Source organism: Helianthus annuus, chromosome 13, assembly GCF_002127325.2.
Source record: "Helianthus annuus cultivar XRQ/B chromosome 13, HanXRQr2.0-SUNRISE, whole genome shotgun sequence".
NCBI lineage: Eukaryota > Viridiplantae > Streptophyta > Magnoliopsida > Asterales > Asteraceae > Helianthus > Helianthus annuus.
In genome coordinates this window covers 58,006,374-58,078,462 of record NC_035445.2, presented here as the reverse complement: position 1 = coordinate 58,078,462, position 72,089 = coordinate 58,006,374, and the positions used below count along the sequence as shown (strand labels likewise).

Genomic DNA, 72,089 nt, shown 5'->3' with positions numbered 1-72,089 from the left:
CATCTAGATGAACTGAATCTGGGAAATCTGGATAAAATCAATTTGGATGTAATTACTGAGATTAATAAAAGAATCTGTATATGTTTTGCTGCAAAACAAAACATGAAGTATGATTATAAAAGAGGATGTTATATTGATGAAAATTTAAAACCTCTTGACTTTGTTAAAATTGTTTGTGCAGGAACATACAAGGCAGAGATAAAGGAAATGTCAAAGAATGTGGAATCTGTGAAGAATGAATCTTCAAGTTCTGAAACAGTGTGTTTCAAGTGTAACAACTTTAAGACTGAAAATGACAAACTCGTGAAAGATGCAGAAAGTTTGGCATTGGAGTTCAAGAAGTTGAAAGATGAGAAACAGGCTGATGATAAGCAGATTCTTATTCTGAAACGAAATTGTGAGAAGTTGAAAGCCGAAAATGACAAACTGTTAAATAATTTGAACAGTTTGACATTTGAAAACAAGAAGTTGAAAGAAAAAGAAAAAGTTTTTGAAGAAAAAGTTAAAGGTTTTGAAATTGAAAAAACAAGAAGTGAAAAAGAATTTCAAAATCAAATAAAAAATCTTGAAGATGGGAGAAATGTTTTTAGTCAAAACAACATTGAAAAGCAAAAATTGATCAATTCTCATCTTCAGAAATTATTAAACTTGAAAAAGAATGTGAATGTGCTCAAAAGAAAAACAAAGAGTTAGAAAAAGAACTTGAAAGCAACAAGAAATCCTCAGAAAATGAAGATTTCTGGATTAAGCTGGAAAACAAGAATCTGGGAGCAAATGAAGCGAAATTTCAAGAACAGATAAAAGTTTTGGAAAATGAAAAATCTGTTCTTGAAAACGTGAAAAATGAGAATGAAAAATCTATCAAGTCTCTTCTTGAAAGAATATCTCAGCTTGAAAATGAAGCTGAGAATTCAAGAAACAAGATTGATGAACTTGAGAAGAAATTGATAGGTTTTGTGACTGCATCAGACAGTTTGAAGTTTCCCTGTCCAAAACCAATCAATTCAATTCCAATAAGTGACGATGTCACAAACTTTGACAATGTCAAAGTTGAAGATTGCGATGAGAAATCTGATGATGTAAATGAAAAATTAGAAAAACAAAAATTGTTTTTAGAATTAAAAGAAATGTTTCAGAAAACTGTTCTGCAATCAACTGAAAAAGGTGAATGCTCTAAGCAAAAACCTGTTAAGAAGAAAGTGGAACAGAAACAAAAAGATAATAAAAGTTCATCAGATCGATCATTCAATCGCAATAAAAAATTACAAAGAGTAAAAAATGAAAACTCAAAAAATGTTGGTAATAAGTGGTGCAGGTCGGACCACAGTGCTCAAAAGCCAAATCTAGCTAAGAAGAGGAGAAACGACTATCACAAGGCCAAACAGTGTTATGACTTGAATGTTTGGTACGAAGGTGATAACTGGTACGATAACAGGATGTGTTACAGATGCGGTTATCAAGGACACATTGCTGTTAACTGCCAGAGTCGGTATTTTGAGACAAGAAGATGCTTTAATTGTCAAATTAAAGGTCACATTGCCAGGGATTGCCCAAGGAGATCAAATGAAAGATCGAGGGTTGTATCTCAGAAAGTGGCAAAAGTTCCAGTCAAGGTCAAGCCCGAAGAACTGAAAGTTCAAGAACCAAAAGTTCAAAAACCAAAAGTTCAAGAACAGAAAGTTCAAGAGATGAAAGTGAAGCTTTCTCAAGGGCAAAAAGACAGACTGAGGAAGAAGAGGAAGAAAGCTAGAGAGTATTTGGAAAAGATTTTGTCCTCGGGTTCATCCGTTGGAAAGAATAAGAGTTCTGATGAATCAACTCCCTCGGCTGCAAAGTCAAGCAAGATGAATTCATCAGATACAAATTTGAGGACGAAAGAGGAAAAGAAGAAGAAGAAAATGGTCGGCGATGAATCTGACAGGTCAAAGTCAGACAAGCCACCTGCAGGCAATGATTCTGGTTCGTCAAAGCCAGAGGAGCCATTGGTTGAGGTAAAAAAGGAGAATTCAGATTTAACAATGGATGAAGCAAATTTTCCACCATTGTTGAATAAGAATTCGAAATCACCCAAGGACCGTCAGGCTTGGGTGAATCTGTTTAAATAGAAAAACCTGACTTGCCGGAGTTCCCAGGTTGGTAAGCGTGGAACATGAATCGGCATTTCTTGAGAAATTTCACTTTGGTGGTTTTTCGCCTCAAATGTGGTAAATCAGGGACATTAAGTTGTACTTGATTTTCTACAAATGTTGTTTGGTTTTTGAAACTGAAATTGTAAAACCTATCATGTGGATGATGAAAACATGATGATGAAGTTAACCCCAAACCTACAAATGTTTGGTAAACAAACTAATTTTTCCGAAAAAACCATTTTGATTGAAACAAACTTAAGGGTTTTGAAATCACAATGGGAAAATAGTTTGTTGTGAGGGGGAGTTCTGATTGTTTTTGTATGAGGATGGTGAATTGAGGTAATTCACATAATGTTGTCATATTTCTTGTATAGTTTGTTTTCAATTTTTCCTTAGAAAATCAAAATTGAAACATATTTTGACTTTAGGGGGAGTAATAAAATTTTGAAAATTTAAAAAAATTGAAAAATAAAATGAGATTTGTTGCAAAAAGAGGAGATGATAGTACATCGGAGGACTATCACTGCATGCTAAAGATTTGTAAAGTCAAAAATGTTTTTAAACAAGTCTTACTAATGATGTGTCAGTAGACTTCACACAGTTAGTAAATTGTATTCGAGATATAAACCTAAATTCAAACTTGCTTAGTTTGTGGGGAACACTACTTGGATATATAGGTAACCCCTGAAATCTCGTTTGAAAGGTTTCTTATTTTGAAATACTAGGTTTTTATACTCAATGATGTCTGGGGTATTATTCCGGGACTTCTGCTGAATGGAAGTTCTGACCTAGTCCTTGGATAATACTTTCCTCATATGCTTGAAACATAACATTAGCCCTCAGCTGATTAGACAATAAAATTGATAATCAATTGTTATAGCTAAAAGATCTCCTAAAGGGGACATACTGCAAAGTCGGAACTGATATCTCTCTGCGCATACGGAAGTATCGACCTGAGATCCCTCAGTCCTCGCACATCCCCTAATTTATATACAAATATCATTCGTAGTATACTTACCTGTAAATCTGAATATTGGGATCTGGATACGGGAGTATATTCAAGAGGTGGGACACGCAAATAAGTCTAAGATCTAAAACATTAAATACGTATCTTGAATCAATTGAAAATTTGTGTAGAAGTTTAAAGTGGACAACAATACTGACAATCAGAAGTGAATTTGTTTTTAACATATGCTGATTAATCAAGATCAATGGTGTTAGTGATATGTCTCAAAATCCGATATGATCCTCTTGCACAATCTCTCAAAAATAGTGTTTGTTTGTTGTTTGTTTCAGTTTTTCAACGAATTAAAAATCCAAAAATATTGTGTTTTTGTTTTGAAATTTGAAAACTACAAAAAGATTTTCGACAACTGAGTGTGAAGAGCTGATTTTCGACATTTCAAGTGCTAAACATGTTGAACTTATGGTTTAGGAGAGAGTGAGTGAAAATGTGAAGATTTTGAAATGGCTAAAGGGGTTCATTAACTTGAAATTTATAGTTGAATGTTAACCTCCATTTTGATCTTCATAGTTTTGTTAATGTTAAATCTGAAATTGTTCTTATTAGTGTTTGAGATTTGTGTAGGTGTTTGAGCTGAACAGAGAAAAAAGCCAGGATATGATTTCAATGGTGATAACAAATTCCAGACAACGATCCCAGCTCGATGATAGGGGGAGTCTGATGAGAGTTAGATCCAGAGAAAGATCCAGGCACATGATTCCATCTAAAGAAAACATGATTCCAGGAGAAATTTCTGAAGAAGACCAATCAAGATTGAAGAGCCCTAGAGATTGTTCAAGACTAAAGAAGTACAGACATGAAGTTGCCAAAGATTTGATGAACGACTCCATCAACATCTGAGGGGGAGTCTGTTGGTGCATTTCATCTGTTGATTTCGTCTTGGATCAAGTCTTTGTCTTAGAATGTTATTTTAGGGTTCATTGTACGAGAAATCAGGAAATTATATGTGTTTAGTGTGCTAGGTTCGCTTATATGGTCATATGTTAGGAGGTTCACTTATTTGGTCAACTAGGGAGGAGATCCGCTTATATGACATGATGTAGGTCCGCTTATATGGACATGTCCATATAAGCGAACCCACCATGACTATATATAGGGGACACATGAGCGGATCTAGGAGTGGAGGTGATGGTCTTGTAAGGTACGGCGAAGCCCTGCCATTTTGTCTCCAGAGCTTGTAATTTGTCAATAGATCAATAAACGAGACGTTAAATAGTGAAATCAAGCTACACGAAGACAGAATCAATGAATTCCGCCTCTGATTCTATCTAAGCACTCTTCTGATCGACTCGTCAGGTCATCTAACGATCCTACAGTATACACACCACTTATATATTAAATAAATTAGTCATCAACTATAAGGGACCAAAATGGATGTGAATGAAAAGATATTTAGCTGGCCTTGGCCAGCAAAACTTGCGGCGAACCTTCACTACAGCCGAGACATGGCTGATCAGCCATTGGCTGATTTTGGGCTCCAATCTTCCCACCTAATTGCATTTAATCCCATTTAAACATTAACCCTAATCCCTCCCTATATGTACATCATTTCCTTCACTTATTTCCACTTTCCAACTCCAAAAAACACTCTCAAAAACACTCTAAATCACTCAAAAATTCCCAGCTTTGAGCAGAAAGTTTAAGGGATTCAAAGTGAGTTCTAACTCACTTCCTCAACTATTTTCTTCTTGTTTCTTCTTCTAAATTACTTGGATAACCTCTAGGAAGGTTTTCACAAGATTACCATGGTAATCTAAGGTGAAACCTCACCATATTTGAGGCCCAAAGTGAGTTTGATTTTCTGATTTTTTTATGTTCATGCAACTTCATTTTTACATACTTGTTTTCACCATTTCTTCTTCTACAAAGCTTGGAATACCTATTGGAGTGTTTCCACAAGATTACCAAGGTAATCTAAGGTGGAACATCACCATTTTTAGGTCCAAACTTTCTGTTTTGAAGAAACTTGGTTAAACTTTTATAAACATAACTTTTCTTGACTGAATCTTGTACCTAGCAACCTCCTAAACCCCTCAATGGTTGTGGGACTTGTTGGGGACGATTCTTACAAGTTTAGTGGTACAAACAACCTCTAAACTTTCTGATTTGTTAGGGTTCAATACAACCCACAAGTGTTGTAATCACATAAGTTTGTCATAGTTCATATGGTGAGAGTTATGTTAGATGCATGTGTGAACTTGGATGCCTTGGCATTTCAAACTTGATTCCACACCTCACTTGATGATTACTTGTTAATACAATAGGTATTTCTTTATTTCTTGTAATTCATGACCCTCCGAATCATCCTTGTGATGATTTCGTGTAGTGGTGAATCATATAAAGAGGATTTAACCTCCATGCTTGACTTACATGATACTACATGATATCTATGATTAGACTTAGTTGTAGGATATTAATATAACTATATAAGTATACATACATACATACATATATATATATATATATATATATATATAAATATATATATATATATATATATATATATATATATATATATATATATATATATATATATATATAAACTTGGCCAAGTTTATGATAATAATCGGTTAATGGTTATTCATCATGAACTAGGGCTAACTTATATTCTAAGATTCACGTTATTGATTCTAATGGGCAAATTGGGACCGATGAAACCACACGTAACTTAGTGTCATAAACGAGTACTTAGAACTAGATAATACTTTTGTATACATACTTTTGGTACTTTAAATTCCAAATCCGAATCTTCCATCCGTTAACTAACACACCTTCATTTACCCTTGTAGGGTGACCTCGGTGTTCCATTCTCCAACTTATACTTTATCTTGTACAGAATTCAAAGGAAAGCTTTGCAAAACCGTGAGTACACTTGACCTATTTTACATTTTACACCTTTTGGGTGCAACATGTTAGCTTATTAAAATCACAAACACTTATACTTTATCTTTACGCACTAACAATCCAATACATGCATGCATACGTTATACTTGATTCGTTAATCTAGGTTTGTTCGTTTTGTGATTAAACTTGTTATTAACTTCGATCGAGCCTACCCTTAACATGTATAGCGCTATAGGAGTAACGCACCGCCTATGAACATTGGATTATGTTAAGATTCTTTTACTTGCATTAAACTTTGGTTTGACTTCATTATTCACATGCTAGATTTACGTTAATCTTGATAACATAGTTTGCCATATGGATTCGTTTAAACATTTTTATACTTACGCTATGTACTTAAAACTTGTGTACTCGCCAATGCTTTTGTGTTGAACTATACTTTTAACATGTTGCAGGTTGACGATGATGATTATCATGAAATCTAGTAGAGACGACATTAGAAACTCATAAATAAATGCTAGATTTGTTATCTTATTTTGATTAAACTTGTTGTATTTTGAATTTTCGAAAGTTGTACTTGACAATTTGTGGTATGCAATGAAATCGGTTTTGAATTAATTATTGTCACATAGTGTTATAAAGTCTTTGAGCAATCTATTTCGTCTCACTCTGATGTTTCCGCCATGGGTTGGGGTGTGACAGAAAGTGAGTGTTCGTGTTCTTCATCTTATTACTTGTTTCTGTGTTCGTTGATCTATCAAGGGGATTCCGCACCCTTGATTGATTGTCAATCTCGTATCGATCCACGTGCGATAGGGACCAACAATTGGTATCAGAGCATTCAGCTCTTATTGTATGGTTCGAGATTGATTCACAGGAATCAAGTTTTTGTTCGAAGAAGTTTTCAGACGTCAACCATCCGTGATCATTAGGGTTTCCTAAATTTTGTCGATAAACTTGCATTACCGTGAAGTCACAGTTTTGCGATTTACCAAAAACACAGAAATTTTAGGAATTTTGGACTATTCCGAATTTGTTACAGAGTACCAAATTTGCCACAAGGTTCCAAATTTGTAACAGTTCTGGATTTGTGAACCTGTTCCGGATTTGTTATTAAGGTTTTCCGAATTTGTTGTTTTGATCTGAATTTAAGGTTCCAAATAACAAAGTTCTGGATTTATTAAAGTATAAATCTGAATTTGTGAAGAATAAATCTGTCTGAATTTAAGTTTCAAGGTGTCAGAATTTGAGAAGTATCAACCTGTCCGGATTTAAGTTTCAATGATTTCGAAATTGTGAAGTATAAACTTGATCCGAATTTAAGGTTCCAAATAACAAAGTTCTCACAAAAAGATGCTTTGTAATTATTTTTCAGTTTGTTTAGTTATGTTTTGAAAAATATCAGAAATACCAAAAAGATTTTCCTTTTAAAAGGTCTCCCATTTTGAATTGACAGGTGGTTGTTTTTGCATATCTAGCTAAAATATTGGTTTATCTATAATCTGAAAAAGACTAATGGTTTTTTGAGATACTTGTTTGTGTTTCTAATCAGATTGAGGCAGTTATCAAAATGAAGTACATAACTCAAGTGGAATGCAGATTGGGAGTGGAGTGCAGAATTTGTGAAGATGCATGGTAGGATCCTTCTATTACATTGCACAGAGATATAGCAGAGTTGCAGATAGTTTGTCTAATCAGAGATTTCTAGCTCACAGAACTACAATGAATAAATATTTTTTTGAGATTGGAAGCATCAACTAAGGGGGAGTCTATTGATGCCAGAATCTATGTGTAGCTGAAACTATCCAAAGACCAAAAGATTACAAGATGTTTGAAGACAAAATTACACTATGAAGCTATTGTCAAGAGGGAGTTTGTTGGTGCATGTTATGTAACAACAGTTTAATAGTTTAATAGCTTAGTTTTTAGATATTTTGAATTGGGATTAACATTTGTGTTTAGCTTGTTTAGAGTTGTAATGGGCTTGGAGAATGGCCTAGCCCAGCCCAAAGCCAGTATGCAAACATGTAGTATATAAGTATGTTTTGCATTAGGGTTTTGGTTAATCCTTAGAGTTAGTCTTCCTAGAGCATTCTAGGGAGAGAGAGAAAACGCAGAGAAGAGAGAAAGATGAGATAGAGAGTTGGAGTCTTGAATTGATTGTAACATTCTTGTTAGATAATCAATAGAAGACGGTTTGAAAGTGATTGTTCGTGTTCTTCATCTTATTACTTGTTTCTGTGTTCGTTGATCTATCAAGGGGATTCCGCACCTTTGATTGATTGTCAATCTCGTATTGATCCAAATGTGATAGGGACCTACAGATCTCCTACTGTCAACACACTTTGCCCAATCAGAATCAATAAATGCAATTAGTTCAAACACATCACTCTTCTTAAACATAACCCCAAATCCATGAGCCTTTTTAAGTACCCTAACAACCTTAGAGTTATTTGAGTATGAGTAATAGTGGAATGCCAAAAAGCTTTACATTTTTCCACACTATTAAAGCATGGCAACACAAAACTACAAGCATTACCACAAAAGTACAATCCATCAGCCTGTCTACCAGTCACCATGATTTTCTTTGAGCATAAATCCTGAATGAAAGAATATCTTTATCAAAAACTACCCTTAACTTGTTATCTATAGATAACCTATGAACATAAACTAAATTAACACAATATTCAAAAACAACAAAAACATCTTTTAAAATAGCATCTTTTAAACACAGTATTCAGGAATAATAAAACATTTTTAAATAAAATATAAAACTAAGAAAATATGAGACACATTATTTCAACACCCTCCTCCCAATATCATTATGTTGTTGTGGTAATAATGTTTGTAAACTTGTCTGTAAGTTGCCTTGCAGGATTCACTCCAATAGTTTGAATGACCCCTGATGCGATGTTTTCCCGAAGGAAAAAAAATCCCAAAGCGTTAGTCTGGTCAGGGAATACGAAATTAGCAGCAATAGATGTCACACCCCCAAAATCCACACACGGAGTACCACCGCATGGAGGCGTGACATGACCAGGATCAAGCCACCAATCAAATTGAACATATCAGTAAATAGTAAAAGTTATTCATCAATACGAAAGGTGTTTTCAAAACTAAACATAAATCAAATGTGTAGCGGAAGCATTAATGTAAAAATCCAACATAAGTATCAAGTTCTCATAATATAAATGTTTAACATGGAACTCAACAGTCCATGTGCCCACAACGATTGCGCCTCTCGTGCAAGCTCCATGAGTACCTATGGTCCTGCAAGGCATGTAACAGAGAGTCAACAACTAGTTGAGCGAGTTCACAGTAAGTAAGTTCGTAGTAGTAAGTTCTTTTCGTAACATGTGGCTCTACTAGGCCGATAGTATGTTCTATTAGTGGGGGCTTCCCATATTTATATATACACTAGACTATTTGTAACCATAAGTGTTCTTCTTAACCCGAGAACAGTAGTACGTACAAGGATTACGTAGGTTTTACGTAAGCGTCCTTCTCAACCCGAGGACAGTGGTACGCGGGGGTTTACGTAGGTTTTACGTAAGTGCCTATCACAACCCGAGGCAGTAGTGAATATAAGTTTACGTAGGTTTTACGTAAGTGTCCTTCGCATCCTTAGGACAGTGATGAGTACAAGTATACGTAGGTTTTACGTATGTATCCTTCGCATCCGAGGACGATGGTAGATAGTCTAGTAACAGTGTAAGTACAATCCCATTCCTTCAATCCCATTCCCAACCCCGGGAATCCCATGCCTTGGTAAGAGTGTGAACTCACCTTGGTTTGCTCGGCAGATACACAGAAAGTCAATCAAGCTATATGGTGGTCAACCACGTCCTACCATGGTTACCATACAAGTCAGGTTCATATTCAAGTAGTGCACGTATATTCTACACGTATTGTACACAAGTAACGATCATGGCATACACGTCTAGCATGGAAGTTCAACAACAGTGCTAGTTCAACAGTAAAAATCATGTAGCAAACAAAGCCCAACAGTATGGCCCAATTACCTAAGCACGTAACAGTGTGCAAGTCCAAATCAGTGTGCATGTGTTCGTGGTCTCGAGTCGAGACTAGAGGTCTCGAGTCGAGACTAGAGATCTCGAGTCGAGACTAGGCGGTCTCGAGTTGTTGGCTTAAAGATCTCGAGTCGAGACTAAGAAGGTCTCGAGTCCTGCATGTACTAGTCGAGACTAGACGGTCTCGAGTCGCAACAGGACCCGCAACCGTGGACTCGAGTTGTGCTGTTTGTGCCGATGATGTGTGGTCTCAAGTCGAGACTGTGAGTTCTCGACTCGCAATCTGTGTCGAGACTAAGTGTGTAACAACTTCCTTATTTGCAGCTCATAATTTCCGTAACAGTTGCTAACAGTTTTGGCAGTTTTAAACCGGATTAAACAACATTCAATTCAGAATCAAACATATTCGTTCAACCCTAATCATCATCTAATCAAGAACAATTAATCAAGATCATACGAACATACAACCGGATCATCCGACTAACAAACTCAAAGACTAACATGTAACAGTCTGAATCATAACATAAATTATTCGGATCAATTATGACAACAATACTACTAAACACTCATGCATATCTAAAACCCTAGTTTCAATCAGGTTTAACATTTCTAACAGTTTGCAAGTTCTCATTTTACCAAGAAGAATACAAACTAATATTATAACCATATGCATGTTCCTGTTTTTCATAACTTCATCAATCCCCCTACTAGCATAGAATCCTAAATATCATGTAATAACATACATCAATGATCAGACAACCAAACCATAACAAGACACTAACCGAAAGTAAGTGTCGGGGTGAGATGGAGTGATGAACTGCGATCCGAAGAAGATCCAAAGTAGGTTCTTGCCGTCGGTTCCGAGAGGGAGAGTAGAGAGGTTAGGGTTTTTTGTGTGTTAGTGTTTCTGCATAATGAGGATTACACCTCCCCCCCCCTAATGTTATGTTGTGCGCAAATAAAAGAATGGGCCTGACCCATTACGGGTTGCCCTTGGTCTCGAGTCAAGCATAGTGGGCCGAGAATAGTGTGTGGCGAGGGACAAGGTGTGCGGCCCAGTTTATTTTATATATATACACAAAACACATTCATGTAACACATAGCATTACCTTAAAACCATGAATCACGTAATCACATAGAGTTCATACAGGTTAACACGTAATACAAGAGACGGTTCTAAAATACGAGTTGTCACATTATCCCCAAGTTGAAAGAAATTTCGTCCCGAAATTTGGTACGTACTCACTGAGGAAGCTAGTTAAGTTGCATGGTTTTCCTGGTTTTCCTGGGGTGTCACATCCTCCCCCCGTTGATCTGGAATTTCGTCTCGAAATTCCGCAGTAGCTTCAGCCTCAGCAGCGGTTGTACTATTCGCGAACAATTGGTGATACTTTTGTTTCATCTGATCTTCGTGTTCCTAGGTGAACTCTGGGCCACGACGAGAGGTATTCTAGTGTGCTTGAGGACCTTAACATCCCGGTCCGTGATTTCGACTGGTTCCTCGACGAATCGCAACTGTTTGGCGATAGTGAGCTCCTTCAAAGGAACTATGAGGGTCTCATCTGACAGACACTTCTTCAGATTCGACACGTGGAAAACTTTGTGAACTGCACCGAGTTCTGTTGGTAGGTTTAGTTTGTAGGCCACCTTGCCTATTCTTTCTATGATTTCAAACGGTCCGACATACCGTGGATTAAGTTTACCCCATTTGCCAAAACGAACCACACCCTTCCAGGGTGAGACTTTGAGTAGCACTCGATCCCCAACTTGAAATTCTAGTGGTTTCCTGCGCTTATCAGCGTAGCTTTTCTGACTGTCACGAGCCACCGCCATGCGTTGCCGTATCTGAGCAATCCGTTCAGTAGCATCAACTACCATTTCTGGACCTGTGATTTGACTATCCCCCACCTCTGCCCAACAGAGAGGTGACCGGCATTTACGTCCGTACAATGCCTCGAATGGAGCGGCTTGGATGCTGGTGTGGTAACTGTTATTGTACGAAAACTCCACTAAAGGGAGATGCTTTTCCCATCTACTGCCGAAATCGATAACACATGCCCGAAGCATGTCTTCTAGAGTTTGAATAGTGCGTTCAGACCGCCCATCCGTCTGAGGGTGATAAGCTGTGCTCATGTCTAACCGAGAGCCAAAAGATTTGTGCATCGCTTGCCACAGTTCTGAAGTGAATCGTGCATCGCGATCCGAAATGATAGAGGTGGGCACCCCGTGCCTCGAGACCACTTCCTTCAAGTAGATGTCTGCTAATGTGGAGAACTTGTCCGTTTCTTTGATTGCCAAGAAATGAGCAGACTTTATGACTCGATCCACGATCACCCAAATAGTATCGTTCCCACGCTGGGATCTAGGTAAGCCAGTAACAAAATCCATGGAAATTTCCTCCCATTTCCATTGTGGTATTTTGGGTTGCTGAAGTAGGCCAGACGGTTTCTGATATTCTGCCTTGACTCTCGCACAAGTCAAACATTTTCCGACGTAAGTTGCAATGTGGGCCTTCATACTAGGCCACCAATATGTAGTTCTGATATCGTAGTACATCTTATCTGATCCAGGATGTACCGAGTAGCGAGACTTATGTGCTTCATCCATTACAAGCTCGCGTAAGTTGCCATATATGGAAACCAAATACGCCCCGTTACATAATAGGCGCCGTCTTCCTTCTGTTCTAATCGTTGCCTTGAGCCAGGTAAGGCTTCAGCCCTGACGTTTTCTGGTTTCAATGCTTCTACCTGAGCATCTCGTATTTCAGCAGGAAGTCTGGATTGGATAGTAAGCTGTAAGGCTCGCACGCGTCTGGGTGTAGTATCTTTTCGACTGAGAGTGATGTGCGTAAAGTGTGTTATATTTTTAGATATATATTTAAGCCCTTTTTTACACTTTTAGCCAAGTTTTAAATTTATAAAACACGATATTCACTAACACTAAACACACATATGGGCAAGTGCACCCATCGTGGATGTAGTATAGTGTTGGTAAGATACCGAGGTCGTCCAAGGACACAAGAGCTTTTAATACCGGTTTATCCTCAACGTCTAATCAAATCAAAAAGGTTAGAAAAATGTTTTAAATTAAGAAAATAAAAACTAACTAAATGCTGAAAATAAAAATAAAATAAAAACAGATAGACAAGATGAATCACTTGGATCCGACACGTGTATTAGTATAACCTTTGATTATTTTCGCACTTTTGCACTTGTTTAAGAGATTATCTTAGTTATTGTAGTAGGCCCCTCTTTTGAAGGCGACGTTACCCTCAACCCAGTAGTTTGAGTCAGCAAGGATACAATCCTAAGGGGTCGGATTATTGAAAGATAATGAATTAAGTTATTAATGCAAATTGTAGTAGGCCCCGCTTCTGGCGGTGACGTTACCCTCGGCTAAGTAGTCTGAGTCAGCAGGGATACAGTCCTAAATAGCCGGGTTATAGTATTAATAGTAGTTAACTTATGAGGGGGTCAAAGAGTTTGGATCCCCGCCATCCAATACCTATGGGCATTGAAGGAGATCCTACTAAATTTGACCCAGGTCCCAAGCAGGACCTCTAAACGCTGAACAAGGGCAAGACCCTTACCAAACCGTTCCCTTAACCCCCGACCAGGTAGCCAACATACCTCCATATAGACCGTGGAGATATGAATGGTGAAAATCTTTTATTTTATATAGACAGTAAAATAATGCCCAGACACCACGGACAAACGATAAGGAAAGATCACCTTCAACATAAGTAACTAGTTATTAAAGTCATTAATACAAAACCAAATAAAAAGTGCAAAAGATTAAAAATAAAAAGTATTATACTAAACACTTGTCTTCACCAAGTGATGTAAGAGACTTAGGCAAACATGGCCTTGATTGTCAAGAACTCTTACGATCAATCTTGGATCCCGAGACGACTCACACACTCTATGATGGACAATGGATGATGGTGGTGGATGATGGTGTTATGGTGGTGGTGGGTGGTGGATGAAGTGTGAGAGAGGTGGTGTGCCAAGGGATGAGAGAGAATGAAGCCAAGCTCCTCTATTTATAGGCTGAACAGAAGGCTGGACACGGCCCCGTGTCCGCTGGACACGGCCCCGTGCTCGTCTAACATTCTCTCACTTCATTAATTGTAATTGCGAATTACAATTAATGCGCCTGCTGTACTTTCACCACGCCCCCGTGCTCGCTGGACACGGCCCCGTGGTGGGCAATGGAAGCTTCTACTGGTTTGTCTTTTCTGCTGCTTCCTGGGCACGCCCCCGTGTTCGCTGGACACGGGGCGTGTTCAGACTCTGTTTCTTCTCCTTTGCCTTGGGAGATGCCGTTGAGGGTCCGGGCAGTCCACTTTTGTTCCTTTTCTTGTATTTATGGTAGAATTAGCTGCCTTTTTGCTTCTTTTGTGATTTTGAGCTCATTTCATCCTGAAAATACAAAAGGAAGACAAAAACACTCTTTTTCCAACATTAGTACTTAAAAAGGGTTAGTTTTATGCCTTAATTGTTGTGATTTATATGTTGCATTTTACACACATCAAATACCCCCACACTTGAACTTTTGCTTGTCCTCAAGCAAAACTCTTTAAATGTGGCTTACACTCCCAAATGGAATAGGTAGAAGAGAAGTTTTTTAGCTTGTCCTAGAGTGTCGGGAATCCAAGGTTTTTATAGGTTTTATTTTTATTTATTTACAATCCTATTCGTTATGATTTATTTTGAACTTTTCATAAGATGAATTACTTATTTGGGCATAGCATGCCTTATTAAAATTCCATATATATACAAGTTCACATACCTCACGGGAGATCACTCAACACTCGGCCGAAGGTGTATATTTTAGTGAATCACTCGAGAGCGGCACGGAACTTACGTCTTCCATAGGCTTGCCAAGCAATCAATCCTCCTCCTTTTTAACTTTTTACCTTTGTAAATATCAAGAGGACTTTTGGGGTGAAGGCTTGGGTTTAAAGGTGGGTGGTTGGTTAGTGGTTAGTAAAAAGGGCGAAAATCGTAACAAGCGTCGGTTTTCGTGAAGTACCTTGTTTTTAGTGACTTTTTATTTTGAAGTATTTCTCCAAACAAGCTTTTGTAGCTTTTGTTTGTTTTTGACTTCATCATCATCATTTTTTTTTAAACGTCACATAAAAAGGTGAGTTTACGAAAAAGCGAACTTGTTACTAAAATAAAAAAAATTAAAAAGGTTTTTGGTGGGTAAAAAGGGTTTTGGGGTAATGAAATGAAAGGTTTAGGCTCAAAGGGGCTATCTAGGGGGATTTTGGGTAGGTAAAAAAAATGAAAAATAATAGTTTTGAAAGAAAAATGGTTAGTCCTAATGCCTCCATCATTTACTTACTTGGGTTTAAGTTGGTAAGGACCGGGAATGTATCGTCGTGGCAAGTTCTAGATTTGTAAGGACCGAGCGGCTATTCACACAAGAAACGAACAATGAGCATTTAATCTAAATATGTGTATTTTTATGCTCAATAAAGACTCAAAACTCACTTTTGTGGGAATGGGTTTTTAATGTGACCAAGCATATATAATCGAATTTTTAACTAGACTTGTTATACCGTTTCATAATTTTCTTATGTTGGTTCTTTTTTATCACGACGCTATCGGTTGTAAACTTGTAAAAATATAACCTTTTTAGAACTTGTTATCCCCAACTTAAACTAAGACAAGTAAATAATAAAAAAATGAAAAAGTTTTTGAAAAAATTTGGGGTGTTTAGCGGTTCCAATAGAGTTTTGTGTAAGGCTTGTGTTTAGGATTTTGCAAAATTTCAAGGTTTTAGCATCCCCCCCACACTTAGATTACACATTGTCCTCAATGTGTCCAAAAATAAAGTTTTTGGTTGATTAGAATGTATAAAAGTGTGTTAAAAAGCAAAGATTTATGTTACTGGCATCCTGGACACGGCCCCGTGTTGACCGGGCACGGCCCCGTGGTCAAGTGCCAGTAACAAAAATTATAGAATTGAAACAGAAGCCTGGACACGGGGGCGTGTCCGCTGAACACGGCCCGTGTCCAGTTACCTGAACTGGGTGATTTTCTGCAGGGGCTCAGCATGGGGCCGTGTTGGTTGAGCACGGCCCGTGTTGAGCCTTCTGTGATGGAGATTTTTGTCGGGTTGCTCTGTTCTTCGTGCATGGTTCCATTTTTCTCGTTCCCTTTTTCATCCATTACCACCATGAGTGTGTTTTATTCTGCAAAAACTAAAAGATTAAACTAAACTAAGGATAGATCCGCGGAATGCCTCCGTGGTGCGCCACGTTTATAAGGGTCCTTGGCTAGACCCGATTCCCGGTTATATATCTTCTGAGTGGATTGCCTTGCTTCCCAAGTTACACCGTCGGAGAGCGGCATCCAAGCTTGAATCAATAACCTTCATGTAATTGACTGGGTCGTCGTCCTCTATTCTCTTCCCAACTCCGAACTTCACCTCATCGTCCCCATACCTCAAAGTCAGTGTCCCGTCATTCATGTCTACCACTGCTTGTGCTGTGGCAAGGAAGGGTCTCCCTAGGATAAGGGGGACCTCGGTGTCTTCCTCCATGTCGAGTATGACAAAGTCAACTGGATAAACGAATCTGCTTACCCTTACCAAGACATTCTCGATGACACCTTGTGGGAACTTGACTGATCGATCAGCGAGTTGTATGCTTATTTTTGTAGGGCTCGTGGTTCCCAAGCCAAGCCTTTTGAACATCGATGAGGGCATGAGGTTAATGCTAGCCCCTAAGTCGGCCAAGGCATTGTGAACGGGTGATTCCCCTATTGAGCATGGAATCGTGAAACTTCCGGGATCGATTTTCTTTTGGGGTAGTTTATTGAGTACGAGGGCAGAGCATTCTTCGCCTAAATTAACTAATTGCAAATTTTCAATTTTCTTTTTATGTGTAAGGAAGTCCCTCATAAATTTAGAGTATTTGGGCATTTGGGTTAGGACTTCGATAAAAGGAATATTGACATGCAATTGTTTTAACAGACTTTCGAATTTTGCGAACTGCTCATTGGTCTTTTGACGAATTAACCTACCGGGGTACGGAACTCGAGGAGCCTTGGTAGGCTCTGGTGATGGGGGAGAGTTCTTTTCCTGCAGATGTGTTGGCATTGTTTCTTCCGTTGGTGGAGGTACTTCTGCAGGCCCTACGGTGCGGTTTCGTAGTGTGATGAGGTGAACTTGCGCCTTTGGGTTTGTTTCGGTATTGCTAGGTAATGCGCCTTGCGGTCTCTCAGAAAAATTTTGTGCTAGTTGATTTATTTGTTTTTCTATGTTTTGAATGCTAGCTTGTTGATTCCTAAAATTAGATTCTAATTGTAGAAATCTTTCAGAGTTTTTCTTATCAGTGTCAGAGACGAGGCGAGATATAGTATCTTCGAGCCTTTCTCGTCCACCTTGTTGTTGAGTGAAATTTTGTGACTCATTTCTTGATTGCTGAAAGTTTGTTCGTTGGGTTTGTTGGTTACTACTATTACCGGTTTCCCTCCAACCAAGGTTTGGGTGGTTTCGCCATCCTTGGTTGTAAGTTCCCGTTGGAGGACCCGACGGCCTAGGTCTATTATCAATGTAGTTTACCATTTCTTGTTGATCGTCCGTTTCTTTCATGCAACTCCAATTTTCATGTGACCCACCACACCCTTCACAAGCCATAACCGAGACTGTTTTTGTCATTTCTAATTTTTTTATTTTTGAAGAAAGGGCCTCGATTTGGGCTTGTAAAGAGGTGCTTTCGTCGACCTTATGGGCGCCCGGGGCGATAGACTTATTTCCCCGGGGAGTGTGCCATTGAAAATTGGTTTGAGCAATTTCCTCAATCTGATTATATATTTCGTGTGGGCGTCGATTACCTAAAAGTCCCCCGGAGCTAGAATCAAGTGTCTGCCTAGTGTGTGGCAACAATCCATTGTAGAAAGTGGATACTTGTTGCCATATTGCGAGGCCGTGATGGGGACACTTGCGTAATAGCTCCTTGAACCTTTCCCAAGTTTCATATAAGGATTCCCCGTCCTCTTGTGAGTATGTATTAATTTCAGCCATTAATTTAGCAGTTTTAGAAGGAGGGAAATACTTATATAGAAACTTTTGGGCTAGTTCATCCCAGGTGTTTACCGATCCAGCTGGGAGGGTGTTGAGCCAAGCTTTCGCTCGGTCTTTTAGTGAGAATGGAAACATACGGAGGCGGATGGCGTCGTTTGATGCTCCATTGATCCGAAAGGTATCACATATTTCTAAGAAATTAGTTATATGTAGATGAGGATCCTCGTCCGCAAGCCCGTGGAAGGTTGCGGAGTTTTGGAGCATTTGTATCAAATGCGGTCGAAGTTCGAAGTTATTGGCTTCGACATTCGGAGCATTGATAGCGGCGCCTAGATTACCTACGGTGGGCCGTAGATAATCCATAAGGGTACGTTGGTCCGCCATTGGGGGTGGATCACCCGAAACCTTCTCTTGGTTTTTGGCTTTTAACCTTTTTCTGAGAAAGCGTTCGGGTTCTTCTAGCGGTTCCTTTATGTCTTTATTGGAACTGGAGCTCATACACTACGTGAGGATGGCGTCGGGTTCCAAGTCCTGCAATAAAAACAGAAAAGAATGTTGGTCAGAAGGTTCACCACGGCCCCGTGTTGAGTGAACACGGCCCCGTGGTCGGAATTACAGTGATTGTTTTTCAGATCCCAGTTACTGGAAGTTGGACACGGCCCCGTGTTGCACCGGCACGGCCCCGTGGTCAGCCTTCTGTAACTTGAAAAACAAAAACTGCCAGTAACGTTGCTGAGCACGGCCCGTGTCCGACCAGGCACGGCCCCGTGCTGAGCTCTGCAGAAGCTGAAAATCTAAAAAAAATCCTAAAAAAATTAAAGAAAAATAAAAATATGATTAGGCCGTTGATTCCTAACTTTCTTAAAATCCTTGTGTCCCCGGCAGCGGCGCCAAAAAACTTGATGTGCGTAAAGTGTGTTATATTTTTAGATATATATTTAAGCCCTTTTTTACACTTTTAGCCAAGTTTTAAATTTATAAAACACGATATTCACTAACACTAAACACACATATGGGCAAGTGCACCCATCGTGGACGTAGTATAGTGTTGGTAAGATACCGAGGTCGTCCAAGGACACAAGAGCTTTTAATACCGGTTTATCCTCAACGTCTAATCAAATCAAAAAGGTTAGAAAAATGTTTTAAATTAAGAAAATAAAAACTAACTAAATGCTGAAAATAAAAATAAAATAAAAACAGATAGACAAGATGAATCACTTGGATCCGACACGTGTATTAGTATAACCTTTGATTATTTTCGCACTTTTGCACTTGTTTAAGAGATTATCTTAGTTATTGTAGTAGGCCCCTCTTTTGAAGGCGACATTACCCTCAACCCAGTAGTTTGAGTCAGCAAGGATACAATCCTAAAGGGTCGGATTATTGAAAGATAATGAATTAAGTTATTAATGCAAATTGTGGTAGGCCCCGCTTCTGGCGGTGACGTTACCCTCGGCTAAGTAGTCTGAGTCAGCAGGGATACAGTCCTAAATAGCCGGGTTATAGTATTAATAGTAGTTAACTTATGAGGGGGTCAAAGAGTTTGAATCCCCGCCATCCAATACCTATGGGCATTGAAGGAGATCCTACTAAATTTGACCCAGGTCCCAAGCAGGACCTCTAAACGCTGAACAAGGGCAAGACCCTTACCAAACCGTTCCCTTAACCCCCGAGCAGGTAGCCAACATACCTCCATATAGACCGTGGAGATATGAATGGTGAAAATCTTTTATTTTATATAGACAGTAAAATAATTCCAAGACACCACGGACAAACGATAAGGAAAGATCACCTTCAACATAAGTAACTAGTTATTAAAGTCATTAATACAAAACCAAATAAAAAGTGCAAAAGATTAAAAATAAAAAGTATTATACTAAACACTTGTCTTCACCAAGTGATGTAAGAGACTTAGGCAAACATGGCCTTGATTGTCAAGAACTCTTACGATCAATCTTGGATCCCGAGACGACTCACACACTCTATGATGGACAATGGATGATGGTGGTGGATGATGGTGTTATGGTGGTGGTGGGTGGTGGATGAAGTGTGAGAGAGGTGGTGTGCCAAGGGATGAGAGAGAATGAAGCCAAGCTCATCTATTTATAGGCTGAACAGAAGGCTGGACACGGCCCCGTGTCCGCTGGACACGGCCCCGTGCCCGTCTGACATTCTCTCACTTCATTAATTGTAATTGCGAATTACAATTAATGCGCCTGCTGTACTTTCACCACGCCCCCGTGCTCGCTGGACACGGCCCCGTGGTGGGCAATGGAAGCTTCTACTGGTTTGTCTTTTCTGCTGCTTCCTGGGCACGCCCCCGTGTTCGCTGGACACGGGGCGTGTTCAGACTCTGTTTCTTCTCCTTTGCCTTGGGAGATGCCGTTGAGGGTCCGGGCAGTCCACTTTTGTTCCTTTTCTTGTATTTATGGTAGAATTAGCTGCCTTTTTGCTTCTTTTGTGATTTTGAGCTCATTTCATCCTGAAAATACAAAGGAAGACAAAAACACTCTTTTTCCAACATTAGTACTTAAAAAGGGTTAGTTTTATGCCTTAATTGATGTGATTTATATGTTGCATTTTACACACATCAAGAGCGTCAGCCACAACGTTGGCTTTGCCTGGATGGTACTTGATGGCGCATTCGTAATCGTTAAGTAGTTCAACCCATCGACGTTGACGCATGTTCAATTCCTTCTGCTTGAAGATATGCTCGAGACTCCTGTGATCAGTGTAGATAGTGCACTTGGTACCGTACAGGTAATGTCGCCATATCTTAAGCGCGAAAACAACAGCTCCTAGCTCTAAATTGTGCGTAGTATAGTTTCGTTCATGAACCTTGAGTTGGCGCGAAGCATAAGCAATGACCTTGTCGCGCTGCATTAGCACACATCCAAGACCCTGAATGGATGCATCACAATAAACCACTAAATCGTCCGTGCCCTCTGGCAATGAAAGAATAGGTGCGCTGCATAGTCTATCCTTTAAGTGCTGAAAAGCTGTTTCCAGTGCATTGCCCCAGCGATAGGTGACACCCTTCTGTGTCAGTAGAGTAAGCGGCTGTGCAATTTTTGAGAAGTCTTTAATGAACCTTCTGTAGTAACCCGCCAAACCCAAGAATTGGCGTATTTCCGTTGGTGTACGAGGTGCAGGCCAGTTCCTGATCTAATCTACCTTTGATGGATCAACATGAATCCCATCCTTGTTTACCACATGGCCTAGAAAGTGGACTTCACGAAGCCAGAAGTCGCATTTCGAAAACTTGGCGTATAACTGCTCTGTTCGAAGGAGCTTCAAAATAAGTCATAAATGCTGCTCGTGTTCCTCCTGACTCTTGGAATAGATCAGGATGTCGTCGATGAAGAAAATGACAAACTTGTCTAGGTAGGGTTTGCACACCCTGTTCATAAGATCCATAAAGACTGCAGGTGCGTTCGTTAGCCCGAATGGCATAACTAGAAACTCGTAGTGGCCGTAGCGAGTTCTGAATGCTGTTTTGGAGACGTCCTCATCCCGGACTCTCAGCTGATGATAACCTGACCTCAGGTCTATCTTGGAGTAGTAGCTCGACCCTTGCAACTAGTCGAATAAGTCATCAATTCGTGGAAGAGGATAGCGATTCTTCACTGTCACCTTGTTGAGCTCGCGATAATCAATGCACATCCTGAAGGTACCATCCTTCTTTTTCACAAATAATACTGGAGCTCCCCAGGGCGAAGAGCTAGGACGAATGAAACCCTTATCCAAGAGTTCTTGTAGCTGTGTAGATAGTTCTTCCAATTCTGATGGGGCTAAGCGATACGGTGCACGAGCTATTGGTGCTGCTCCCGGAGCTAACTCAATCTGGAATTCGACCTGGCGATGAGGCGGTAGACTAGGTAAGTCTTCAGGAAACACTTGAGGAAAGTCGCGTACAATTGGGGTATCCTCTAATCTCTTCTCTTTCGTTGATGCATCTGTAACAAGTGCCAAAATGGCAGTGTGGCCCTTTCGTAAGCACTTCTGGGCCTTCAGGAAGGAGATGATGCCAACCACTGCACCACTCTTGTCGCCTTGAATTTCGAGAGGTTCTTGACCAGGACGAGGAATACGAACTATCTTCTCCTTGCATAAGATCTCTGCTTGCTGTTGGGATAACCAATCCATTCCAATGACGATGTCGAAACTACCCAAAGCTATGGGAATGAGATCGATAGAGAAAGTCTGACCAGCAAGGATAAGATTACAACCCTGAACTATGTGTGTGGCCTCTAGACTTTTACCGTTAGCTAACTCTACGACATGCTTAGTGTTCAGAAGTGTGGGTGTACGTTTGAGCATTTGACAAACTTTCAAAGACATATAACTGGTATCCGCACCCGAATCAAACAAAACAGTAACATAAAAGTGGTCAAGAAGAAACTTACCCATAACTACGTTGGGATCATTCCTTGCTTCTCCTTGCCCCAGCACAAATGCACGTCCCCTAGCTTCGTTGCCATTGTTGTTTCCACCGTTGTTGTTTCCGTTGCCTTGGTTGTTGTTGTTGTTGTTGTTCTGGTTTCGGTTTAACTGAGGGCAGTGTCTCTTGAAGTGACCTTCAGCGCCACAATGAAAACATCCCTTGTTGCCCTGTTGCTGATTCTGCGGTGTCTGCTGCTGCTGCTGGTTCTAAGTTACAGGCCGTGGGCTCCTACAATCCTTGGCCTCATGACCCATCTTGAGACACCTCTGACAGCGACCCTTGTTACACTGGCCACTGTGATGCCTGTTGCAATTGTTACACCTTGGGTGATTTCCTTGATACCTTCTCTGTCCGTGACTACCAGAAGACTGCTGACTGGGACTCTGGTAGTTGTCAGTCTTTCGCTGCTGAACCTGAGACTGTACCGTAGCTGAACCCTTGCTGGAATCCCCCTCCCATTTTCTCTTGTTGTCACTGGGAGTAGTAGGAGTAGCAGAAGTGGTAGCGGTAGTAGTAGCGCTGATACGTTTAGGCAGTTTGTTCTGTTCCATTGCCTGATTCGTGAGACGATGAGCAAGATGTTGAATGTCCTGGATATTGTCGAGGTTAGCCGATGTCACATGGCTCTGAATTTCTGATGCTAGACCCTTGAGGTACAACTCAATGCGCTTGATTGGAGGGTCCACCATAGTTGGACACAAGATGGCCAACTCGTTTGACCGTTTCGTATAAGCTTCAATTTCCAACCCTGTCATTTTCAGATGGTAGAGCTCCACTTCCAACTTGTGGATGTCATCACGTGTGCAGTATTCCCATTTGATGAGTTCATTAAAATCATTCCAAGGGGTGGCGTTAGCAGCTTCCAGCCCTAATATCTGAACTTGCGCATTCCACCAAGTCAGCGCAATTCCTTCTAGAGTACCAGTGGCGTATTTCACCCTGCGAGCCTCAGGGCATTCACACATTTCAAACACCGACTCGAGCTTCTCAAACCAATGGAGGAGTCCGACTGCTCCTTTAGTGCCACTAAACGTGCTTGGACGACAATCCATGAAATTCTTGAAAGTGCAAACAGGTTGCTGAACGTGTTGACCTATTGTGTATAAGAATAGGACAAGGTTAAACACAAGAGTTGGTTTAGGAGTGTAGGATCTAGAGATCCTAGTGTGAGTTACGACTGCAGGGTATACCTCCTGCTTGGGCGGCTGCAAGTGTCGCAGCAACTTGTTCGTTAATGAGAGCCGTCAACTGGGCTTGAGTCATGTTAATACGTCCAGACATGATCTTCATAGCAAAGGTAACATAAGTAAGAGAGGTTCGCGAATAGTGCGATGACAAACGAGAGTGAGCACACAAGTATTCTCAAGCAATAGTGTTATGTGTATCTAAGCATACTATGAGCAAAGTCCTATGTAACCAGCAAGTAGGTAATAGAACATAAACCATATAACCTAGGATGTTGAGTCTTGCACGTGGAGCGAAGCGTCGTTGTGGATCGTTGAGCACTGTACAGGTTATAGTCTGGTTTTAACAAAAACGTTTTCCCCTTATTAAAACCAAGTTCTCTATAACCAATGGCTCTGATACCAATCTGTCACACCCCCAAAATCCACACACGGAGTACCACCGCATGGAGGCGTGACATGACCAGGATCAAGCCACCAATCATATTGAACATATCAGTAAATAGTAAAAGTTATTCATCAATACGAAAGGTGTTTTCAAAACTAAACATAAATCAAATGTGTAGCGGAAGCATTAATGTAAAAATCCAACATAAGTATCAAGTTCTCATAATATAAATGTTTAACATGGAACTCAACAGTCCATGTGCCCACAACGATCGCGCCTCCCGTGCAAGCTCCATGAGTACCTATGGTCCTGCAAGGCATGTAACAGAGAGTCAACAACTAGTTGAGCGAGTTCACAGTAAGTAAGTTCGTAGTTGTAAGTTCTTTTCGTAACATGTGGCTCTACTAGGCCGATAGTATGTTCTATTAGTGGGGGCTTCCCATATTTGTATATACACTAGACTATTTGTAACCATAAGTGTTCTTCTTAACCCGAGAACAGTAGTACGTACAAGGTTTACGTAGGTTTTACGTAAGCGTCCTTCTCAACGCGAGGACAGTGGTACGCGGGGGTTTACGTAGGTTTTACGTAAGTGCCTATCACAACCCGAGGCAGTAGTGAATATAAGTTTACGTAGGTTTTACGTAAGTGTCCTTCGTATCCTTAGGACAGTGATGAGTACAAGTATACGTAGGTTTTACGTATGTATCCTTCGCATCCGAGGACGATGGTAGATAGTCTAGTAACACTGTAAGTACAATCCCATTCCTTCAATCCCATTCCCAACCCTAGGAATCCCATGCCTTGGTAAGAGTGTGAACTCACCTTGGTTTGCTCGGCAGATATACAGAAAGTCAATCAAGCTATATGGTGGTCAACCACGTCCTACCATGGTTACCATACAAGTTAGGTTCATATTCAAGTAGTGCACGTATATTCTACACGTATTGTACACAAGTAACGATCATGGCATACACGTCTACCATGGCAGTTCAACAACAGTGCTAGTTCAACAGTAAAAATCATGTAGCAAACAAAGCCCAACAGTACGGCCCAATTACCTAAGCCCGTAACAGTGTGCAAGTCCAAATCAGTGTGCATGTGTTCGGGGTCTCGAGTCGAGACTACAGATCTCGAGTCGAGACTAGGCGGTCTCGAGTTGTTGGCTTAAAGATCTCGAGTCGAGACTAAGAAGGTCTCGAGTCGAGACTAAGAAGGTCTCGAGTCCTGCATGTACTAGTCGAGACTAGACGGTCTCGAGTCGCAACAGGACCCGCAACCGTGGTCTCGAGTTGTGCTGTTTGTGCCGATGATGTGTGGTCTCGAGTCGATACTGTGAGTTCTCGACTCGCAATCTGTGTCGAGACTAAGTGTGTAACAACTTCCTTATTTGCAGCTCATAATTTCCGTAATAGTTGCTAACAGTTTTGGCAGTTTCAAACCGGATTAAACAACATTCAATTCAAAATCAAACATATTCGTTCAACCCTAATCATCATCTAATCAAGAACAATTAATCAAGATCATACGAACATACAACCGGATCATCCGACTAACAAACTCAAAGACTAACATGTAACAGTCTGAATCATAACATCAATTATTCGGATCAATCATGACAACAATACTACTAAACACTCATGCATATCTAAAACCCTAGTTTCAATCGGGTTTAACATTTCTAACAGTTTGCAAGTTCTCATTTTACCAAGCAGAATACAAACTAATATTATAACCATATGCATGTTCCTGTTTTTCATAACTTCATCAATCCCCCTACTAGCATGGAATCCTAAATATCATGTAATAACATACATCAATGATCAAACAACCAAACCATAACAAGACACTAACCGAAAGTAAGTGTCGGGGTGAGATGGAGTGATGAACTGCGATCCGAAGAAGATCTGAAGTAGGTTCTTGTCGTCGGTTCCGAGAGGGAGAGTAGAGAGGTTAGGGTTTTGTGTGTGTTAGTGTTTCTGCATAATGAGGATTACACCTCCTCCCCCTAATGTTATGTTGTGCACAAATAAAAGAATGGGCTGGACCCATTACGGGTTGCCCTTGGTCTCGAGTCAAGCATAGTGGGCCGAGAATAGTGTGTGGCGAGGGACAAGGTGTGCGGCCCAGTTTATTTTATATATATACACAAAACACATTCATGTAACACATAGCATTACCTTAAAACCATGAATCATGTAATCACATAGAGTTCATACAGGTTAACACGTAACACAAGAGACGGTTCTAAAATACGAGTTGTCACAATAGATAAGGTTGTTGTATTATCACAATTCAGTTTAACTAGCAGGTTCACAACAGCTTGCAATTCTCTTAAACCAACCACAAAATCGCACACACAGTCGCACACATTGATCTATATTCTGCCTCGGTAGATGAACGAGACACAACAAGTTGCTTTTTACTTTTCCATGAGACTAGAGAAATACCCCAAAAAATTGCAAAAACCAGTAACAGATCGACTACTATCAACACACTTTACCCAATCAGAATCAATAAATGCAGTTAGTTAAAGCACATCACTCTTCTTAAACATAACCCCAAATCCATGAGCCCTTTTTAAGTACCCTAACAACCTTAGAGTTATTTAAGTATGAGTTATAGTGGAGTGCCAAAGCTTTACATTTCCAACACTATTAAAGCATGACATCACAGAACTCAAGCATTACCACAAAAGTATAATCCATCAGTTTTTCTACCAGTCACCATGGTTTTCTTTGAGACAATTATATTTATAAAAAACTACCCTTAACTTGTTAAATCTAGCTAACCTATGAACAAAAACTAAATTAACGCAATATTCAGGAACAACAAAAACATCTTTTAAGATAACAGATTTATACAGTTTTAGAAAACTAATTTTAGTCATCTTAGCATCATGTACCATTTGGATGCTTCACATTTATGTTGTAATCAGACACATCTATTTGATTAAGCCAATTTATATTTGAAATGACCACATGTTGATTAGCTCCTGAATCTATTGTCCAATGTTGTAATCAGACACATCTATTTGATTAAACCAATTTATATTTGAAATGACCACACGTTGATTAGCTCCTGAATCTATTATCTAGTTACTACTTACATGAGAAAACGCATTTGAACTAAAGCTAAAGACTCTTTTGTACCCACTCAAAGAAGAGAAGACACTAAAGCATTTACCTCCAACATTTGAACTAAAGCTAGAAGTTTAGAAAACTAATATGAAGTAAGAGAATTCAAATATGTACTAGAAGATTGAACAATTTATCATTCACAGAATTATTAGACACATTATTTTGTAGCCCATTGACTATTTTGATTAACTCTGGGTTTGTAGTTAGGAGGATAACCAATTAACTCAAAACATTTTTCCACATTATGTCCAAGTTAATTACAATAAGTAAACTTAAGAATTGGATTAGATCCTTTGTTAAACTTCCTTCTATTTTCATTAAGCTGGTTTGATTTAGACACAAAACCAACATTTGTTGTTTTAGAAGAAGTATTAGAATTCCTTTGACATTCTTCCCTAGAGATGATAGAAAAAGAAGTTTTGACAAAGGGTAAAGGATCTCTAGTTAATAGAGTAGTCCAAGCAGGTTGATATACATCATCAAGCCCCATTAAAAACTACATTAATTTGATTAAATGGTCAAAATCACTAAATTTGGTTGAAGCATTACAAGTACAAGAAGGAAGTTGAACCATTGCATCAAAGTCTTTCCACATACTACTCAATTTACAATAATACTTGGACACACTAGAACCATTTTGATTAATTGAATTAATTTTCTGATACAAACCAAACATAACAGACCCATCAACTTTATGATAGGTTTCTTTTAAATCATCACATACTTCATAACTTAGTTTAGAATATACCTGCCCTATATGCAAATCCTCAAACACAAAAATTTAGAATCCAAGTTAATACCACAAAATTACACCTTTCTCATTGACTAGCAAGAATTGGATTATCTAATGACTGAACACAAGATTTATCAAGAAATCCAAATTTATTTTTGTCTAACAAAGCTAATCTCATTGCATTAGCCCACACAGTATAGTTTTCAGTACCTTTGAGTTTAACACTCTCAATAGTGAGACTACTAGAATCACTAGCATGCAAGTATAAAGGATCACTAGCATCAAGTTTCTAGCCAGCGTTTTAGAAGGACGATCACCCATTGTAAACAGTTATAGAATAAGCACATAGTTGTCAAGAATAACAAAAATATATCCACACAGTACATACAAACATAACAGAATGCAAGAATACCAAATCAAGAAACATAACCCCCAAACAACACAACACAAGGCGAAGCCACACAATATAGTTTTTCAGTACCTTACCTTTGAGTTTAACACTCACAACAGTAAGACTACTAGAATCACTAGCATCAAGGTTGCTAACCATCGTTTTCAGAAGAACCATCACCCATTGTAAACAATTATAGAACAAGCACACAACTGTCAAGAAGAACACCAATATATCCACACAATACAGACAAATAGAACAGAATGCAAGAACAGCAAATCAATAAACATAACCACCAAACAACACAACACACGACGAAGCCACACTAGTGTCCCTATCATTGGTTCGTAACTCAATGGTGCCAACGCAGGTTTTAGTGAGGGAGCCTCCTAGACCTAGACAAATCCTAGAGTTTCTATAACAGGGGATGGTTCTCCCTAGTTTCAAATCCCAAACCCTAACTCTAAAAGAAACGTAAAACACAAAAGAAATAAGATCAGAAATGATCTCACCATGAGGTTTGCCCAAGTTAGGTTTCGCCAATAACAACTCACAATAAGTAACCTTCACTTAGGGTCACCACACTTGAGGCATAAGAAACCCCGATCCACAATAGAAAGCTCCTTTGATGATATGAATATACGAATAACACCACAACTCAGATTTGAACAATCACACAAAATTCAAGAACACACATCTGGAAACCCTAGATCTGAAAACAACACAGCAGAAACAACCAAAATCACCAAATTTTAACTAAAGATCAAACATAAAAGATACCCAAACCTTATAAATTTACCTAAAGAATCTTTATAAGATTATATGCAAATCAAAAACAAAAATTACAAAATATTGGTGATCATCAAAGTGATGAACACTTCAACAAAATCAAATGAATTGTCATGAACAAGACATGTGAGGATGATGAACATTAACAATGGAAACCCTAGAAGTCTCTGGAACAGAGAACCACCTCACAACTCTCAAAACTGAGAAAATGAAATAATTCATCCCTTTTTAGCAACTCCCCAGCTATGCCCAAAGCAGGCCAAACCCATGACTTGAACAACAACAACAACACTTCATCAATAGCCCATCATGAATAGAATCCAGGTGAAACCCACGTGCCCCCAAAACCATTTCGATATTGGCCCAACCTCACAAACAACAAAAACATATTATAAAACTGAAAAACAATAAGACAATATCAAATAAAATATAAAACTGAGAAAATATGCAACACATTATCTTAACAGATAGCTCATTTTGTTTACTGATAATTTGATTAATAAGGTTGTGTATACTTACTAAGACACATGTATATAACATTTGAAGTTTTGTCTCTGTACCATCATGGTGAGAATTTGTTCTCATTTTCTTTTGTTAGTTAAGGCATTGTCGTTACTTGTCACCATCATTTGTGTCAATCTTACGACCGCTTGTTGCTAATAGTCGTCGTGTCATTACGACAATGCGCTTAGTTATTGTGTCTATATAGATGACGATGCCTTAACCCTTGCCACCACGATTACCTTTATTTATTTTATTTTCATTTTTCTTGCAATTTCTTCTGACAACAACCCTACCACCGCCATAATCTTAGTCACAACTTTTAACTACTGAGTATTTTATGATACTTTCTGAGACATTTCTTTTACCAAATATTTAGTTTTATGAGTCCTCAATGGATATAGTGTGGTAGTAAGGTGTCTCCCATATATTTGAGAGGTGAAAGGTTTAAATCCTATATGATGCAGATATAGAAGTATTTAGTGATATGTTAGTTTGTCATTCATAATAATAATATGTAGCATTTAATTCAATTGTGGTTTGATCAATTGTTCTGTTTTATCATTAGTTCCTTTACTGTATTTTTTTTTTGTTGACTGATGATGTTGGTAAGTAAAACCCACTTTCTAAAGAACTCAAAAATTGAAGACACTTAGAAGCTATATACATTTGCTCAATTGCTTAGGGTGGAAGGGGTACCGACCCCTTCGGTGACCATAGTTTACCGCGCGACAAGGGGCGCCAGCCTCTATTCGATGAGCGGGGAGTAGGGGATACGATGTGTAGTCATCGAATGTGGGAAGAGAAGAGAGATGGGAGGCTAATAGTGGGCACCAACCCCTTCTAACTAATCACACATTTTCTTTTATTTTTTTAATAAATTATTTACCACTCTCCATGTGTTTGAGCACCCCTAGTGATTGAGTGTGAAATGAGGAGTGGAGTGATGAGTTGACATGGCATGACATTATTGGTTAGAGAAAAAGTTTACCACTCCCCATTTGGGGAACACTCCTTCCACCCTTAGACCACCCGTACTCGAGCGTGTTTTGGGCGTTTTTTTGCCCAATTTCGCCCACATACGGCCCCCAGGGGCGTTTTGAACCTAAAATTGCATTTGGCGTGCTATTTTCCACGCCCTTGCTCCCATTTGTTTGTCCAGACACCCTTCATCTTCCTATTCTTTGTCCAATAAGATTTTCTGATGGTTTTCGTTTTATTTAATTATATTACATCTCATTTAACATAATGCCCCACATCCCCACTACACCCATTTTAGAAAATGCCCCATAATACCTCATTGCTGACTGAGCTGCCACATGGCGCAAAACGCCAAAAATTAAAGGCATTACCACTACACATGGTGTTATAAGCTCAATAGCATCTCACTACAGTAACAAAACAATGCTTTATCAAAAAGTCAACACTATCCTCCAAACATCAAATCCCATATGGCTTGCCTGAAACTCGCACACCTCCCTTGTAAAAGGAAAAATATGGTACTTAACCAATGTTTTGCTTTTTATAGAGAAAAGTGTCCGGATAGTCCATGTGGTTTGCCCAAAATATCCACCAAACTACAATAGTCAAAAGTCAATAAGTCAAAAAGTGGTCTTCCAAAAAGGCTGTGCAATCTGGGCTCAATAGCTACACTCTCATCAAAAGTATGCTACCTGCATAAAACCAAAAAATGTTATGCTGATGGTGGAGGAGGAGGAGGTGGAGGAACGAAAAGCAAACTGCGCAAATGCGCTAACTCCTCCTCAAGAGCATAAACGGTACGCAGCAGGTAACTAATCTGCTGCTCCATAGTAAGAAAACGAACGTCAAAATCTGGGTATGGCAGAAGAGGAGCCGGTGGAGTCACGAATGGTGACTGACAAGTGCAAGGTGGAGGACGCGGAATCCTCTCTAACTCCATGACTATACGGCACAACAACTCCTGCTGGAGCTGTAACGACAAAAGCAGATCATCCCTGGTGTAACCAGTGTAATGTGAAGGATGATATGGGTCAGACACAGGCATCGTGTTGGGCGGAAACCAAATAAGTGGCTCGCCTATGGGTGCAGAAGCAAAAGGAGCAGTGTGTGTATACTGTGGCATGAAAGGATCGGCTGCTGACACAGAAGGTATATGACTGGGCTGCTGACTCGATGGACCTTCCCCTGGACGGGGTGGAGGGATATCCTGTAAGAACGTGACCAGTAGATCAGTACGGTGAATGTCAAAAACATGTGGGTGAAATGGGGCGATATCAGCTGGTGCATGTGTAGGTGTAGGTGGGGGAGTAACAGGCCTAACAAAAGGAGGCAAGTCATCATCGTCCTCGATCCACCCATTGCGGGTGAATGCATATCTGGGGTCAATCTGGGCTGCAAAAGGAGCATGATCAACAAGTACAGGGATCGGGTCAGGTAAAGGTGGTGCAACAACTGGAATGTCAACGGGTACAGGGTCATGCTCAGGCAAAGGATCGTGAGCAGGTATAGGCTCGGGTGCAATCATAGGCTCAGGGTCAACTGGTGCAAGCTCAGGATCGGCGGGTATCACGTCAGGGTCGACAGGTGCCTCAAAAGGCTGATCATTGGGGACAAACTCAATCTCATGCTCAGGATCAAATTATGTGGAAAGACAGGATCGAACTCATCATCAAACTCGAAATCCTGTGGAGAAACAGGTGCGGCAGACATAGCTGTGTCAGAATCAGAATCGGTGGGATAATGCTGCAATCCCAGTGCGTGTAAGGTAGTAGATGACACAGACTCGAATGAATAAGGACCAGAACGGTCAGATGAAATCTCAACGACAGGAATCTCGACAAGCGGAACAGCAATGACATCGGCGACTGGAACTCCATCATCCTGGGCACCCTTAGGGAGGCCCTCAATAAAAAGATCGATGTCGTCGTCAGACATAGCGTTAAGAGGCAGATCCTCGAGAGGAAATGCAGCAAGAGGAAAAGGAGCAGGGATCTAAACAAGAAGTAGATCCTCGCCAGGAAGACCATCAGCTAGCGGTATATTATCGCCGAAATCTGGTAAAGCAAACGGCTGGAAATCATCATCGTCGTCACTCGTAGTGTCAGAGGTGAAAACGTCAGGGTCTGTGGCTATCTCATCATCTGAAACTATGGCCATAGGGTCTACTGTATCTGATACTCCACTCTCAGAGGAGGACATGGTGTCTGTAACAACACAATCACAATATATGCACATATATCAACAATCATCAAATAAGCAAGTAAGCAGTAACAACGTAAGCATGTAATCATCCTAGTCTTCCCAGACTATCCCACCCAGCCTCTCAGACTGAACTACCTAGCCTCTCAGACTAAACCTCCCCAGTTTCCTAAACTGAACTACCCAGTCCTCAAACTGAACTACCCAGTCTCTCAAACTAAACTTCCCCAGTTTCTTAGACTAAACTTCCCCAGTCTCTAAGACTAAATTATAAGCTTTGAAATGTGTTTTGTGCTTTTTTGTTTGTAAAAATGTTTGTTCCCTGGATCTGGACGTTTTGTGCATGCAATGTAAACATGTTTGAAAACATTTTCGTGAGAGCCCTAATGATCGTAGTCTAGACTCGAGAAAGAATCCTAGTTCGCTACGATCGAAGCTCTGATACCAAACTGTCACACCCTGACTTTTGCGGAAGCGTGATTATTGGTGTGACTTTCTTAATACCATAGCATTCAATCATAACAACACTATATGATAAAAACCATAGATGTTCATCCATAAATTTAAATTCAAAAAATAACACAACATAATTGTTTGAAATGTTGACACCAAGCTTAAGATACAAACCACCACATGTTTAAATGAGTTCATAAAGACTTAACAAAAGACCTTAACTAAATCCGAGTTTAGGAACATGTATCCCGTCCAGGAATAGGATACATCTCCTAAACCCTACTGACTTGGATGACATCCTTTATTCATGACGCAGCTTGACAAACATGCACACACCTGCCACATCCACTTAGTTCCCTGAAATACATGTAATTTGAAAACATCAACAAAAGTTGAGCGAGTTCATGTGTTTGTGTATGAATAAACCTTTAAAGTATGCCTGTATGTATGTCCCTGGTATGTAGCAATAAGGAAAAACAGATCACCAATGGTTTGCAAGGCCAATGGTATGTGTGAAATGGTGCAGGAAAACTCAAACCTAGCGGAATTTTGCCACGGCATTTGTATGTGGACATAGTCACCACATGGGCCACCCTGGTCCTCATGGGTGTAGGCTCGCTACACCCAAATAGATCTATCACTCATGTCCCTCGGTACTACGACGAGGATTAATGGCCTTAATTGTTATACCCACCTTCCACATGATCAAGCGGTAACCCTCCTTAGCTAACCATACCATGTATAAACTGTTTGTAAATAATTGTAACATGTATATCACCCCCGAAGTTATAAAACTGAAAACAGTTAAAAGAAAAGGGGGACATGAACTCACAGTATTGCGTCTTCAGAATCGTAACCCAAATCTCTTCAGCAAACCCGACTACCTACAACGTACTATGTCTATTAGACTAACGGGTCGTGCCTTGCCTTAGTATTTACGTGTTTGAGTTACGTTTCTTTTAGTATTATCCCAAGTTATAATTTCTTGTTAAAATAATAATTGTTTTAACTTTAAATTATATTATTTTTGAAATATTTGTTAAACAATAATTTGTAATAATACTTCTCAAGTATTTATTTCCGTATTTTCTTCCCAATGATGGGGGTATTTTATACATGTATTTTCGTATTCTTGTATTTGTAGTTCCAAAATAATATATTTTTAAGTCTAACTTAGAAAACATATTTAAACTTATTTTGTCCAAAAATCATGTATTTCAAGAGAATATATATTTTTCTCAAAAATCATATATCTTCCAAATATTCTAGAAAAATATATTTTAACTTCCCAAAAATAATATATTTTCTCCTTGTCAAAAATATGATATACTTTAGTAATATTTACAAAAATCATATTTTCATTTCTTGCATCCAAAATAGTATTTACCAAAAATATATTTATAGCGGTATTTTCCGGAATATTTTGTAAGTTACTTTCTTACGTTCGGTTTCACAATATTAAGTGCGTAACTTATATATATTTATTCCTCGTGATTTTTGGTATTATTTTGGGTTGTAAATTTCTTGGTATTTTGTTAAGTCATATTACTTTAAATCCTAAAATAATATAACTAATAAACAAAGTATACAAATAATTACACACAATGCGTCTTCTAAATATATATCTTCCAAATACATATTTAGTTATTTTTATTTACAAAAACCAACCTCCAATATTTGTATTTTTGTAACAAAATCTATGGCAAAGTTTATATTGAAAACCATAGTTTAAAACATACTTGTAAATATTTGTTTAAAAATATTTTTCTAAGTGTTTGTATTTTTAGAAAATTTCGTCATAGTTTCCTCTAAAAATGGAGGTGTCCATGCTATTAAAGCATATCATTTTCTTTTCAAAAATCATCCCAAACAATCAACAATCAATCTACACTTACCAAGTGCTAAAACAAAGCTATCTACATAAAGATCATGAACTTGAGTTTTCATAAAAACTTGTAGTAACTTGGTAGTGTTTATAGTAGACTTAGTTACCCTTTAAAGTGTGTTTATTTCTTTAAAAATCTCATTCTTGAAAGATTTGAGTGTTTACAACTTGTTAGATGATTTTTTCAAAAATCATTCTTTTGAATTTTTCTTGTAAACAAAGTGTTCTTATACTTGTTTTATCACCAAAAATAGTGTATATTTAAGTAAGAACCAAGATCTTCTAAAAATCACATTTTGAGCTTGGTTCTTTTGGAAAACCATTCATAAATCTTAGATCCATAAGATTACTAACTTACTTTGTTTATTTTTTTTCAAGAAATCATCTTATTATTCAAGTTCATGCTTGCACATGAGGACGATCATCTTGTTTTATCACATAATCATCCTCTCTCTTGCTAGATCATGTGTTTAATCACAATCTAACAAGCTCCTTATGATGATCAACATCATAATCTCAAGTAATTAACAAGCAAGTATCATTCATACACTAAACAACATAGTTTCATCATATATCAAGATTATGTTCATGATTCATGTTTACGTTCTTTGGTGTTCTTGTGATTAACAACATACTACATCTTTTAACCAACTACATATGAAGTAAATAAGGATTATGAGAGTCTTACGACTAGCACAAAGGCAAGGGATGAACACAAAAGATGGTGATGACAAATGTGGAGGATGAAAGCAATTGGGAGAAGTCCTTCAAGATCCAAGAGCACCGAGCTTCCTTAAACACCTTGTTACACCTTTGTGAGTATATGGTTTGCTTGGGAGTGAAATGATGATGGTGGGGTGGGGTGTGCTTGTTCTCGGCCAAATGGAGGGGAGGGGAGGGAAGGAGATGAAATGTGGTGAAGTGGTGTAAGAATGATGAGTTATGGACCTTCTTATAACCAAGTTTAGCTAATATCCAATGGTTTAAGTGTTCCCTAAGTACATGTCCATATCTTCTACTAAATCCAATGAGATCTATTCATATCTAGCAAGATTATGGAGATCAAGGGTGGGCCACCTTTGGTGATCCATTACTAGCATGGGGGAGGGGGGTGTTCTAATTGTAAATTTTAACCATATAGTTAGATTAAGGTTCCATTTCAAGTGTTAGTAGCAAGTGTTATTTACTAGATATTTTTAGTAGGGTGTTATGATATTCGGGGATCATAACTAGCTCAGAAAAATTAAAACAATGCTTCTACTATAATTTTGGTGTCTCGGGTAGTGTTCGGTTGTTCGGTTAGATACCGGTTCGTTAAAGTGTCAAACTATTCCGTTTAGTGATCTTTAAGTACCCTTTTGTGACACTTTTGATTCCCGACACTTAGGAAAGCATTCAGGACCATTTTACCATATTTTTGCATGTTACTAGTTTGTTAAATTGCTGAATTTTGCTGAAATGTGCTGAATTCAGCACTTTAAGTGGGTTTTAGGCACTTTCCGGCACTTAAGCTATCACCTAGTGAAGCAGTTTTGTGGTCCTTACTTCCCTACACACTATACTAGTGTAGAACTTGGTTTCCGGCTCATACTGGGTCTCAAAACACTGTCTGTCTATGTACTGAACATCGTCAGCAATTTTCTGAGTTATCCGCTAACTGTGCTAACTGTGCTTTGTGCATCATGTTTGTCAATAAAGTTTGCATGTGATAATGAGATGATGTTATGTAATATGTGATGCACATGTAAGTATGATATAGTAATCAGAAAGCAGTTTAAGTCATCAGTTGTAATTCAGCACAGTCATTAAGCACTAATTAATATTAATTAAATTGTACGGATACCTGGATTTTTGACGGTTGTGACATCCCCCTCCCGGGGCCCTCCATGACGAGGCTAACGGTTTCCTTTTTTGTAGAGAACAAAGGCTGGGATATCACAAACGTCAATGAAGACCCTTTGAACGTCATCCAGGGACTTCAGTCCAGCTGATTTTCCCACTCGACAAAGCATCGGCGCTGTGATAACCCATCACCACAAAAAGGCGACATGGCAACACCTCCCAGTGCACGGACCATTCAGACGGTGCACGACGTCAACAATGGAGTCTTCATAGAAGACATCACACATGAGGAAGAGAACGAGAACCAAACAGGGATCTTGGAAAAAGAAAGCACCATCACCCCTAATTTTGTTGCCATGCATAAAGAAGAGCTCAAGAAACATCTTGAGGATTTGGAAAGGCAGGAGAGGCTCGAGAGTCTCAAGGCCAGGTTGTCCTTCGATACACCACCCAACAAGGGACAAACTGGCCCACAAAACAAGGACAACAGCTCTGATCCTTTGGAAAACCTCATGACGGCTCTAAAGCAAATGACATCAGAAGAAAGGGAGGACCTCATTAAAGGGTCAAAGGGAAAAGAAAAGGAGAATCAAGGCAACAGTGGCTTAGACCAACCCTACCTTCCTTAAAATTTAGCTGAGGTCTCAAAGTTCACCAAGAGGATCGCCGAGGCTCCCATGCCCCCGAAGCTCAAGTTACCCCTGAATTTCGACAGATATGATGGTACCAGGGACCCGAAGGATCACCTGCATGCCTTCAAGGGTGCAGGACAACTAGGACGATGGCCCATGCCTGTCTGGTGCCACATGTTCGTGCAAACCCTAATGGAGGGAGCCAGGCTCTGGTTTGACAGCCTCCCCCTGGGGGAATAGACAGTTATGAGGAGTTGAGCGAGAAGTTCCTGAGAAACTTCAGTCAACAAAGAAAGGTGATCAAAAACCCTAACGAGATCATGCATATAAGGCAGCGGGACAACGAGCAGATAGATCAATACATGGAAAGGTTCATCAAGGAAAGCATGAACATCAAAGATGTCCCGGAGGTCATGAAAATCAACAGCTTCATCAACGGGCTAAAGCATGCACAACTATGTGAGAAGCTGGGGAGGAGTTCCCACACACATTTGACAATCTTATAGATCGAGTCAGGGCCTTCGTCAGGGGAAAGGACATAGTCAGCAAGGCTAAGGAGATGGATGTCCCAGCCCGGAGGAACAACCCCACTCCAAAACCTCCAGAAAAAGGTACATCATATCTATGAAAATCAACTTTTGATAAAATGTTGCATGATAGAGTGAGACCCACCTACTCCCCATATAGGCCTCGGGGCGGGGGACCAGCCCCTTACTCTGACAGTTTTACCCCCCTTACAAAAACGTCGAGTGAAATACTGGCCACTGAAAGGGTAAAGAACTCCTTTCCGAAACCACCTCCCATAAAGCCGGGGCCAAAAACACAACCAAACGAATATTATGACTTCCACAAGGGTTTTGGCCATAAAACAGATGATTGTATGTACTTAAAAAGAGAGATAGAAGCTGCGGTAAGAACGGGTAAACTTGCACATTTAGTTAAAGAGATCAAGGAAGGATGGGGAGATCATAGGGGGAAGGATGCAAAAGAACCAGAAAGGGCATACGTACACATGATTAGAAGGAGAGATGAATATGACCCCACCAGAAGTGTCAAGGCCAGGGTCCTAGGCCCCCAGACCACATGAAGGCCCCTAGACCACATGAAGGCCCCCATATTGATGCCACACCTGGAGGAGCATGAAGTGCGAAGGCTCCCCCTCAACATATTGGCTATCATAGCCGGACACAAGGTGGCCAGGATACATGTGGATGGAGGAAGTGGAGTAGAGGTAATATACGAGCACTGTTTTCTGAGATTCGACAGAGTTTTGAGGGACAGATTGGATGTTGGAACCTGAAGGTTTATTCATGTAGGTTAGTATAGTTTAAGGGTTGTTTATGTCTTTTGTTAATGTACATGTATGGGCCGAATTTGTGTGGTTTGGGTTAGTGTTAGATGTGTCGCAATTGGGCCTAGGCATAGTCTAGATGTTTTAGTATTTAAACAAACCTCAACCTTAGGGTTGAGGTTGTTGGTCAGTTATTGGTTGCGACACAAGAGACACAAGGAACCGAGTTCCTGTTGAAGTTTTGTATCAGTCTTTGCTAGTCATTGAATGCAAGATTTCGGTTTGTGTTTTGCTTATTGTTTTTATCTTGATTATTAGTGTATGTTCTTGAATCGACTTGTGATTGTTTTCCGCACTCTCACAAGTTAAAGTTTGATATCATTGAAAGATCCTAAATGGGTTTTTACAATTGGTATCAGAGCCATTGAAGCCATTCAAGGGCTCGGTTTTGATATCATTCAGATTCAAGAACTGGTTGTGCTACTGATCCAGTTTTGTTGCTTGTTTTTGCAGTGAAAACCATTGAAATATTTAGTCTGTTCTTGATCGGATCATTAAGAAATTTGCTGATTTTGGTTTGTTGATTTCAGAAAAGGGTGTTTGCTGATTTTACGGAAAGTTGGTGTTCAACAAATTCAAAGATTACAATATCTTTGAATTTTTGGAAGTGCTGAAAAATAGGGATTGCGAGTCAACAGATCTTATCTCTTATTTTTTTTGCAGGTTTCGACTCGCAACCATCACAGTTTCGGCTCATCTCGTTTGGTTTCGACTCGCAACCACAGTTTCGGCTCATCTTGTTTGGTTTCGACTCGCAACCATTGTTTCGGCTCATCCTGTTTAGTTACGACTCGCAACCATAGTTTCGGCTCATCCTGTTTTAGTTACGACTCGCAATCATCAATCAGTCACCACTCGCAATCACAGTTATTACGACTCGCAACGACACTGATCACGGACTGTTGAACTGTTGACTATTTGGACTTAAAATTTAATTAATTAATTAACTGATTAATTAAACATGTCGACAAATAACAGTGAATTGACTGCCCTTAATCAACAACAAGAATTGGATTCAAAGCTTGGAACCACAACACGCATTCCTAGGTTAATTGATGCAAATGATTTTCCCGAGTGGAAGTGGCGCTTTGAACAGCACTTGAAGGTCAAAGATTATAAACTGTGGCGAAGCATTTTGAGAGGTCCAAGGGAGATTATGATGGAAAGCTCCACTGAACCAGGTGTTAAGGTAAAGAAACCTAGAGATCAATATACCGAAGATGATTTGCTTATTGTTGAAGAAGATGATCGAGCTCTTTCTTACTTGACCATGGGTTTGGGTCCTGATGTTGCTATTGGATTTCGCACCTGCAAATCTGCTAAAGAGCTGTGGGATTCTCTGGTCGAAGTGTATGAAGGAAATGAAGATATGAAAGAAAGTCGAAGAAATTTGCTGCAACAAAATTTCAACAATTTCAACCACATTTATGGTGAAACGGTAGACAATCAGATTCAGAGATTTGTGAAGCTAGTAACCCAAATGCAAATGGAAGAAATTCATACAACCAATGCATCCACAAACCGACAACTTCTTAATGCATTTCCAAAGAGTTGGGATCATCATGTTGCCATGATCAAGAAAACTAAAGACCTCGCAAGATGCACTCTGTCAGAGATGATCTCTCATATTAAAGCATGTGAATTAGATGATAAGCAAAGAGAAACAAACTACAAGAACAGTTTGCTAGCTGCTGGTTACTCCATCGCTCCCTCTTCATCTAACAACAACAACACAGCTTTGTTGTCTCAAGGAGGGTTTCAAATGTTTCGCAACACATCTGCTGCTCCAACTTCAGCAAATGCTTACTGCTCTGGATCTTCTAATCAAGTGGTCTCTCCTGCTGCTCCTGCTTCCATTCCAAATGCTGGAAATATCTCTACTGCTGCTTCTGCCTCCGCTGCAAACAACGAAATGATAGCCTTCTTTGTTAAACAATCAAAGGAAAACTTGGATATCGCAGCTTCAGTGATAAACTGTTTGAATGCTTTCGTTGCAGGAAAACTTGATCCTCCAAAGTGGAGTCCCGATGATCTGACACAGGTTCATCCAGATGATGTTGAAGAGATGGACATCACCTGGCAAATGGCAATGGCAGCCTTTCGAGCTCAAAAGTTTGTGAAAAGAACAGGCAAAAACAGGTGGGGAAATGCCTGGAATGGAGCTGCTAAGGTGCCTTTTAACTTACGTTGCTACAACTGTCATGAAGAAGGGCATTATGCTCGAAACTGCCCAAAGCCACTGATAAACAGAGAACAAACCCCTGCTCTGCCTGCAACTCCTAATCGAGAAAGAGCGCTTGTGACCACTACTGGTGTAGCAGATGCTGCTGCTGCTGGAAGCCCTCAGCCGCAAGGATTGGCGCAAGCACTGGTGGTTCAGCCCAACATCAATTTTGATTGGACTTCCGAAATTGAACGTCTGAACATATCAGCTCCAGAGAATCAAACTGCTGCAACCAACATTGCATTCATGACTTCAAGTGATCAAAGCCCAAAGCCTGAAGAAGAGACTGCAGCTGATGACTTTGCGTTCATGACTCAAATTCTTTCAGCTCCTGTTAAAGGTCTCACCAAAGAAGAGGTAATTTCCGTTTTCTGTACTCCTGAGTGTAGGGAAAGGGTTGAGGCTTACAGAATACACAACGCTGAGCTCATTCAAGATTATAATGACATAAAAAATAAGAACTTTACTTTGTCTAAAAATGAGAAACTGTATAAAGAAAAAATTGAGGCTCAGCGAAAGGACATCATCAAACTAAAGGATGATGTGAGTGTAAAAACAGCCCATTTCCTAGAAGCTCAAGAAAAGGTGTGCATTTTAACAAAGGAACTGGAAGATATTAGAAACAGATATCAAATTAATGAACTTAACATCAAGAAGTTTGATTCTTCCAGTAAATTAGTTAAAAATCTTTGTGATCAACAAATCGCTTTTAAAGAAAAGAAAGGGCGTGGCTTGGGTTACACTCAGACTCCTCCTCCGTACAATGATAATTATACTTATCTACCAATGACCGAGGAGGAGATGATAAATGAGAGTAAAATGACGTATGGTTCGAAAAACCACAAATCGTCTGTTCATGACAGACATGTTGAGCCACAAAAGTCTACTCCATTGAATTTTGTTCAGAAAGGCACAATTGATCCTAATGTTTCATCTTCGTGTGCAGATGATAGCTCTGAAGTAAACTGTGATGATGTTCATGGGAGTGAACCGGTTATTATTTCAAATGTTTCTGAACCCTATTTTGAACCTTATTCTGAACCAACTGAGTCAGACATTGCTTTTAGTCGTTCTTTGTTTGCGTCGTTTTCAGCTTACGTTTCGTCTTGTGAGCCTGTTGTTTTGGGCAAAACTGATAATGTTTGTGTTGATAACTTGAACAATAAGTGTGGTGATGATTGCTTTTCAGCTAATGTGTGTGATACTAATATTTCTAATGTTTCAGCTTGTGAAAATGTTACAGGTGAGGTCCCTCAGGATGCATTCTGTGAAACCACTGAAACGACTTCTAAAGAAAATCAAGATTCTTCTGAAGAATCTGTCTCAGTGGGTGTCCCTAATGTTGAATCTAGTGGGACCCCATTGGAAACTGTAGTAAACAGTGAATCTGAAACTGTGTCAGAAAAAGAACCTGAAACTGCTGTAAACAGTGAACCTGAATCAGCGTCACATGATAAATGCTCTGAGGGAATGCATATTGATGAAACATCTTCATGTTCAGAAAATGAACCTGAATCAGTTTCACATGACAAATGCATTGAGAAAAAGCATATTGATGAGACTTCCTCTTGTTCAGGAAGTGAACCTGAACTAGTTTCACATGATAAATGCCTTGATAAAACGCATTTGGATGAAACTCGTACATGTTCAAATTCTGAATCAAAATTAAGTAAAAATGAAAAAGATGCTGATCTAAGTGAGATATCATTAGAAGAAAATTCATCAAAACCACCACGAATCAAATCATCTAAAGCCTCAGAAAAATCACAAGTCAAACATGTTCAGAAAACCAAAACATCAAATCACTCGAAATCAAGCAAACAGAGTAAAAATTTTCAAAATAGGCACCATGTCAAGCGTCAAACATGTTTTAACTGTGGCATTGCTGGTCACATTGCCAGAAATTGTGGTCAACTCCCAAGGGCATCGTACAAGAAAACATCAGGGCAAAATCAGAAGGTTATGTCTAACCGATATCACTGTTCGGAGTCCATGATGTCTGCAAGGACTAAGACAATGAAGAACAACTATCACAAGACCAAACCTTTTGATCAGGATTGGAATGCAGCCAAACGCTATAATCAAAATCAATATAGACAAACAAATTTTCAGCGTAATCGAAGTAATTCTTTTGGTAATGCTTTCGAAAGTTTCAAGTCTAACTGGTCAAGACAGTTTTGGAAACCTAAAGCTAATGGTATGCAATCCAATTCAATGAAATCATGTTATCAAAATTTCACCACAAGAGATGCTTCAAAATTTCTGAATAAAGATAATTTAGTGTGGCAGAGAGTGACGTATATTGATGCACAAGGAAAACCCAGATCCACTATGGGCTGGGTTCCTAAATCTAACTAATCCCGCTAATCGTGCAGGAACAGCTGTGGAGGACTACCGTGCGCCTCTGGTACATGGATAGTGGCTGTTCCAGGCACATGACAGGAGACTTATCCCAACTGGTGAATGTCAAAGAGTTTAATGGTGGATATGTCTCATTTGCGGGAGGAGAGTCAGGCAGAATCACATTAAAAGGAACTGTTCAAAACGGCGTCTTAAGCTTCGAAAATGTTAATTATGTTCCAGAACTGAAACACAATCTGTTGAGCATTTCTCAGATTTGTGATCGAGGGAATTCAGTTCATTTCACAAAGAAGGGGTGTCATGTTCTTAAACCTGGGATTGTTATTCCAGAAGACTGGTTCTTGATGACAGCTGAGAGAAAGGGAAATGCATACGTTATTAATATGAACAAGAAACCGTGTGAAGAGATCACTTGTCTATTTTCAAAGATTTCGGAGCATGATGGTCTGCTGTGGCATCGTCATCTTGGGCATGTGAACATGAAAAACTTGAACCGTCAAGCTAAAGGTCAACTGGTACGTGATCTTCCAATCAAGGACTTCATGTTGGTGGAGAAATGTGTTGCTTGTGCGAAAGGGAAAGTTCATCGAAAACCCCATAAGACTAAACCAGCACCTTCGACAAAAGTTGTACTCGAGCTACTTCACATGGATCTTTTTGGCCCAGTGAATGTGCTAAGTATTGGGAAGAAAGCTTATTGTCTAGTAATCGTCGATGATTACTCTCGCTACACCTGGGTGTACTTTCTCAGTCATAAAAATGAAACTGCTGTATTGGTGAAACAATTCATCACTTTGGCTGAAAATCAAGCGAGTGCTAAGGTGAAGGTCATTCGATCAGACAATGGGACAGAATTCAAGAACATTACTTTGGATACATTCTGCATTGATAAGGGAATAGATCGTCAGTACAGTGCGCCACGAACTCCTCAACAAAATGGAGTTGCTGAAAGAAGGAATCGTACTCTCATCGAGGTTGCACGAACTATGCTGGCTGATTCGAAGCTTCCTAGCTTCTTTTGGGCTGAGGCTGTTAGCACGGCTTGTTACATCCAGAATCACGCTTTAGTAAACAAACGTCATATGAAAACGCCTTATGAGATTCTGGAGGGACGTAAACCTTCGGTTTCACACTTTCGTATCTTTGGTTGTCCATGTGTATTATTACTCATGGACTCCAACGGAAAGTTTGAAGTCAAAGGGGACGAATGTTTCTTTGTTGGATATGCTAAGGGCTCTGCTTATAGAGTATACAACAAAGTAACTAAAAAGGTCGTCGAGTCGTGCAACATAGAGTGGCTTGAAGAGAATGCTACGGATGCTAGAGTCGGTCCAGATTGGTTATACGATTATTCTAAATTGTTTAAATCATTTAACCCTTTGTCAAGTGATTTCTCAGGTGCAGGTACGTCTATTCCCAAACAACCATTGTCATTTGAAGACACTGAAGACGAAGAACAGATGCAAGAAAGCATGAGACATCATACCATTGATCCACCGGGAATGTCATTTACGCAGCATCCTACGCCTCCGCCGACGTTCAATCGATCCCCTGAAGGTGCCCCAACTGGTGGTTCTGCATCAAGCAGTTCTGACAATGTACTGTTTCCTGAACCAATTCCTGAGGATTGCATTGTCACCACTCCTTTAGCTCATAGTACAGCAGCACCTAATGAGGGGGAGTCTAGCAACACCACCACTGAAGAGGAGATCGTGCCTGATTTGGCGATACCTACAAGTGTACAACACAATCACCCAATAGAGAATGTGATTGGTCCTGTAAATGCTGGAATTTTGACCAGGAGTCAATCGGGAACCATCAATACTTGCTTATATTCTTGCTATCTTTCTCAAATCGAACCTAAAACTGTTGATATAGCTTTGCAGGAACCAGGCTGGGTAGATGCTATGCACGAAGAGCTGAACCAGTTTGAAAAACTTGGAGTATGGAAACTCGTCAAGTTGCCAAAAGGAAAGCGTAAACTTGGAACCAGATGGGTTTTTCGAAACAAGCAGGATTCTGCAGGGGTCATCGTTCAAAACAAAGCAAGGCTGGTGGTTCAGGGATTTAGACAGATAGAAGGTCTAGATTATGATGAAGTATATGCTCCGGTTGCACGACTTGAAGCCATCCGGATCTTCTTAGCTTACGCGTCATACATGGGATTCACTGTTTATCAGATGGATGTCAAGACTGCGTTTCTCTATGGAGATGTGAAGGAAGATTTTTTTGTCGAGCAGCCACCAGGGTTTGTACATCCAAACCATCCAGAGTATGCTTACAAGCTAGACAAGGCGTTGTACGGTTTACACCAAGCTCCTCGGGCTTGGTATGCCACCTTAACAGAACATCTTTTGGCTCATGGGTATACGCGTGGCACCATAGACCAGACTCTGTTTATCAAGAGAGTAGGAAGTGATCAAATCTTAGTTCAAATCTATGTTGATGATATCATTTTCGGATCTACAAGTGAGGATCTTTGCAAGGAATTCGAGAGAGTTATGAAGAAGAAATTTGAAATGAGTGCTCTCGGGGAAATGACACTGTTTTTGGGTCTACAAGTCAAGCAGAGTTCACAAGGGATTCTTATCCATCAAGGGAAGTATGTGGATGACGTGCTGGCAAAATTTAGGTTCACGGACGCAAAGCCTGCTGAAACACCAATGGCAGAGAGACCGCTATTGACTGAAGATGAAGAAGGAGATTCTGTAGATCAACGTCAATACAGGTCCATGATCGGGTCATTGATGTATCTCACAGCTAGCCGTCCGGATATCATGTTTGCCGTTTGCAATTGTGCACGCTATCAGGCTAATCCTAAAACTTCTCATCTTATTGTTGTTAAAAGAATCTTTCGGTACCTTAAAGGCCGACCTCGGTTTGGCCTGTGGTATCCGAGGGATTCCAATTTTGACTTGTTTGCTTTCTCTGACAGCAACTTTGGAGGTACTGACAGTGACAGGAAATCTACATCTGCGGGATGTCAATTTTTGGGTGATAGGCTCATTTCTTGGCAATGCAAGAAACAACAAACCGTGGCGATATCTACAGCTGAAGCAGAGTATGTTGCTGCTTCTGCTTCTTGCTCTCAAGTGGTGTGGATGCAACATCAATTGCAGGATTATGGTTTGACTTATCTTAACACTACTATTTACTGCGATAATGATGCTGCAATACAAATTGTTCGAAATCCTGTCTTTCACTCCAAAACCAAGCACATTGATATTAAAGTTCATTTTATCCGAGACTGTTTTGACAGAGGTCTTATTACTCTTGAACAAATCGACACAGATGCAAATGCTGCCGATTTGTTCACCAAACCTGTCAGCAGCTCGAAATTCAGAGTGCTTGTGGATTTTCTAAAAATGATTCGTTTTACTGACTGAGCATGTTTTTGTTTTTCGTAGGTAAATTTGTTCATAAAGTTTTCTATTCTTAGGTAGTTTTTTATTTATGCTCAAATTTAGGGGGAGAAATTTTTGAAAAATACAGAAACATTAAAAATTAAAAAATTCAAAAACATTAAAAAAATTCGAAAAATACAAAAAGAGGTGTGGCTGGACTGGGAAATGAAATGAATTTTCACATTATGGTCGAGGGCTGACTCATGTAAGACCAGTATCGAAATAGTTTGACTCTAGTATGATGTGTTGGTAGGCTCTATCCTTAAGACTGGAAACATTAGCTGTTTCTGTTCAGAACTAAATTAGTACATGACCTCAGAAAAGAAAATCACTTGGAATTAGCTCATGTCTATTTGAATGTCTGTATGTTGTCCCGATACACACAATTTTGGTCTGACTCTGAAATCTTTTCTGAAAAAGTCGTGTACCTCCTCTGCTGCATCCAGATATATGCTGACCTGGAGGTGCTAGGCAACGTCAGCTTCTGCTGCATCCAGATACATGCTGACCTAGCTGTACGTTGTCGATCTGTAGATCAATTAACACCCGAAAGAGGCCCTCAAGTGCCCAAAAGAAACCCATGAAACCTATATCAAATTGAGAAAACTCATTTGATTTGTATATTACACCATCTCTGCTTAAGATCTATTTTGTTCTCTTCTCAATCTAATCCCAGTTAAGATTTCAGAAATTTGGATTGGACTTGTGAAATATGTGGTAGGGAAACTGCTTGCATGATAGAGTGAGCTGTGCATAATTCCGGGATTTGATTAGTATTTGTTTGGGTGTTCATTATTAAAATATCAAAACATGATAAAATGAGATACAGGCAGTGATATGGAAAAGGTCTAGGGAGATGAGTTTAAGAGGACAAATATACTGGCAGTTGTCTAGATCATCCAGTAGTAGATCAGTGTTGATAAGTGAAGTCAAGCCCGAAACCTTGTAATTTGATCCCTGAGTATCTATGCAAATTTCCTAATTTATTTTGTAAATAATATTTTATTATTTAATTTTGTTTTTAGGTTTTTGTTTTGCAAACATTGCTCAAAAGGTTAACGGATAATTCTTAAAAATTAAATCTGAGTTTGAAATGGGTTTAAAGGGTATATTTGACAAATCTGTTTGAGCCCAAAATGTTATATCCCAAGCCCATAAGTCATGGGCCCATGATCAACATGGGATATAAAAGGGTTGGTTTCGAGTCATAACCTATGTTCACTCGCAACCAAGTCTCTCATTCTCTCTCAAAATTCCGGTGATTGTTGAAGATTCCAATTTGTCTCCGGTTACGACTCGCAATCTACTGTTTCTATTCATTGATAATCAAGGTATTATGATGTCATTATTCAAGTTTTGCAGAAAATTATGAAGATTTGAAGATTCCGATGAAGATTTGAAGTTTCCGATGAAGTTTTGAAGATTTTGACTCGCAATCAAGAACACTAAGATGAAGTTTATGTGTTTATGTGGTTGCGACTCAAACAATACAAGGACTCGAAACCATTGGTTGCGAGTCGCAACATCGAGATTGCGACTCATGGTTGCGACTCAAAGTCTGTTAGTTGCGACTCATGATTGCGACTCGAAATCTGTTGATTGCGACTCATGGTTGCGACTCGCAAACAAGTGGTTTCGACTCGAGACCTTTCAGTTTTGACTCATGGTCTCGAGTGAACAGTAACAGTGTTTTTTTTATTATTATTTTTATCACTGTTATAACCAAAGTTGGAAACTTATTTGATTTGTGTTGTGTGCAGAAAATGGATTTAAAGTTTATATCTTCTCACAATCAAGTAGGATACTTAGCACCTCCACCAGAGAAACACAAGCAGCTGTATACGTCATTGATGAAAGGCCTAAATACATGCCGGATTGTTCATGCTCTTCGTGAGAATCCAGTTGTTTATGAAGACCTTATCCGAGATTTTTGGAAGAGTGCTAAAGTCGAAGTCGTTGAAGGAAAGGGAGCTATAGTTGCTGAGATTCAAGAGATGAAAGTTATAGTGACTGAGCTGATGATTAGAGAAGCGTTAAAATTTAATGATCAGGAAACGGATCCTATAGAACTTCCAGCTGGAACAGTGGAAGCAATTCTACCTTGTTTAAGCTATGAAGGAAAGTTTCCACCCCTGATAAAGAAGTTTGTGCACCCCTACTGGCGTCTATTACTTCACATGTTCCTTGTGTGCATGACAGAAAATAGAGGGGGAATTGATCAGTTGAATACCACTCAGTCTGCTGCTTTGATATGTGTGATTACAAATGAGCCGTTCAATTATTCAAGATATATCTTGGAAGCAATGAAGAGAAATGCAATTGGACTTCGAAAAGATAAGTTTCTCATGTATCCAGGGTTTGTGCAGATGATTTTAAATGAGTGTTATCCAGGATTGAAGAGATCTGGTAGTACGTTGGAATTAAAGCCTATGGGTCCTTCATGTTTTGGTGCTCTTACTACAAAGAAGGGTACAGAAAAGAAGTTTGAAGGACTAATTCCACTGGAGAAGTTTGGTGAATTCGCTGAGACTGAAGATATTGCTGCTGATCCGGTTATAGTTCAACCTGTTCAAGCTAATGTTGGGCCTACTATTGCTATTGTTGCTGAAGAGCATGATGTTCAGAGAGGTGTTGAAGATGAGCCTGAGACTGAGTTTGTGACAATTGATTCTGAGGAAGAAGGTATTGAAATTATGTGTGATACTGATGAGGAAGTAGAGCTTCCACCTGAAGCTGGAGTTACTGATGCCGTTACAACTGCTCCACCTGTGATTACTGCTGAGAGTTTGGCTCTGTTATTAAAGTCTGTGACTGAAAAGATGGGAAATTCTCCTTCTGATCTTTCAGTTCCAAATGAAGAGTCCAGTGAAAACCCAAAGGATCCTGATTCTCTACCTGTGAAGCGGAAAAGGAGGGATCCTCGGCTCGGAATGTATGTTGAGAAAAACAAAGATCAACCCTTGATTACTGATGAAGATGATGAAGGTCTTTACGATTTTGATTTTGAGAAGAATGTTACTGATGCCACCACCTCTGCCGCAGACTTCTTTGAGGTTGATTTTGACGCTCAAAGAACTGATATGGATACCACCGATGTTACTGTTGAAGCTCAAGCTGCAAGTGTTGTTACTGAGCCTGTTGGTGTCGTATCACTTGGTGTTTCTGATTCTGCTGGTCCTTCTAATGTTGTTCATGATATGCCTAGTAGTTCAAGTGGTAAAAGGCCTGAGGAACCAGTGAGAATGCCCTTTGACGATGATTCAAGTGATGATGATGAGTTTATAAGTATGAGAGAGATGAAGAAAAGGTTGGTTGTTGTTGAGCAAGATTCGATTCACAAAGAAGCCAAGATTATCCAACTTGAAGACATCATAGTGCAGAAGAATCAGCAGATTGAACAACTTCAATGAGATGTTAGTCTGTTATTTTCTGTGGTCTATGATTTACGTGGTAAACTTGAAAAGAAGTTTGGGCAGGAATTTTCTGATCCTACAGACGTTGAGAACAGAAGGAAAGCCTTTAAGAAGGATAATGCTGAGAAGAATGCTGCAATGGAACAATACTTTGAGAGAGTTACTGATCCAGAAGCAGACAAAGCAAAGGCAGAAAGACTTAAGAAGAAAAGAGAGTTGGTAATTTTAAAGAACAAGAATCTGAACCCAGACGATGTTGATGCTCAGGCTACTCATCATCTGATGGATGTTGGTGAAACTCTATATGATCAAGTTGGAGTGAGCTGGGGCTATGACCATGATAGAAAAAGATGGTGGATTAAAAGGAAAGTTGGTCCTGTGGAATGGTATAAACATCCTGGTCAGTTTCAATCATTTACAAAAGTTGATCTGACTGAATTGTCAAATGCTCCTTATGTTGATGATAACCCTGGAGGTCCTGGACATATGTTTTTCGAAAGACTGAAGAGGGAAGTTCTGCATAACTTTCCATCGATGCGCACAGCTGAATCTTTCGTCAAACCGGTTAAAGGAATTAGAGATCCATTTACTAAGAAGCGAATGAAGATAGTGCACTGGCCTGTGACTGACAAAGAGAAGGTGATTCCGTTGGTCAATAAGATTCCTAAAGGTGCTTTGAAGTCTCTGCATTTCTGGGCTTATGATGAGCGTCTTGGTCAGGCAGTGTTCGTTTGTGATGGGGATGTCAGTTTTCGCCTAGTGGATCAAGTAGATGTGCTCAACATTGCTCTTGAAGATTTAGAAGTGTTAGCTCAAAATCAGATTCGAGCTACTGAAAAATATGAAGAAATTGCCAAGGGATGGACTGCAGCTGTTGCTTCTGCTATTCACATTCGCAAGAAAGGCTTTGGTGGATTTAAAGATCGATTGGGTGGTGGTCATGATATTTGAAGCATCAAGAACCTGCATGCATAAACCTAGGGGGAGATTGTTGGAACCTGAAGGTTTATTCATGTAGGTTAGTATAGTTTAAGGGTTGTTTATGTCTTTTGTTAATGTACATGTATGGGCCGAATTTGTGTGGTTTGGGTTAGTGTTAGATGTGTCGCAATTGGGCCTAGGCATAGTCTAGATGTTTTAGTATTTAAACAAACCTCAACCTTAGGGTTGAGGTTGTTGGTCAGTTATTGGTTGCGACACAAGAGACACAAGGAACCGAGTTCCTGTTGAAGTTTTGTATCAGTCTTTGCTAGTCATTGAATGCAAGATTTCGGTTTGTGTTTTGCTTATTGTTTTTATCTTGATTATTAGTGTATGTTCTTGAATCGACTTGTGATTGTTTTCCGCACTCTCACAAGTTAAAGTTTGATATCATTGAAAGATCCTAAAAGGGTTTTTACATTGGAAGAAGATTCAATTCCCTAGTTGGTTTCAACAACAATGTGTCCCATCCCCTGGGAAAGATTAAACTCCCATTCACTGTTGGAATAGGAGACCGCGTCCAGACCATAACTCTCACCTTCACTGTGGTCCGAGCACCCTCAAAGTACAATGCAATCCTGGGTAGGCCGGGAATTGGTGATCTGCAAGCACAAGCCTCAACTCCACACGGAGCCTTGGTATTTCAGACACCGAAGGGCCTGGCTTGGGTAAAGTCCTCCTACGAAGTGATATCCTCAGTCTCAGAGGGGGAGATGCCTGAGAAACATCAAAAAGAAGGAATAGAAGAATGGGCCCTCTACGACAGGTTCCCGGAGCAGACGATCAAGGTAGGTAGTCACCTTAGTGACAAATGCAAAAAGCTCTCAAAGAATTGCTCCTCTTCAACATATATGTTTGTGCTTTCCAACATGGAGACATGACCGGGATCCCGAGGAGCCTAACTGAACACAGGCTCAATACTTACACCTGGGTGCAGCCAGTAAAGCAAAAGAAGCGGAGCATGGGCCCTAGCAAGAGAAGGGCTGCATGTGAAGAGACAAGGAAGCTACTCAGAGCTGGGATAGTAAGGGAGGTGAAATACCCTTCCTGGATCGCCAACCCAGTCATGGTAAAAAAGAAAGACAGAGGATGGAGGATGTGTATAGACTTCCAGGATCTGAACAAAGCATGCCCTAAGGACTGCTATCCCCTCCTGGAAATAGACGTCCAGGTGGATTCCCTCTCTCAGTTTCCTCTGAAGTGCTTCCTTGATGCATACAAAGGATACCACCATATTCAAATGTCGTTGGAGGATGAAGAGAAAACGGCGTTCATCACAGACGGGGAACTACATCGGAGGTCATACTTGGGTCCATCGCTGAAGTGTGTCGACAATGAAGAAGCTAAATATGTGGTGAGGGAAATACATGAAGGCATCTGTGGCATGCATTCTGGACCAAGGACAGTGGTAGCCAAGGCAATGAATGCGGGATTTTATTGGCCTAGAATGTATGAGACGGCGTCAGAAGAAATCAAAAAATGTGACAATTGCCAAGTTCATGCCCCCATGACACACCGCCACAAACACCCCATGATACCCGTGTCGACATCCTGGCCATTCCAAAAGTGGGCCATATACATTATTGGACCATTCCCTGAGGGTCCCAGAGGGGTCAAATATGTGGTAGTTGCCATTGATTATTTCACCAAATAGGTTGAGGCAAGGCCCCTGGCAAAGATTACGGGAGAACAAATGAAGCGATTTGTACTGGATAACATCATATGTAGGTATGGGGTACCAATGGAGTTAGTAAGTGACAATGGGGTCCAGTTCACGGGGAAGCCCTTTAGGCCATGGCGTGAGCAGATGCATATACACCAGGTGTTTACCTCAGTCACCCATGCCCAGAGTAATGGCTTGGTAAAAAGGGCGAACCAAAGCGTGATCAAGGGGATGAAGGGAAGGCTAGGGTGGAAGCAAAAGGGATGGCTGGAAGAGCTACCTTTCGTCTTGTGGGCATACAGGATGTAACACCCCGAAAATACAAATTTTTATTTTACAAATATGTTGTAAATAAATAAGTGAAACAAATTCCTACGAATTCCGTTGCTCATCGGTGCAATCTTTCGGTATTCCGCGGGCTGTCTTGATATGATCACATATCTGAACGATCTTGCCTCTAGTTTTTCCCTGGACCAACTCGGGCCAGTAGGTTGTTTCCCTGGACCAACACGACGGGGATCGACTTATTATGTTCCATCTAAAGCTTCACACGAAGCGGTTTAAACGGCGGTGTGATAAATACTGTTGTAGGAAAACTCCACTAAGGGTAAGTGAGTGTTCCAACTTTTCATCAAAGTTTATCAGACAAGCACGTATCATGTCCATGCAGTCTGCATCGTTCAGTAGCTTAGTCCATCTATGTTAATATTCAAGTTTTTACGATCACGGTGTGCTGCAACCCTTGTGATTAGTAAAGGTCGTGCAGCGTTTTCTTACAGGTAATGACGTCAAATTTGCGGTGCGCAATCACTGTATCTAGATCATGGTTTCTTCTCATGATCTTTTAATCAACGTGACGCGTATGCAATGCCGTGGTCTCGTTGCATTGACGCGTAATCGAGACTTTGTCGAGAAGCGTCACATAATTGCAACTCTCACTCCTTAGATCTTGATTGCAGGGTTGGCATGAATCTCGTTTTTATCCGCCATGTACCCTAAAGTTCTTACCTTGTGAATTCGAAATCCGCGTTTCGACATCTTAGCACATAACTGTTCTTTCTCTAAGAGTCGTAAGATAATTGCAGCTGTTGCTCATGACCTTCCTTGGTCATTGGTCATATAAGAATGTAGTCAATAAATATAATTATGATCTATCCAGGTATGGCTTACATGTTCGATTCATGAGGTCCATGAATATTGTCGATGCATGTGTTAAGCCAAATGGTACGACAAGGAACTCGTAATGCTCGAAGCGAGTCCTAAAGGTCGTTTTAGGGGTATTTCCTTCTTGTATTCATAGTTGAGGACATCCTTTCCTCAATTCGATCTTTGAGTGGTAACTAGAACCTTACGATTGGTCTGTTTATGTCATCACTCCTTGGCAAAGGATACCAATCCTTGATATTCAATTCTCAAAATGGAAACTGTCAACTTTCTCTTTGTGTCCTTAACTAAGGGTGTCATGTCCATAATTCCCTCTGTCTAGCAGCTCTTGTAGTTATATCAGAGGCTCATGCTTCGCGGACGAAGCTAGTCGGTAAGGCGTCATTCGGCACTGGTGCCGCTCCAGGCACGAGATTTATCCTAGACTCCTCTTGACACTGTGGAGGTATTCCTGACAACTCTTCAGAAAAGGCTATTGGAACTTCTTCCGTCACAGGGATGTTCTCAGGCTCTGCAGTCTACTCGGAGGCGTTTATGTGTCTCTTCGACCAATGAGAGATGTCGCAGATCCGCTGCCTTGTGGGGTCTAGTACCCTTGCACCTATTGCAAGAAGGTTGTGTACTATAATGTTTCATCATTCGCAAGAGGGATGCGACTGATTTTCCTTATATCGAACGTCTTTAACTCTATACTGGGATATCCAATCCATGCTGACTATCATATCATGACTTCCCCAGTCAATGGTAACAGAAGGCTCCGGCCTTCTGAGTCCCCAAAATATAATCCTTAATTGCTTCATCTGCCTAAACTAGTCTTCCTTATGCCCATTTCTAAAGAATACGGGACGTATATTTTACTCGAAACTAGACCAAGCAGTTTCTTAAGTTCTAAGCATGCAAGGTTAAAGTTGGTGCCAGTATTAATAAAAAATAGATGCATAAGGTTGGTTATAGGGAACGTACCCGTAACTGCATCTGGAACCTGGCGTGCTTCACGAGCTTCGATCGTGAAAACCCTTCCTTGCTTGTTTCTTCCCAGGGCAATCTTTCCTAAAGTGCCCTGCTTCGCCACACCTGTAGTAGCCTGGAATCTTTCCATTATCTCTTCCGTCTGGATCCTTCGCCCAACAGGCATCCTTGCTGTGCCCTTCCTTTCCGCACTTTCCACACTTGGGTCTCAGATATTGACCTTCATGGTAAAAATTGCATTCCTCACACCTCGGCTTAGTCCCCAAGTAAACCTTACCACCAGCCTTATTAGTGGCTCCATCAGCTTTCCTGCCATGCGGCGGGTTCATTTGTCCCGATCAAGTCAAGACGTCAGACATGGCCATCAAGAAATATATTCGAGCTCTACCCGATTGTGTTGCCGATTTTGTTCATGCTGCCAAGCCATCATCGATTGAAGAAACCTACCTGCTTGCCGCTGAGATCAATGACAAGCGGGTAAAGTCTGGTTTTTGGGATAAGCATACCAAGTCTCTGCACCAAGCCACCACCGCATCAACCGTCGACACCACCACTGCTCAACCCACAACAGCTCCAGCAACAAGAACTGTGCTGTGACAACGATTGCTGCTCCTTTGCAAGCCATACAGGCTTAGCAGCAATCACACCATCGACAAGCTCCAGTGACCAATGCGCCGCCAGCCAAGCGCGCTTACACAGGTCCCCACCCGCTCTGCCTGACATGCTCATACCATCATCCGGTGGGAATCTCCTGTCGTTTCTGCGCCCACTGCAACCTCTACGGGCATTTCACTGCGAATTGTCGCTATGGTCCCCGTCAAGCCCTAGTTCAGGCCGCCGCTCATCAAGCTCTGCTCCCAACCCCTCAAGGCCAACCTGCAGCTCAAGCACCCGTGGTTAATGCTCGAGTCTGCTTTGCATGTGGTGACCCTAACCACTTTGCAAACATGTGCCCGAACCGGGTTGTGAAACAAGAACCCCAGCAGCAGCAACAGCAAGCAGCCCGTGCCAGAACCTTTAACATCAACGCCCGTCAAGCCCAGGCTGACAACAATGTGGTTAATGGTACGTTCCTTGTGAATGGTATTTATGCATCATGTTTGTTTGATACTGGAGCCGATAACTGCTTTGTGTCCTTTGAATTCGAGAAGCTCCTTAGTCGTAAGCGTTCTTATCTTCCCTCGTCATTTGAAGTCGAAGTTGCTACTGGAAGAACCATCGCAGTTAACTCTGTTCTTCGTGATTGTACCCTCAAGCTCAACAATCACCTGTTCCCAATTAACCTTATTCCTATGCAACTCGGAAGTTTCGACATCATAGTAGGCATGGACTTTCTTCGCGAAAACCATGCTGAAGTTGTGTGTTTTGAAAAGATGGTTCGATTCTCGCTCGCAAATGGTGATCTCTTATGTGTATACGGTGAAACAGCTTCGAAAGGTCTCAAGCTCATGTCGTGTATCCAAGCTAGCAAGTATCTCCGCAAGGAATACAGGGCATTCTTGGCCAACATTGTAGTAGCAGAGAAGGAAAAGAAAACGAAGGTTGAAGTCAAAGACGTCCCAGTGGTTCGTGAATTTCCTCAGGTGTTCCCTGATGATCTTCCCGGACTACCGCCAAGTCGTGATATCGACTTTCGTATCGACCTCATTCCTGGAGCTAACCCTGTTGCTAAAGCACCTTATCGACTCACGCCATCCGAAATGAGGGAACTCTCAAACCAACTCAAGGAGTTACTTGAAAAAGGCTTTATTCGCCCGAGCACCTCTCCGTGGGGCGCACCAGTCCTTTTCGTCAAAAAGAAGGATGGGTCGTTCAGGATGTGCATCGACTATCGGGAATTGAATAAGCTGACCATCAAGAACCGTTATCCCCTACCTCGAATTGATGATTTGTTTGATCATCTAGAAGGTGCATCGTGTTTCTCGAAGATCGATCTACGTTCAGGTTATCATCAGTTACACATACAAGAGGAAGATATACCCAAAACCGCCTTTCGTACTCGATACGGCCACTATGAGTTTGTTGTTATGCCTTTTGGTCTAACCAACGCGCCCGCGGTTTTTATGGATCTGATGAATCGCGTGTGTAAACCTTACCTTGACCTTTTCATCATCGTGTTCATCGACGATGTCTTGATTTATTCCAAGTCGAAAGCCGAACACGCGCAACATCTACGTTTTGTTCTCGAGTTACTCCAGGGGAACCAACTCTATGCCAAGTTCTCCAAGTGCGAATTCTGGTTGGAGGAGGTTCAGTTTCTGGGTCACATCGTGAATAGTCAGGGTATTCATGTCGATCCCGCGAAGATTGAAGCAGTTAAAAGCTGGATTACGCCAAAGAACCCGTCTGAAGTTCGTTCTTTTCTCGGACTAGCGGGGTATTATCGACGATTTATCGAAGGATTCTCTAAGATCGATGTGCCGCTTACTGCTCTTACTCATAAAGACAGGTCTTTTGTTTGGGGAACTGAACAAGAATCTGCTTTTCAAACCCTTAAGCACAAGCTCTGCAATGCTCCTGTTCTCACGTTGCCAGACGGAAACAACGATTTCATTGTCTATTGTGATGCTTCCAACCTTGGTCTTGGCTGTGTTCTCATGCAACGGGACAAGGTTATAGCTTACGCATCTCATCAGCTCAAAATCCACGAGAAGAACTATACAACCCACGATCTCGAGCTAGGCGCAGTTGTTTTTGCATTGAAGATTTGGCGACACTACCTGTATGGTACCAAGTGTACGATCTTCACCGATCACAGGAGTTTACAACACATCTTTAATTAGAAAGAACTTAACATGCGTCAACGCCGATGGGTAGAACTTCTTAGCGATTACGACTGTGAGATTCGTTATCACCCAGGCAAGGCAAATGTTGTAGCCGACGCACTCAGCAGACAGAGTTATTTGCTCAGTATTCGCAATACCCAAGCCCAGCATGATCTCGAAGCTCTCATCCGCGAAGCCCAGCATGCCTGTTTTAACGAACGCACTTTGAAGAAGGAGAGAATCTATCACGATGGAACTCAGCTTGTAAGCAAAGCAGATGGGATTTTCTATTATCTAGACCGAATTTGGATCCCTAAGCAGACCGATTTACGAAAGATTATAATGAATGAAGCCCACAAATCCCGGTATTCTATTCATCCCGGTGCCGATAAAATGTACCAGGACCTTCGTTACAAGTACTGGTGGCCGAGTATGAAACGGGATATCGCTCTCTATGTTGGAAGTTGCCTGACTTGTGCGAGAGTCAAGGCTGAACATCAACGACCTTCTGGCTTACTCGAACAACCTCCAATCCCCATATGGAAGTGGGAGAGTATAGCTATGGATTTCATAACCAAACTTCCGCCTACGCCATCAGGTCACGACAGCATTTGGGTTATAGTTGATCGTCTGACCAAATCAGCCTACTTTTTACCAATACGGGAAGACTACAAGGTAGAAAGACTAGCCCGAATCTACACCGACGAGATCATTTGTAATCATGGTACACCTCGAGATATCATTTCTGACGATGATGCTCGGTTTACTTCGCGACAGTGGGAAAAGTTTCAAGCGGCTCTTGGTACGCCGCTTAACCTGAGTAGTGCATTCCATCCTCAAACCGACGGACAGACTGAGAGAACGATCCGTACTCTTGAGGACATGCTCCGAGCGTGTGTCATAGACTTCGGTGGTAGTTGGAGCAAATACCTGCCGTTAGTCGAATTCTTGTACAACAACAGCTATCATGCCAGCATACAAATGGCACCATTCGAGGCTTTATATGGAAGAAGATGTCGTTCGCCTATTGTATGGCACGAGATTGGTCATTCGCAATTAACCGGTCCCGAGTTACTACAAGAAACGACTGACAAAATCCTCCAGATTCGAGACAACTTGTCGAAAGCCAGGGATAGACAGAATAGTTATGCCGATAGAAGACGCAAGCCCCTTGAATTTGACGCTGGCGACTACGTACTCCTAAAAGTATCACCTTGGAAGGGTCTGGTCAGATTCGGCAAGAAAGGGAAACTAGCGCCTCGATATGTTGGACCTTTTAAGATTCTGGAAAGGATCGGAAAAGTCGCCTACAGACTCGAACTACCGGAAGAACTTAGTAACGTCCACCCAACTTTTCATGTGTCGAACCTCCGAAAATGCCTAGCTGATCATGATCTGATTGTACCTCTCGACGATCTTCAGGTCAACGAAACGTTACACTTCGTGGAAAAGCCTGTCGAAATCATGGATCGCCAAACCAAGCAACTCAGGCGCTCGCGCATCCCTATCGTGAAAGTCCGATGGGAAGGCAAACGAGGCGCAGAGTTCACTTGGGAACTCGAAAGCGACATGAACGCCAAGTACCCGCAGTTGTTCAAATGAAGATCTGGAGCGTCAAGTTGGAAATTCACGGTGCTGTCCAGCTTCAAGCCTAATTTCAGGACGAAATTCCCTAACAAGGGGAGGCTGTAACACCCCGTGTTTTCAAATGTCAAAGTCAAAGTCCAAGTCAACTTTGACTTCTTTGACTATAATTAGTCTATTTTATGTTTTAATTGTATTATGTGGAGTAAGTGTCGTTAATAAGAATTAATCGAAGTAATCGAATGTTTAATCGACGCGAACCGATTTACGACTGTGAATAGTAGGAAGTAACAATGCGATAAAGTTAACTAATCAGTAATTAAATAGATCTAACCATCATCGATCTCGAATCTCGAATTACGCGAACTTTGGTTGTTGTTATACGTGTGTGTGTGTGTGCCTTATGTGTTATCTGTGCGTGTTTACTTTATGTTTTGTGTGGTGATCAATCGAAACTCGAAACTCAAATCGAATACAATCGAAATCGAATGGTATCGAGAGGATAGTGTGAAGTATAGGTGATTGTATGTTAGATATAGTAGTTGGGACTGAAAGTAATTTGAAAAGGAAACTCTATCGTACTCGTATCGTCTTCAATCGAAATCGAAATAGCGAAAATCGTCGCACCGAACACTCGAACCAGGCTGTCCGATCGGGATGCCTGGCCGATCGGCCAGCCCATTCCTCTTTTGGAGCCTATAAATAGGGTTGTCATTGTCATACTTTCCACTTTTGGAAACTCTCTGACCGGCCAGCTCGTGCTCCCCTCCTTTTCTCAGATTTCTTCCAATTTCGGTAAGTTTTCATCCTAAATCTTGTACTTTCTTGATCAAAACATGCTCCTACACCTTTCTATCTTTCAAATCTTGATTTTTAACCGTGAAATCATCAAGATCTAAGCATTCTAGGATGATGTCATCATGGTGTTCTTCAAGAACATCATGTTTTGGCCTCAATCCACCATGAATAGCTCGGATCTAACCGATTTCCACAAAAACAAGCTAAGATCTATCAAAGATCTGAACAATTACATGGTGAGAAGGATTGAAAGAAGGATTTCCTACTTTCTTTCAACTCTTTTACACTCAATGCCTTCTAAACCGGTAGAAACGGAGCTTGAGTCAACTCACCAAACATTCTAGTGGATGAGTGGTTCAAGATTCGTATTCTATCTACGAGGGTCACCGACTTCAGGTTAAACGTTAAACTGCCGTTCTGAACCGTTCACCGGCCAGACTTGGGTGATTCCTGTCCGAGCAGGAGAAACAAGTAAGAACGAAGGTCCCATGGTTCAGCTCGTCGTAAAACTACCTTGAAATAACGTCAAATAACCAAAACAGCCAAGTGTTAGACGAACAGGCCGACCAGGTCAGGATGCTGACTGAACGGTTAGGCTGTCCGAACGAACAGCCCAACCGATCGGACTTATCAGCCGGTCGACCAGGCCAGCCGATCGGCTAATAAGTGGCCCCACACTTTGACAATTTCATGAAGTATAGTATTGAACGAGGTGATGTTTGATCGAACGAGCCGTTTGATAACATTACTCATCGGATCATGAGATACTATGCTTCAACCCTTAATCGATTCTTCAATTCGTTCGACGTATTGGAATACCACCCGATCGAGCATGCTGTTCGATCGAGTGACATCCTGCTGAGGACTACTATTGAAGTTCCTAACCGATCGGTTAAGCCGGCCGATCGAACAGACCATTCGATCGATCGACCTGAAAGGTAAGAACACTTCAGTGTTCTCAAATACTACAACGAAAACTTCAAAAGGTCAAACCATCATACACAAACACATCCTACTCAAAGGAAGAAACAATCCACTCGAACAGTCCAGCCGATCGAGCCTACCGGCCGATCGAACAGACTGTCCGAACGGACCTTCCAACCAAACGAACAACCCGTTCGATCGAACCTGTTGTTCGATCGACCAGGCTGTTCGACCCACTTACACTTGTTTCCATTCTACGTGTTTGTCGTGGTACACGCAAATTTAATCCCAATAACAACTATAGATAGTGGTAAAAGGGTATCGAACTCAGGGAGTAAGTGGAATATATGTTGATTATATAGCTTTGCAATTAAACTATAATTAACCTAACTTGCAGAAAATAAAGATCAATAATTTGGATTGTTGTTTTAGAAAACTAAATTAATAACTAATGGCAATTCTAAATTGGTTGTTTAACAGATTAGGAGAACAATGACCATCTTAGGATTCAGTTTCTTTGAACAATTGTGTGAAAGTCCAACTAGAAAGAGTTACATAGACATAACTCGTACATACATAATCGAAGTGATAAAAGGGAACAAAGTACTCGGATATCTAAATGCAAGGTTGTTTCCTGATGATCAATTAATCAATAACCAACCTTAACCCTTCCCGTGATATCTCGGTTGCCAACGGCACCAAGAACGTACGATTGAGACTAGAAATTGCAATATCGACTAACAAGCTACAAACAATTATGCATACACCATGATATTCAAGCAACGCAAGTTATCATTCTAGAAATTCAGAAATTAACACACAAAAGTTCAAGAGAAACCTTCACCTAAGATGCCGAGAGTTTTAGCCACACATAGCTTGGTGAATCATCATAACAATAAGTTCAATGTTCATACGAATCGAAATCACAAACCGAACGTTAGAAATTGTTCCAAGCCAAGCAAGAATCACCAAAATCGCCCCTAGTATCTTCTCTAACTGACCAATGATGAGAATACTTGAAAAGACACAATAAAACTGATTTTAATGAGGCAGTTACAATTTTTCCGCAGCTTCCACCGTAACTTACGGTGCCAACGTAAGTTACGGTGGACATAATGTTATTACGGTGAATCTCTTTTGATTTACGGTAGGAAGATGGCCAAAATCAGGTCCACCGTAAATTACGGTGGGACCGTAATTTACGGTGACAACCTGATTGTTTTGCTTTGTTTCTTCTTTTGTCCCGCACACGACCCGTTCATCTTCAAACCTTCCAAAGCTGCGTTTTTCTCCACTTTAAACCGCCAAATAGCACCTGAGACATGAGCAACAGTAGTCATCTAATTCAAGATAATTACACGATTAAGTGAAGGATTAATTCGTTTTTTTAACATGATTAAGGGTTGTCCTATGGACCACCCGTCACATCCCCACACTTAACCGTTGCTTGTCCCAAGCAACTCATCAAATCAATTTCAATACAAGTGATCAATTTAAACCAAGCAAAAACATGCAATCCTTTTACTAACCCCTTTTTAACACCCAAAACAATACACCCCTCTCTAAATCTCTCCTCTCGGCTACAAGTGAATACTAGCAGAGATAAGCTAGACACACAATAGGCAAACAGGTGATTGCACAATTATAGGCTTGTACCTAAATCGATCCTTCTCCTAACAGGTGCCAAACATGAATACAAATCAAAGGGACTTTCAAGGATGTAACGTGGCCAGGTGTATGGGTAGGAAATGGAATATATATGAAGTAGCGAAAATTTAACCCGATCTTTTTATTACACAATCAAATAACCCAACAACTACTAACTTAACCGATATATACAAGACAACTACACATCACTTCTTTTTCATTTTTTTTTTCTGATTTTTTTTAACAAGCAAAGCAAACAAACATACAATGAAACATCAAACATATCTACATCATACTACTCAAACTATTACTACTAACACTAAAAGACCGGGTCAAATTGGGTAAATTTTTAAGTAAGTAGCTAGGGGTAACAAACGATAGGCTTTTAGGCACAAAATTGGCAACTAAATGTCCAAACCCCCACCCCTCTCGCAACCATGCTCATATATATACTTATGAGGTCCAACCCCCCAAATCCCACACTCACACTAAAGACGAGGCTACCTAGATGCCCTTATCCTTTTCGCATTCATGTCTAACTAAGGACTCAAACCGCATTCAAGCACAAGTTCTAATGCACCCCCACCCGTAGCCACTCTCATCAAAGATAAGCATTATTTATATACAAATGTAGCTTCAACTCTCACCAAGAATGAAAGGGTATCAAGGGTTGCCGGTGCACCATTTGGGGTTAATCTAGGGTGTTCAAATTCTCACAATATTTCGCTTGATTTAAAAAAAAAATTTCAAAATCTCCAAAAATTTCCCCCCATCCCCACACTTGGGATACATTGACCCCAATGTATGGTTTTAGGAGGCTTTGATCACTAAAATTCATTCAACATCAACAAAAAGCTTCTTCACTCAAACCCCAAATTTCTTTTTGGATTTTTTATTTTATAATTTTTTTATATTTTTCTTCTATTTTTTTAACACCAACACACCACCGACTAGCACCAACCCAAACACAACATAACAACTAACACTACCCAACCACCCAACCATAAACAAAACAAACTAACAAATATGCACAAAATATACAAAGGCGGAACACAACCTGACTAATAATAGCGCGGTCCCGGAGGTCCAAAAATGGAAGACATCATGTCGTTCCATTCTCCAAACGCAAATGAGCCGCTACTACTCCCTCCTTGTTGTTGTTGGGCTCCCTCTTGTTGCCTCGGATCAATCCATTGTGAGTGGTGAAGCTGTGGAGTCGGATACGACACACTCCCATCATAAGGTGGTAGCGAGGCATAATCCACATGTTGTGGATCCACAACCACTGGCCTCCCGGCATGCCAATCTGCATGCATCCTTCTCTCTTGATCATCGTGATACCGATTATTCATTTCCACCTCTTGGGAACGCAAAGGTGCGATTCCACGCCTCACTATGATCAAAGCTTTGTTTCAAGGACCGCTCTATGCTTGCACTCATCATGGTATTTTGATCATATAACGTCCGCTCTGGACCTGACCAAGTTTCAAAAACGGAAGCCGGAGGACGTTGATTTGCTATCACCTCTTGCATGGTACCTTCATAAGCCCACCCGGGCATATAAGATCGCTCCGTATAGTCGTAGAAAGCGCCACCATAACCTCCACCCGGGCCCCCTTGCCCCAAATTCACATTCACACCACCTTGCGGTTGCTCTTCATAATCTTCATCCCCACTCGGGATCTCCGCCTCACTCTCGGGTTCATCCTCTTCACCCGGTAACAAATCTCTAGCACCCGCCTTTAACGCTCTCCATCTCTGCCCCTCGGATTTAAGCTTATGATACTGCTCGGATTGTGTATACGTCCAACCAATCCCCAACTTGTCTAACGTAAAAGGCTGATGCCTTTTCGTTGCCCCTCGATCCTCTGACGTAAGAGCCTTTTGTTGCTTCATTAACCCCGTGATGATTCGACAATACGGGATAATGTCCCTTCCATATTTGTTTCGGCAGATCCACAGGTGGTTCATGATTAGATAACGGATTGGGAAACGCGGGCCCCAGTAAGTAATGAATAGAGGACTGGTACTTCAGGAAACATCACTTGCTCTTTGTCCCCCCTTCGCGGTATAACATTCAACAAACAAATTGCCAACAATAATTTCGCTTCGATTTTTAAATTCTTCTGATACAACACTCCATGATAAGTACCGGGCAAAAATAGCGTTGCCAACATGTCGTTCCAACGGGGGTGCTTCTCCGGCTTCACCAAAAGGTCATCAAGGGTGGGAACCATATAATCACGGGCTAGAAGGATATCGTATTTCCCGAGCTTCTTCAACGTATCAAAGGACATCTCCACTGGAACCCCGTGAACTTCACCAATCAACTTCATTTGCGATGGCTTTTCATATGTGTTGCATTTAAGAGTCGCCATCCACTCTTGTATCTCGGTGATAAACAAATTGCTTTTATCTTTGTCAAAACATTTAAGTGCCGACTCCCAACCTAGAGCCCAGAACTTGTCAAACACCCCAAACTGACCAAGCTCAACTTCCCGGACTTCCCTCTCACACATAAAAGTTGATGCCTTATTCTTCAACTTATTCATACGGTCATGATATAACGTTGGCTGCCAATGCTCCGGCTGTTCATCCAAAGGACCCGAGTTCCATATCGGCTTTTCAGCCGGGTCCCATCTCTTCCTCACTTTCACTTTCATCCACTCGGCCCAAATATTGTCTCTTTTTCGGTTGTTGCTCCGGCTGTTTACCCTTTCCCTTTGATGATGAAGACGAACTAGATCTCGCTTTCTCTTTCGTCTTAACCATTTTCCTACACACATTAGAGCAAACAACACAACCAAACGAAACAAAATTAGACTCTTTTCTCCAAAATCTCCCCACACTTGCTTGTTACTATGGTTGTAGATGTTAGTGAACCAAAACTTTATCAAGAATTTTTCAAAAATTGGGCATGATGTCTCTATAATATAGAGATTCCCCAAAAGTTCACTACTTTACTAACAATCCTACATCTACACACCATAACCATGTTCAAATAGCAAGTAACAAGTCAAAACTATGAACAAGCAAGTGGGTATGAACAAATATCAAAAATAACCTCAATCTTCACAATGCATCATCAAAATACAACAAATAAACTTCCATACCTTTGTTTGAAGATGCAAGAATACTTGTGAAACAAAAACTCCCAAAACCCCCAAAATTTTTCGAACTAGGGTTTAGAATTCGGACCCTAAAACCGCGTTTTCTCGTAAATTTCTTGGCAAAATCAGAAACTACGTGAAAAATGAGTCAAGATAGACTCCAACTTCACTTCGTTTGAACAAGAATTGAGTAAGATATGAAAGAATTAAGGTTGAAGATGGCTATGGAGTCTTGTGGGAATTGGAAAGTGATAGGTGAAAGAGATGTATGAGAAAGTGAAGAAAGAATGAGTGGTTGGGGCTATGTCACGTAATCTGATGTTTTATTATTATTTTTTTTATATCATGCAGGAAAAGGAGCGACCTTTACATCTTCCAGGTCCACCGTAATTTACGGTATCACCGTAAGTTACGGTGGAACCTGGACAAATATCATCACCGTAAAACAGTAGCCAAATACCGTAAATCCATCTTTATTTCACTTCCACCGTAAATTACGGTAATACCGTAAATTACGGTGGCATCTGGGCGATTTTGATTTGCTGAAAAATGCTGTTTTAAGTGTATTTTTTCATATTTTTTCATTTTTTCGATTTTTTCGTGTTTTAAAATATTTTTAAAAGTATATAAAAATCACCCTACCCCCTCAAAAGTTCCGTGTTGTCCTCAACACAATGTTAGAGCAAATCGTGACCCGAATATCCCCACACTTGTTTCAAACACAGATTTCAAAGAAATACGATAATTGCACAAACTATACAAAACAAAACAAAACACTACTATTTACACTACCAAACCTGGGCCTCTCATGGTTGTTCCTCATCGACCGGGCGCAAGATGTAGCCCGCTTTAAAAAGCTCCAAGTTATTGATGTCGTTCCCCTCCAAGTACGGTTTCAACCGGTGACCGTTCACCGTTTGTTGTTTAAGTGTTTGCTCGTCTTGGATGTCTACGTCACCAAACCTTCCAACTCTCTGAACGACGTACGGGCCCATCCATTTGCTTTTAAGCTTGCCCGCGAACATCTTGAGTCTTGAGTTATAAAACCAAACTTTTTGACCCACTTCGAACGTTTTCTTTCTCAATTTCGCATCGTGTACTTTCTTGAGCTAGTCTTTATAAGCCGATGCACATTCATACGCCTCGTCTCGAATCTCTTCTATCTCGCTTAATTGTAGCTTTCTCAACTTTCCCGCCTCGTCATAATCCGCGTTTACCGTCTTAATTGCCCAATGTGCCCGATGCGCTAGCTCCATTGGCAAGTGACAACCCTTTCCATACACCATCTGGTAAGGCGTTGTGCCAATAGGAGTCTTGTAGGCCGTTCGGTATGCCCACAATGCATCGTCTAACTTACTCAACCAATCCTTCCTATCCGTTCTTACCGTCTTCATGAGAATTTCTTTGATTTGACGGTTGGACACTTCGACTTGTCCACTCGTTTGCGGATGGTAAGGTGTGGCAATTTGGTGATTCACGCTATACCTCTTCAATAATTTCCCGAAGTTGAAGTTCTTGAAATGCGAACCACCATCACTTATAATAACCCGCGGGATGCCAAAACGAAAGAAAATGTTGGATTGAACAAATTTACAAACAACCGAATGGTCGTTTGTTCGTGTTGCAATAGCTTCAATCCACTTCGAGACATAATCCACCGCTACCAAAATGTATAGAAAACCATTCGAATTCGGGAAGGGACCCATGAAATCTATACCCCATACATCAAATATCTCTACAACCAAGATTGGTTGTAATGGCATCTCATCCCTCTTCGATATACTTCCCATCTTTTGACAATTTATGCAATTTCTAGCGAACTCACATGCATCCTTGAAAATTGTAGGCCAATAAAACCCACATGAGAGAACCCGATAGCCTGTTTTGTGCCCACTAAAATGACCTCCACATGCGGGCGAATGAGCATGGGCCAAAATTTCCAACACTTCTGTCTCGGGCACACACCTTCGTATAACTTGATCCGGTCCAATCTTGAAAAGATCCGGTTCATCCCAAATATATTGCTTCACTTGAACCATAAATTATTGTCGACGCTTCTTGGTCCAATGACTTGGAATGGCACCCGTGGCTAAGTAGTTGACATAGTGAGCATACCACGGTGCAACAAAGGTGGAGACGGCTAAGAGTTGCTCGTCGGGAAAACTTTCATTGATTTCACTAACATCATCGATTCCTTCCACCGAATCCGAGACAAGTGATCTGCCACTACATTCTCACTTCCCTTTTTGTCTCGGATTTCTAAATCGAACTCTTGTAACAATAATACCCACCGAATCAAACGAGGCTTCGCGTCCTTTTTCTCTATCAAATATCGGACCGCACTATGATCCGAATAAACCACCACCTTGCTCCCCCAAATATACGAGCGAAACTTATCCAAAGCATACACCATCGCTAGTAATTCCTTCTCGGTTGTGGTGTAATTGAGTTGCGCTTCGGACAAAGTCTTGCTTGCATAGTAAATCACCACCGGCTTTCTATCAACCCATTGACCCAAAACTGCACCAATAGTGGTGTCGCTTGCATCACACATTATCTCAAACGGCTTTGACCAATCCGGTGGTTGCAAGATAGGAGCCTTGACCAAGTGTTCCTTCAAAACAGTGAAAGCTTGCATACACTCGTTAGTAAAATCAAATGGGACATCTTTTAATAACAAGTTGCACAAAGGCTTAGTGATAACACTAAATCCTTTAATGAAACGTCTATAAAAACCCGCGTGTCCCAAGAATGGCCTTACACCCTTAACATTTTTCGGAGGTGGCAAAGATGATATTACCCGTACTTTTGCCCTATCCACCTCCATCCCCCTTTCAGAAATTACATGACCCAACACAATGCCCTCTTGCACCATGAAGTGACTTTTCTCCCAACTTAACACTAAATTTTTCTCAACGCACCTTTTTAAAACTTTTTGTAATTCGTTGAGACAAACATCAAAACTAGTGCCAAAAATGGAGAAGTCATCCATAAATACTTCGAGCGACTCTCCAACCATGTCCGAAAAAATACTCATCATACATAGTTGGAAAGTTGCCGGAGCATTGCACAAGCCAAATGGCATTCGCCGAAAGGCAAAGGTGCCATATGGACAAGTAAAGGTGGTCTTGTGTTGGTCATCCGGGTGTATTGCGATTTGATTGTAACCCGAATACCTATCCAAAAAACAGTAGTATTTTTTACCCGATAATTTTTCAATAATTTGGTCAATGAAAGGTAGCGGGAAATGATCCTTAGAAGTGGCGGCATTCAATTTGCGGTAGTCAATACATACACGCCACCCGGTAACCGGTCGGGTGGCAATTTGTTCACCACTTTCATCTTTGACTACTTGAATGCCGGCCTTCTTTGGCACAACTTGGGTGGGACTCACCCAAACACTATCCGAAATCGGATAGATAATTCCCGCATCCAACCATTTAATTACCTCTTTTTTAACTACCTCCCGTAGGTTCGGATTCAACCGCCTTTGAGCTTCTCGTGTCGGCTTTGCATCTTCGGTGGTAATGATCTTATGCATGACAATGGATGGACTAATTCCTTTGAGATCGGCAATCGTCCATCCGATAGCTCCCTTGTTCTCTTTCAAAACTTCCAACAACGCTTGCTCTTGTGCCAACTCCAAATTAGAGGCAATAATGACCGGTAAAGTGTCATTATCCCCTAAAAACGCATACTTCAAGTGGCTCGGCAAGTCTTTAAGTTCCAACTTTGGCGGTTCCTCTAACGATGGTTTAGTACCCGAATCTATCCCCGCCGGTAAACCTTCAAATTGATGAGTCCATGGTGGTCTACCTTCTTTCAAAGCCATTGCATCTTGTTTTTCCTCTTCAACCCGAAGTGCATAAGCATGTACCTGTTCAGAAAAATCACACAGGCAAACATCCAAACCATCCTCCTCATACTCATGCGGGTTGCATCCGTCAACTATATCTGCCATGAAACACTCATCAACACCATTAGCATTAGAATGGTTAGTAAAAACATTCAACCGCATTTTTCGATTCCCAAAAGTCATGTCGAACGTACCAAATCTACAATCGATCACGGCATGTGTGGTGCTCAAGAATGGTCAACCCAAAATTACGTTTTGTTGTTGTTTTGGGTCCGCGGACGAGTAGTCCAAGACTAGAAAGTCAACCGGGTAATAAAACTCATCAATTTTTACGATTACATTTTGAACCATACCCCGAGGTAACTTATGAGACAAATCGGCCAAAACAACCGTTGTCTCCACCCTTGCTAACGGACCAAAGTCATATTGGTCATATAAGCCCCCCGGTAAAATGCTCACCCGGGGCTCCAAGATCTAGCAACGCCTTAGCCATTTGAAAATTACCAACTTGTATGTTAATCAATGGCGTGCCCGGATCTTGGAGCTTGGGAGGAAGCTCCCCATTCAAAACTGCACTTACTTGCCCGGTTAAATCAACCCGCTTAGGCACTTTCTTCTTGTTTTGCCTTTTTGTGTACATAACTCTTTTAAAAATTTGGCATAAGCGGGTACTTGTTTTATTGCATCAAGAAGTGGAAGGTTAATTTTAACTTGTTTAAACATGTCCCACATTTCTTCTTTTTGGGGACCTCTTGATGCAATAATTTTTTTCTTTCCCGGGTTAAGTAAAGCCGATGGAAAAGGGACTTGACTCAGTTCACCCTCAACTTTTTCACTCTTTTCATTTTCACCCAAACCTGGTTTGTTAACATTTAATTCTTTTGGATTAACCGGTGAAACTTCATCATCACTATCATTACCCGTGATGTCCTCAACTACCCCCTCAACCAATTCGGGTGACAAATTGGCTTTAAACTCTTTTCCACTTCTTAAAACACTAACATGATGAACATTAACATTACCTCGTGACGTACCATGCGAAGGATTTACCTTAGTGTCGCTAGGAAGTTGACCCTTTTTTTTCTTCAATTCAGCCACGTCGGTTGCTAATTGACCCATTTGGGTTGTTAGTGATTGGATGCTTTTGTCACGAACCTCATCCTTTTGCATTCGAACTTCATCGAGTTGGTTCCGTTTTTGCATCTCCATTTGCATGCTTTTTAGCATATCCATCATCTCGTTTCCACCCGAAGACCCCCCTTGTTCTTGACCCGTTTGATATTGCTTTTGATAGCCTTGGTTGTTCCCGCCTCGATATCCACCTTGGTTATTGTAAGGTTGGCGTGAACCAAAGTTACCTTGGCTACCTTGAAAGTTCGAGTTAGCTTGATTTGAAGGGTTCCCATACCGAAAATTTTGGTGGTTCCTCAACCCGGGGTGGTAGGTATTAGAATTCATGTTGTTGTAGTTTCTACCACCCCCTCCTTGACCTTGAACCGCATGGACTTCTTCATATTGCCCTTCCACCATTCCTTGGCAATTTTCAGCTGCATGACCTATTTCATTACACAAAGCACAAACATCATAAATTTGGTTAGTAGTTTGAACATTACCATCATCTATGGCGTGCACTTGAGGTCGGGCAATGGCCGGTCGGGCTCTCCTTGATGCTTGAGCTTTTCTCTTTGATGTAGTTGCCATGCTCCCCAAAAACTCCCAATCATCGTTCTCGTAATTTGTACCAAAAGTCCCACCGGTGATGGACATTAAATCACGAGCATCTTCGGCACTCAACCCCTCGTGAAAGGCATTCATTAATTCCCACAATTCGATTCCATGGTGAGGGCAATTTTTTATCATCATATTGAAACGCTCAAAAGCCTCATGAAACATCTCACCATGTTGTTGTTGGAAGCTTCTCAACCCCTTTCTTGCATCGTTGGTCTTTTGGGCGGTGTAAAACTCATCCAAGAAAGTTTGTTGCATTTCCCCCCATGTATATATGGATGCTGAAGGTAATGTGTAGAACTATTTTTTCGCCTTATCTTCCAAAGAAAATTGGAACAATACCAATTTAATATCGTCGGCTGAGAACCCTTGACTCCCAAGAGTGTTACAATTCGAGTCATAAGCCTCCAAATGAAAGTAAGGCTCCTCCGTTGCTAACCCCTTATATTTTGGCAAACTTTGCAAAGAGTTAGTCCTCACTTCAAATGTCCTTCCTTGATCATTGTGAGGAATGACTACC

The 72,089-nt window shown here is 40.7% G+C and overlaps 1 protein-coding gene and 2 non-coding genes across 3 annotated transcripts; 2 read left to right on the top strand and 1 right to left on the bottom strand.

The window, feature by feature from the left end:
- Nucleotides 1-17,964: 17,964 nt before the first annotated feature.
- On the top strand, nucleotides 17,965-18,071 carry LOC118486166. Its single transcript, XR_004878022.1, has one exon. It is a non-coding gene; the product is annotated as a small nucleolar RNA R71 (small nucleolar RNA).
- A 13,257-nt stretch (nucleotides 18,072-31,328) lies between these two features.
- Nucleotides 31,329-32,551, bottom strand: LOC110894850 (pollen-specific leucine-rich repeat extensin-like protein 1). Its single transcript, XM_022142083.1, has 2 exons — nucleotides 32,270-32,551; nucleotides 31,329-32,213 (listed from the first exon to the last, which is right to left on the bottom strand). The coding sequence occupies exons 1-2, from the start codon at nucleotides 32,549-32,551 to the stop codon at nucleotides 31,329-31,331; spliced, it is 1,167 nt and encodes a 388-aa protein (XP_021997775.1).
- A 39,121-nt stretch (nucleotides 32,552-71,672) lies between these two features.
- On the top strand, nucleotides 71,673-71,778 carry LOC118486047. Its single transcript, XR_004877903.1, has one exon. It is a non-coding gene; the product is annotated as a small nucleolar RNA R71 (small nucleolar RNA).
- Nucleotides 71,779-72,089: the final 311 nt, after the last annotated feature.

What these genes read in the sequence shown, in the direction of transcription:
- LOC110894850 (XM_022142083.1), bottom strand. Translation starts at nt 32,551, where the DNA reads ATGTCTGACGACGACATCGATCTTTTTATTGAGGGCCTCCCTAAGGGT. An exon ending in TTGATGATGAGTTCGATCCT is followed by an intron (nt 32,214 to 32,269) that starts GTCTTTCCACAT and finishes CCCAATGATCAG; the next exon opens with CCTTTTGAGGCACCTGTCGA.